The 72,089-nt window shown below is 42.0% G+C and overlaps 1 long non-coding RNA gene across 2 annotated transcripts; it reads left to right on the top strand.

The window, feature by feature from the left end:
• The first annotated feature begins 21,756 nt into the window (after positions 1-21,756).
• LOC133384481 (uncharacterized) lies at positions 21,757-37,434 on the top strand. Of its 2 annotated transcripts, none has more exons than XR_009762579.1 (4): positions 21,757-21,914; positions 26,396-26,628; positions 27,943-28,067; positions 36,837-37,434. It is a non-coding gene; the product is annotated as an uncharacterized LOC133384481 (long non-coding RNA). The 2 variants fall into 2 exon arrangements; XR_009762578.1 differs by lacking the exon at positions 36,837-37,434 and adding an exon at positions 35,202-35,481.
• Positions 37,435-72,089: the final 34,655 nt, after the last annotated feature.

Below are 72,089 nucleotides of genomic sequence, written 5' to 3'. Positions count from 1 at the left end.
TTAGCCCAAGGTGAGAATGGGCTCTGTGCACATACAGTTGTACAGGTGTAGGGCCTGTTGTTGCAGGTATGAGTACAGACCCTACTTTCATACAATCATACAGGCAGAGAGTACATTCTAACCTCACTCAGAAGTTGGAGGTGGGCTTGGCAGAAACATGGAGGGCAGGAGTAGCGTAAGTCAGCACAGTCCCCTTCCCCCTCTGTGTTTTCAGTCTACGCATGGTGGAAAGGCCTCATGAGAAAGTGATAAAACATCTCAACCCATTTAATATATCTTAAGCCTTACACTGGGAATCCCACTCATCTCCCTGATTCCCTTGGGCTTTCAGGGCTTTCTTGGGGGCATTATACAGCTCATTCCTTCCCCCATAGAAACTAGTGAACCAAACTTCTTTTACAGATCTTTACTTAGCCTTAACGCAGTCTCTGCAGCTATTTTGTTCTACTCTGCCCTCCTTCAAAAGATAAACACAAGAACCACAAAACAAAGCAGCTTCCTGAGCAGCAAACGCAAGTGGGGAGAATGAAGCAATATTGAACGAGTGTCAAAACAAGATCTTCACCAAATGATGGCCAGGCAAGCCTCCTGAAGGAGTGGGTTCCACAGACTGGACACTGCAACCAAGAAACCCCTGACCCTCTGTGATCGAATGTCATGGTGTCAGCCATTTTGTGTTGTTAAATGGTTGCTTTAGCTTAGAAGCTCTTGTTTGTAGGAAGATCAAATGTTCCTGCAGTCCAGCATACAGAAGTCCATGTTCAAAGGCATAACAGCCATACAGAATCCACAGATGCAATGTGATGTCAATAGCAGGGTCACTTCTACATTTGCACACATTTGAGAATTGATTGGATTGACACAAGTTTCATTACCATTCCCCTGGCCCAGTTTTCAAGGTGCATGTGTGATTCAGCAGTAGCTTTATTTTCAAGCTTCTCCAAGTGGCTAGAAATACATATTTTACAAAAGAGAGGGGAGTACATGTCAAGCCTCAGACCACCTTGTAGATCTGTGAACAGCAGTTTGAAGAAGTGACCTGCACAAATACATTCTGATCCACACATTGTTCTTGCAGATGTGGGTTAGGTCAGTTCACTCCCAAATAACAGAGCGAGTTGATTCAATCAACATCCATATTCAGAATGCCATTTCAGGCCAAGAGGCAGAAATTCCTGCTTGATCACTGAAACATCAACCAGCTGCACTGCGTAGGTGGTGGGTGTGTGGGTGAGGCACGAGATGGCAAGTAGGAATGGGGAAGAAATTTGGTTCAGTTCATATTTTAATGCAAACCAATTTAATTCATACCTCGCAAAACAAAACGCACATTGAAACACAGTTATCATTAGAAATTTGCACTTCTCCAAATTTTGTGATGCAATTCTCCAACCCAAAACCACATACAAAAATTTGTATATTAAGGGAACATGTGCATAAAAATGCATATATTTGTGAAAATAATGTACAAAAATGCATTATACTAGGGGAAATTGCTTGAAAAAATATTTGTTTAACAGAATTTATGTACCACTTGATTGATAAAAAAAACCCTCTAAGCAGTTGACAAGAGAAATATGTAAATTAGGCTAAAATGCACACTAATCTGTCTATCTGTGGAGAAATGCATAATAAAATCCTGACAATTGCCAACTAATGTGGAAAACTAAATTATTTGAGATTGGGAAAATGAGAAATGGGGAGAAACTAAAGATGACAGATTGATCCATCCTTAGTAGCAAATCCATTGGGAGGCAGATCTACCCTTTAAATAGTTCAGCTAATCCAACTCTTGTCAGTTAGCCTGCATGAAACGTGGGCTGGCCTGTGACCCTCCTCCTCATTGCATTCTCCCTTCCTTTTCTGCCACATATGAAGTAATGCCACTCTCCACTAGTGTGTGGTCATTTTTACTAATGTGCAGGAGCACATATACACATCACTAAAATACCACAAAAAGTCTCTCTCTCTCTCTCTCATATATGCAGTTACATCAGATTGGTTTTTTGCAGTGCTTTATCGGTGCACCCATTCACAATGATGACCTGGGCTTGGAAGGGGAAACTGATTCAAGGAACTGAAAGCTCCATCAAACTGCACCTTCTCCAATTTGGGCATTTATTTTGGAAATCCTTCTAGTTAAACCAGAATTTAAGAGGAGTGAAATGCAGGTCAGAGTGGACCCAGGGGAATGATAAAGGAATGTAATAGGGAAAATCCTCTCATCCCTACTTCTTGATATAAATCACTTCTATGTATTCCTCATGGGGGGAAATGTGCTTCTTAAGATGATAAATGCTGGATACCACTATTTGTTAATGACACAGATTCTATGAACACACATTTTAACACCGCTCCCTTGGCCAATCTGGTTCATAGAATAGTAGAGTTGGAAGGGGCCTATAAGGCCATCAAGTCCAGCCCCCTGCTCAATGCAAGAATCCAAATCAAAGCATTCCCAACAGATGGCTGTCCAGCTGCCTCTTGGATGCCTCCAGTGTCAAAGAGCCCACTACCTCTCTAGGTAATTGGTTCCATTGTCGTATGGCTCTAACAGTTAAGAAGTTTTTCCTGATGTCCAGTCGAAATCTGGCTTCCTGCAACTTGAGCCCATTATTTCGTGTCCTGCACTCTGGGACGATTGAGAAGAGATCCCGGCCCTCCTCTGTGTGACAACCTTATTTATTTATTTATTTATTTATTTATTTATGAGATTTGTTAGACGCCCATCTGGCAGAGGTTAATCTGCCACTCTGGGCGACTTACAACCAAACACAAGTACATTCCATATAGACATAATCAAAATCCTAAAAATTAGAAATTAAAAATTAAAAGCTTAAACATTTAAACCCCACAAGACCTTTCCTCTTGGTTCTTTTTAGAAAAACAGTAAAGCTCTTTCTCATCAAGACAAATAGTGAGCAGGCCAAGGATGTATGTAGCAGCTCTTCTAGATAAATTGGGAATACACTATGATTCTTAATTATCTCTCTAGCAGACATGAAGCACTTGGGACAATATGGTGAGACCCGGAGTAAAAAGCCAGTTTCTTCCAGGATAATGTTTGGAATCTTTCCCACTGCAAATTCGAGGTGGGGTTCAGTTTCCTGATGCAGTTTTACTAATAGCAAAGGTGGTAGACCGCTGGTCAAGACTGAGGCTGGACTATTTGGGAATCCACCTTCGAGAGCTGGCTTGGAGACTGCAGGAACATTCTTCTCTACATTCTTTGGATCTGTGCTGAAGCAGAGCCGGCATGGCTTCTGCAAGGGAAAGTCCTATCTCAGTAACCTATTAGAATTCTTTGAGAGTGTCAACAAGCATATAGATAGAGGTGATCCAGTGGACATAGTATACTTAGACTTTCAAAAAGCTTTTGACAAGGTACCTCACCAAAGACTTCTGAGGAAACTTAGCAGTCATGGAATAAGAGGAGAAGTCCTCTTGTGGATAAGGAATTGGTTAAGAAGCAGAAAGCAGAGGGCTGTAGAAAGTGGAGTCCCTCAAGGAACGGTATTGGGACCTGTACATTTCAACTTGTTCATTAATGACCTAGAATTAGGAGTGAACAGTGAAGTGGCCAAGTTTGCTGACGACACTAAATTGTTCAGGGTTGTTAAAACAAAAAGGGATTGTGAAGAGCTCCAAAAAGACCTCTCCAAACTGAGTGAATGGGCGGAAAAATGGCAAATGCAATTCAATATAATCAAGTGTAAATTTATGCATATTGGAGCAAAAAATCTTAATTTCACATATACACTCATGGGGTCTGAACTGGCGGTGACCGACCAGGAGAGAGACCTCGGGGTTGTAGTGGACAGCACGATGAAAATGTCGACCCAGTGTGCGGCAGCTGTGAAAAAGGCAAATTCCATGCTAGCGATAATTAGGAAAGGTATTGAAAATAAAACCGCCGATATAATGCCGTTGTATAAATCTATGGTGCGGCCGCATTTGGAATACTGTGTACAGTTCTGGTCGCCTCATCTCAAAAAGGATATTATAGAGTTGGAAAAGGTTCAGAAGAGGGCAACCAGAATGATCAAGGGGATGGAGCGACTCCCTTATGAGGAAAGGTTGCAGCATTTGGGGCTTTTAAGTTTAGAGAAAAGGCGGGTCAGAGGAGACATGATAGAAGTGTATAAAATTATGCATGGCATTGAGAAAGTGGATAGAGAAAAGTTTTTCTCCCTCTCTCATAATACTAGAACTTGTGGACATTCAAAGAAGCTGAATGTTGGAAGATTCAGGACAGACAAAAGGAAGTACTTCTTTACTCAGCGCATAGTTAAACTATGGAATTTGCTCCCACAAGACGCAGTGTACAGTTCTGGTCGCCTCATCTCAAAAAGGATATTATAGAGTTGGAAAAGGTTCAGAAGAGGGCAACCAGAATGATCAAGGGGATCAGTGGCGTCACTAGGGTTGGTGTCACCCAGTGCGGTAACTCATGGTGTCACCCCCATGGACCTCCTCCCATACCAGACCATACAGAATCCTTAGTAATGTTTTTTGTACTAATGTTACTCATAAATCGTAATTCCCGTATATCACTGAATGTAATGGCAATAGTAGTGACATAAACAACTAGCAAAATTAAAATTACACCTTTAAATTACAATATCATACGCACAGCCCAAATTCTTGCTCTTATCACTAATGGGAGTTAATTATCTTGCATATGCCCATAGTAAATTTTCAGATACTTTCAGACCCTCAGCAATTTTCAAGTGGTCTATGTAGAAGAAAAGTTTGGGAACCCCTGGTATAAGACATCTGTCCCTATGCTGCTCTCACCCCTCATTTAGTTGCCTGGGATGCATGCGTGTGGACATACCTCCTTACAGTTATGGAAAGTGATTCTTAATAATAAGTCTCCAGACACAAAGTTACATAGGTATTTATCAGTTGTTTAGTAGAAAATTCAGAAGTGCAGAGTCCCTTCTTGATAGTTGCAGCCACATACACCCTTTTTTACTCCTGGATTAAGAATGAGATCTTTGTTAATGCATTCTCTCACAACAACAAACATCTCTAGGAGCCAATCAGCATGTAAGTGGAGAGAGTTAGCCACTGAGAAGAGTCTTCTCAGTGGCTGACTCACCTCCTTTCACTCTGATTGGCTCCAATCAGCAGGAAAGGCAAGGAAGCACATTAGAAGACTCGTCTCAGTGACTAACACACTCCCTTTTCATGCTGACTGTAGGATGCTTGGAGACATAGGGACCCTGCTCCCAAAAAAGTAGAGGGACTAAACTTCACTGATTGGCTGCAATCCTGAATGGGCGGGGTTAAAGCTACAAAGTGCTATACAGTAGTTTGAAAAAAGATTTAACGGATGGGCTGACGTTTTTATGTATATCTCGAGAACCGGACCACCTAGAAACTTAATTTCTTTTTTAAATTAAAGCTGAGAATCACCCCCCTCTGATGGTGTCACCTGGTGCAGTCTGCACCCCCCACACTCCCCTAGTGACGCCACTGAAGGGGATGGAGTGACTCCCTTATGAGGAAAGGTTGCAGCATTTGGGGCTTTTTAGTTTAGAGAAAAGGCAGGTCAGAGGAGACATGATAGAAGTGTATAAAATTGTGCATGGCATTGAGAAAGTGGATAGAGAAAAGTTTTTTTCCCTCTCTCATAATACTAGAACTCATGGACATTCAAAGAAGCTGAATGTTGGAAGATTCAGGACAGATGAAAGGAAGTACTTCTTTACTCAGCACATAGTTAAACTATGGAATTTGCTTCCACAAGATGCAGTAATGGCCACCAGCTTGGATGGCTTTAAAAGAAGATTAGACAAATTCATGGAGGACAGGGCTATCAATGGCTACTAGCCATGATGGCTGTGCTCTGCCACCCTAGTCAGAGGCAGTATGTTTCTGAAAACCAGTTGCCGGAAGCCTCAGGAGGGGAGAGTGTTCTTGCACTCGGGTCCTGCTTGCGGGCTTCCCCCAGGCACCTGGTTGGCCACTGTGAGAACAGGATGCTGGACTAGATGGGCCACTGGCCTGATCCAGCAGGCTCTTCTTATGTTCTTATGAAAGATAAATAGCAAAGGTGATAAGTGAGCAACAGTTGATGTGCTCTCAGACAGAGCTATGACTGTTCCCCATAATGTGGATTGTATCATCAGCTGAAATGAAGGATGAAGACAAAACTTTTGTGAAATACTCAATTGCATCATCACACAGATCATGCTATCGTGCTCAGAAAACAGAAGCATAAGATGTAGAAGAAAATTACACTTTTGTTTATCCTTAATCTCTGTATATAAAACACATTTAAGAATGGACTACAGAGAATTCCAAATCATTCCTGCATCTACGACAAATGCGAACAGGGAAAATGTTTTTATAGTCGGACTACTGACTAGGAATAACACCAATATTTATATTTCACCTGTTATCTTTTTGTACTGGAAAACCCAGAGGTCCATTATGACTAAATTGCTTTATATTGCTATCTCCTGGTGCTGCTTGAAGCAGTTTGTTATAGTTATATGAGCCTGCAGACAGACAGGTATAAGGAAATAAAATAATACATTTCGATAATAGCCTATTTTGCTGGACTGGACAGCCAGAGGTTGGTAATGAAGTATGAAGTATTTTGTGTCAGAGTCACTGATGCAAATCCAGTCCAGGCTTCTAAGGACTGGAAATCATTCCCCCAGTAAAAGACCAGAGGCCTAGTTATTATGTCAAGCCTTGCTGAATTACTAGATACCTAATAAAAGAAAAGATCCCAAACCAGTCACACACCAGTTGTTTTCACAGCAATCAGGGCTGTTCTACATGGTGCAACTGTTGTCACAGGAGCAGCTAGCAGGGAGATCCAGCATGGCAGACATAGTCTCTTGGCAGCAGTATCACTACTGTGTAGTGGAATGGTTAGGGGATAGGGCAGGGTGGCACAGGGGTACCATCAGGAGCATTGGATTGGCTCCACCAGTGTGCTTAAACCACCCTGATTTTGCTGATAATCCTACTCCGCCACTTCACAGTTCCAGTATGTAATAGTAACACCACTGCTGGAAGACCACATCTGTGGTGGTGCTGCTCCCTATTGGCCACTCCTGTGTTGTCAGAAACATAAAGGGATAGGCTTGGACACACACCTTTAAGCAATCTAGGCATATGTAACACACAGGTCTAGAAACTTGAGCCAATCAGGTATAAGTAAACAAATATTTCCTGCAACAACTATAATGTGCAGTGCTACCCTCAGTAAAGAACTAGGAAGGGGGCATAGGTCAGTGGCAGAGAACATGCTTTACATGCAGAATGCCCCAGATTTATTCTCTGGCATCTCTAGCTAAAAGGGTCAGGATGCAGGTGATGGGAAAGGCCTCTGTCTGCCTGAGACAGATGGAGAAAAGTCTGGTCTAGCCTCTAGGTCACATCCATACCATACATTTAAAGCACATTTAACACACATTTAAAGCACATGGCTTACCCCCCCCCCAAAAAAATTTCCAGGATACTGTAGTTTACTCCTCACAGAGCTACAATTCTCAGCACCCTTAACAAACCACAATTCCCAGGATTTTTGGGGGGAAGCCATGTGTTTTAAATGTGCTTAAAATGATGGTCTGGATGTGATCCTAGCACAAGGCAGCTTCTAATTTAATTTGTAATAAAGAAACACAAGAGGTGTGAGATGAAACGTGCTTTTACGTGTATTCAGAATCTGCCAGATGATCAACATTTACAACTCTCCAATTGGGAGGAGCTTAAAAAAGAAAAAAAAAGATTTTTCAGAAAATTATTTTCTGAGAAATTTCAGCTTGGAGCTAGTGCAACAGACTTTTATTGACTCACATCTGGTCACATTTGACTTGTGTCATACAAGACGTTTGCTAGTTGGGAAGCCCTCATGATGATGGTGATGATTTGTTGCTGTAGTATTTATTAATTGCCTTTTTGCCCACATACATATACAATAGAGGGGGTTGGACTTGATGGCCTTATAGGACCTTTCCAACTCTATGATTCTATGATTCTATGAAAAGTATCCAATGTACTAACAAAACAATGTACATGAAACATCCAATTAAAATAAGCCGTTATTGATTTGTTTGTTATTTAAAGCCATTATTATTATTATACCTAGTAGTATTTAGACAATCCTTCAGTCTATGTATAATCCTATAGGACTGCTAAGGATTATAGAATTGCCCAGCTGCCAAATCTTGTTTCTCCCCTCTGTGTTTACTGTCCTAATATCTACCCCCTTTCCTACTGTGCCTCTTTACCTCTACCTGAGCGTTGGCATTCATTGATTAGCCTTACAGATCACTCATTGCATACCATATTGACCCAGCCAAAGTCTCAGCTGCGCGTATGCAGCAACTTACTTAGTTTACCTTGGTACAGCAACTGGGTATATCAATAGAAGTACAGTTGCATTGATCACCTCAGCAGCACCTAATGAGCTGACCTTTTCCTTCAGCATTTATCATAACAGAGCTCTGGGTGTGAGGGAGATTCTGACTTGTGTATAGTCACACCAACAAACTAATTTGCCTGCACTTCATGATGCAGGCTGATTGTCATTGAACTTCTCATGATCTGCATGAGATACAGATTTATTCGTTATAAACAGTGTGTACATACAAGTTTACCTTTTTAGAAATCAAGGAAGTCTATTTGGTGCCAATTTTTCTTAATTTTGTGGTTAAACTCAGGATGCTTTTTTGCATGTGAATGCACTGTATTCAGATGTATAGCAAATCACCACAGCCTTTCTGCAGAGAGTCTGCTGCTCCTAGGAATCTGATGGCTAGTGAGCATTATTATTATTATTTGGGTCTCAGAAGCTCCAACAGCAGGGATCACTGTTGGAATTGTGGAAATGCACCTCAAATTGGCTTTGCATGTCTGAAGGGAGAATCAACCAGGTTACTAGGCTATTCCTGTCCTTTGCTCATCTGCTAATCTTCCTTCCTGTAAACTGATGCCTCTTAAGGGTGCTGGCCACACCTTCCAATTGTCTTTTGTCTTTTGCCTACTGAAGACCTTCCTCTTTCAACAAGCCTTTTAAGCAGAGTCGTTATCCCAGACTGCATCTGTGTTGGAATTATTTTCAAGATGTTCTTAATGATGTTTTTAAAGATTTTTGTTTAAAAAAAGATTTTTTAAAGGGTTTGTTTTTATGAGTTTTTAAACATGTTTTGTTTTTAAGATTGTTTAAGTGTTTTGTTGTTTGTTTGCCTCCCTGGTCTCCTTCTGGGAGAAAGACGGGATATAAATGATGTCAACTGGACATCAGGAAAAACGTCCTAACTGTTAGAGCCATACGACAATGGAACCAATTACCTAGAGAGGTAGTGGGCTCTCTGACACTGGAGACATTCAAGAGGCAGCTGGACAGCCATCTCTTGGGAATGCTTTGATTTGGGTTCCTGCATTGAGCAGGGGGTTCGACTTGATGGCTTTATAGGCCCCTTCCAACTCTACTATTCTATGATTCTATGTCCTTGCTTTGTAGCAGTCTGAGTTATTTCAGATGCCTTTGAAGGCCAGGTTTATTAAGAGGAAAAGGAAAAAGTGTGGCATTCAAAATTAGTTTAAATTGTGAGCAGCGTCTAGCCAATACATTTACACTAGAGCTAGGAGAATATGGAGATGCCCTACAACTATTCATAGCCAAGATAGTGAGCATATAGATTCACTCCAGAAATAAAGGAAAATGAAAAGGGGATAGTGAAGGAATATACCTTTTGTGAAGACTGTTGAGACACAAAGTGAGGATCAAGATTTCTATGTCTGGCAAGAGTTAGGTTGTCCCTTCTGAAATAACCAGCAATCAAACACAAAAGATTTCACCCTTTTCAGTCAAAAATTCAGTGCAGTGAACTGGTACTCCTAGAGAATGATGTGAAGTGTCCAAGAAACCATTGGAGGCATGAGTGTGAATTTGACCTGTGAAAAACCTTTACCTTAAAAGCACTTTTGAATCTCATTGTGTTACATAAAAATTGGAAGGGGTGTGTGTGTGTAATCAAAGGACATGAAAGGATTTCCTTCTAAAATGATCTTTGCTAGTTTGTTTTACCTAGCTGAGGTTAAATATATATGACCTGTCTCCAGTGAAAATGTAAATTCCTGATTCTGAGAAAAACATGCTTATCTTATGAGCTCTAAATTACCACAAACTTTAAATCTGCTTGGGATCATTGTTCAGTTAAAGGGATTATTCCTTGGGTAAATCTTTAGTTTGGAACCTTCCTTATTATTCACTGATTAATCAATACCTTCCTTTAATCAGAAAACCAGTTCTGGCCATCTTGAAGTTTGGCATCATCGAAGGGGCTGTTTCCAAGAATGCACTGTCACTGAGCTCCTGTGCCTTGATCCATTAATATGAACAAAATAATAAATACCCCAAAACATATGTGTCTCCTTACACTTCCTGGTATTCAGCAGTGGTGCAGCCAGATGGAGGCCAGGTAAGAGACCCAGACCCACCACTCCACCACTGGGGGTTATGTTGCTTTTGGGCAGGGATGGGGAACCTGCAGTCTTCCAGATGTAGTGGCCAACTCCCATCATCCCTGGCTTTTGGCAATGCTGGTTGTGGCTGATGGGAACTGGAATCCAACAATACCACCTCCCTGCATTTGGCTGCTCAATGCTAGCACTAATCCTGTCCGTCCATGTGCCTGCCTGATTCACCCTGGCTCAACTTAAACACATACCACAAAAATCCCACCAGTACCTTTTTTCCTTGCAAGGGAGACTGACATTGTAAAACAGTGTCCTGAAACCTCCCACAATTTAGGAAAACGGGGTGTAAAATTGTGTTCTCTTTTGGATTGGGCAACAAAAGGAAGCATGTAAATGATTTCCTTCTATTAATGTGGGTCACTTTTCTCTGCTGCTATCACCACAGCAACAAGCCTCTGTTATATTCTTTCTTCCTCTTTCCCTCCCACACACTTTTTTAAAAGGTAAGAAACAGTGCAGCAGGGGATGATTGGGGGGGGGAATCTGCTCAGTTTGACTTCAACAACATCCATCCCCCTTTAGCTAGAACTTTCCCCAGCATGCTGGTTTCAAGAGGAATCACCACTGGTGTTCAAACAAGCACAGCCTCTAATTGATTCTCAGCAGGATATATTGCCGGATTGGTGTAAATCCTGGGTTTGCTGGGACACTATTCTCTTCCTATTGTTTCCTCTCTTCCTTTTGTTGGAAATTGTTATCAGAGTGTGGGTTCATTTATTTCCACCAGATTGCCAATCACATATTCCCTTTTTCATGGGGATAAGGCCATCAATGGCTACTAGCCATGATGTCTCTCTTCTACCTCTACCTCCAAACACTGGGAATTACAGGTGGAGAGAAGGCTGTTGCACTCAGGTTCTGCTTGTGGGTTTCCCATGACCATCTGGTTGGCCACTGAAAAGAGGATGCTGAACTAGATGGGCTCTTAAGTTCATTTGCAGCTGTGCATTATTGTCATTGCTTTTGCCCCCACCATCTGCATTCAACACATTGCCACATGGATCCTATGGATGTGTTCCACTGAGCGAATTACTGCCAAATAAAGGTGCATAGGATTGCAACCTTATATCATGTAGGGCTGTGCACAGCCACCCTCACCTGATTTAATCCAGATTGACTTGGGGAACATTTAACCAGATTCTGCCCTGAATCAATTTGGGGCAGGGCTGATGTTTAATTAGGAGTTTTAAAACTAATTAACTATAAGGATGGGATGGGGTTGGAGGAAGGTTGCTCCTTCTCCCCTCCTGACTCCTGCAGTCAACAGGAATGAATTCTCCACTCATCAGCTGGTAAGCAGAAGATCCAATCCTGCTGGGGTCTTCTTCCCCACTGCATTCCCCACAGGGAACATATTGGTGAAGCAGATCCCAGCAGCCTGAAGGATTTGACCCTCTGGTCACCAGCTGATGGACAGAAGTTCCAATCCTGTTCCACTTAACTGTGCACATGTCTTCCCCTGCTGAGAACAGGTATGTGCAGCCAAAGCTCCTTCTTCCCAACTGATGCTCCAACCCCTGACAGCTCCAGATCACTCTATGAGGCCCAAACTACCTGGGGCAATCTGAGGCTGTCTCCACACAACTTGGCCAAAGCTCGAATCTCCCTTAAATTGGCCTGATTCAGTTTGGGATTCAGGCATTGGCCAAATCTGGTGCACAGCCCTAATATAACATACTTCATTTGCAAATCTGAGGGACTGCTAGCCTTTGAGGAAATGTGTATCAGATGATGTTACATGTGTAACTTGTCTAATCTTTCACTTGCAAATTTATTGTTGCAAAACTCTGTATCACCAATATCCCAATGCAGCTGGGAATATTTAATAGCAAATGTAGCTACTTGTAAAGGAGAAACATTCAAATACATATATCAGGTTTAAGCTTGGCTGAATCAGAATTCTACTTGAAGGCACAGATGCCTGTTTGAATGTTGCTCCTCTACACAGAGCTACATTTGCTTTAGGTATTCTCACTCTGCATTGGGATTTTGATTATTCGTAGCTTCACATTTTCTGCACACTTATTATAATCTTCTTTGCCTCTGGTTTTCACAACATCATTTCCTTTCTTTTCTTTTGCTTCACATGGTCTGTTTTTCCTAAATACATCTTTCCTTTGTTTAGAAATTACTTTGTCATGTCTTTGGGTTATTCAGAAGCCTCCTATTATTTGAATACACATTAGTTTTGATTAGTGTGGGGAATTAAATGGTACAGTTAGAAAGCAACTTGAATTAAACATGAAAGTCATACATAGACGTACATTGGCAATGTTCCCAACCATTGCTGAATCCTCAGTAACCCTTGCCCTCCCAGATGAAAAGAGATGACAGCTCCCCTGAGTTTGGTGTTAGTGTGAAAGCTGACTTCTGTTGGCATGGGCTTAAGTTATCGATGAGTAATTCTGAGAGTGATGTCTTGCATACTTGAGTGTAGTCTCTGGTTCCATGAGAAGCATCATTGTACAGAAGACCTTTCACTGGGGCTGTGCACTGGATTCAACTGAGTCCTGAACCAAATCAGGCCAATTTGGGGGGGATCTGGACATTGCTCAAGTTGGATTGAGACAGTCCTGGATTGCTGGAGGTTCGGGTGGCTCAGAGCAATTTGGGGCTGTCAGGAGACAAGGTGTCAAGCAGGAAGGAGAGGCGAACACTGGGTGGGAAAAAGAAGAAAAACTAGATAAAGGATCAAAGTAGAAGGAACCTACCTGACTGGCTGCATTTTCCCAGAAGAAGGAAGGAGGGATGGGTGGGTGCTTACCTTTGAATGTAGGGTGTTGGCTTTTCCACCTGACCTCTGCTTCCTGTCCAGACTCTTCTTCTTCCTATCTGACAGTACCATGCAGGATGGAATCCTGTGTTTACCAGCTGCTAGGTAGAAGATTCAATCCAGTGGAGTGCAGGATGATGTTCCTTCATGAGGGTCTTTCTTGTAGAGAAGGAGCTCACAATTGAGCAGCACGCTGCAGGATTGAACCCTCCTGCTCTTGGTCAAGGGAGGGGGGAAATGAGACCCACCATCTCCTCCTACCCCCTCATCCTAAACCGAAGTTTATTTAGCATTCTAAAAATGCTAAAACTGATCTGGGTCCAAATCCACTGCAGGATGGATGGTCCCTGGGGCAGTACAGGGCAGGGAGGCCCTAGCAGGGGCAACTCAGGGAGTCTGTACACACCCTTAATTTTCACCCAACTCGGTAGATGAATATCTAATTATCCAGAGGACCTTGGGATCACTGATTAAAGATGTTAAGTGTGCATTTCTTATGTTCCCAATATGGGTGGCTGACTGTGAGCGAGAGCCTGCAGAGCAAAAGGAGGAGGGAAAGGGCAATTTGATGGGCTATAATTATCCCATCAATGTAGCACATCATTCCCAGTCTGGTAGTCTCCAGATGTTGTTGGACTACCGATTCCATCATGTCTGACCATTGGCCATGTTAGCCATGACTGATGGGAGTTCAACATCAGAGGTCACCAGATTGGGGAACACTGGTGTAGCAGGTCAGGGGATCAAAGGAAGGAAGCATAAATGGAATATTATCAAAGGTCAATCATGTTGTTTGTAGAAACATGGGGAAGGGTCATAGGTCACTGGTAGAGCATCTGCTTTGAATGCAGAGGGCCCCAGATTCAATCCCTTGGATTTCCATGTAAGGCTATAAATACCCCACTGCCAGTCAATATAGAGACTATTGAGCTAGATGGTCAGACTCAGTACAAAGCAATTTCCTAAATACCTGTTAGGTCCAAACCCAACACGCAAGTCGCCCTGTCAACCCCAACTCGCTTATTACACCCGGGAAGAGTGCGGAGTTGAGTGCAAATGAACCCACTATCAGAGATCAAGTAACACGAGACAAAAACCTTTGCAAAGGGGACCCAATACTTACAAGCCGAAGCAGGCCAGCATGGGAACCTCGTTTATTGATGTTCAAGGGTTTATATAGGCTTACCCCGAAGTTTACAATATCGGGTTCACGTCATAAGATACAAAAGAAGCAATTGCCAACTGTCATAGCTTTGGGGCATATGTAAGGAGGTAAAGGGGTACAGGGGGAAGGACAAAGTAGAAACATCAAGACTATCTCTTAGACTCTATGTCTGCATATTTCGCATGTCCTTGAGATAAGCACTATGCAGGAACAGACAAAGGCAACTATTGAGGGGAGGCCCAGCTGCAACCGGGCGCCCCCTAAACTGGAGACAGACATGATATTACCCTGCTTACATATCAAAGGAGTATTACAAGTCAAGGATATGAGGGGCATTGGAATAGCGTTTGACATTTCTATGCAAGGCGCGTTTGTAACAATAAGCAAGGCCATAAGCATAAATGTGATACAGAAATGCATAGTAGGGAAGTTTCCAGCTTAAACCGGCTTTTATTATGCGAGCCACTGGAATGTAGGTAAGGGTCAGGTCACCAGGAAATAAATCGACACTTTATATCAAGAGTCATATAAAGGCCACTTTGGTTCTATTTCCCATGAAGCCCAAGCTGGTTTAGGTAAGACAAGTGAATTATAGTTTTACAGGCACTGGGGGTTTCAATTTATCCCTAACATACCTATTGTTTGAAAATGTTGACATGAAAGTGAAGAATTTACAACCCAGCCTTCCCTGTGGGGCTGATGGGAGTTGTAGTCCAAAATATCTGGAGGGCACCGGGTTGGGGAAGGCTGTTATAATCTGTAACTGAAATAGATAGATAGATAAATTTATTACGGTCATTGACCAATAAAAACATACAGTGTTACAACATACATATAACAAAATCCTATAACTGAAATAATTCATTGTTAATTTCTTAAGGAGCCTCTTTATGTTGATGACTTTTTGCAAGCTCATTAGAATGCAATGTATCATTATGAGGAATAACACTCCAATATTTTAGGGTGAAAATACCTTTCCCTCCCATGGTTTCTCAACTCCTTTGGGAGAGCCAGAAAGATCTACTGGCTATGATATTGATTTAAGGGCATGCTTCTTTAGAACCCTTTGAAAGCCTTTGAAATGTTTTTCCTCTTTTTACAGCTGCCACTGCTGAATTTTTCTCATGTTCTAGGTTCCTATCTCATATTATGTTTAAGGCATAGCTAACCTGTGACTAGGGTTGCCAGGTCAGAAGCATTCCAAATCCTGAGATTTCAGGGGCAGATCCTACTGATGTCATAGGAGTGTGCCCTAGTGATGTCATTGGGGGCTGACCCTAGTGATGTCATTAAGCATGGTATATTAAACATCAACCACAGTTGCTTGGAGCATACCACAAAAATATCTCTGACTGGAAATTAAGATAGAAATTGTAGCTAAATTAGCGTGTTTCCAGGTACTGCTGAAGTGTCGGAATCATTCTTTCTCACCTGGGTAAGGAACATTTAATCTAGCCTACTTGCTTCTGGCAAGAAGGGTTTAAGTGTCCTCAGGCCAGTCACCAGAAAGCCATTGAAGGAAGAAAGGAGCTTAGTGTTGTGGAGATGTTAGATGGGAGTACTCAGGAGTAAAGATGGATGCCTTGAAGACAGCAATTCTAAACACACTTGCTAAGGAAACTAAGCCCCATAGAACTCAACAGGACTTACTTCTGAATAGATATGGTTAGAATTGTGTTGTTGATAAGGCTCGACTAGGGATCCTCTGGAATGATATCCATATCAAAGCAGGGTTGGTAACCCCCTGCCTGGAATTCCCTGCCTGCCTTTTAATGTGGCTGCTTCAAACATCACTGCAGAGAGAGGTTTGAGAAATTAGTAAGAGTTAAGAAGATTCTCTACTCTTTCCTGCTTACTCTGTGGGCTGCTATAAACTCACTTTGACAGCCAACTCAATTCTAGTGAGTAATAATTGACAGACAAAAAACACACATAGTTTGGTCTACCTTCACAGTATATATTTACTGAATTTCTCATGTAAGACAAGCAGGAAAAAGAAACTGTCCTAAGAACTTGAAATGAGGATTAGGTATTGCCTGGAGGAGATTGACAAATCTTGTAAATCACAACCCTGACTTCGCTTATTGACTAAAAGCCTGAAAGGGTGGGGATTAGCGCAGCCAGTACTAACAGCAGTTGCATGGGGTGGGGCTGACATTTTGGTTTATAGTTTTTGAACCAGGACACATTTAGTCGGACCCCTCAAGGGTTCAACACACACTCAGGTTCCCAAGAGCACATGCTGTAACAACACCTAGAAACTTAATGTTTTAAAAAATGAAAGCTAAGAGTCCGTAGATTAAGCTGACTCAGCTGGAGACTCAGAGAGGACCACAAAAAACTGGAGTCTCTGTGGAAAAACTGGACACCTGGCAACCCTACCTATGACCCTTCAGATGTTGTTGGCCTCCAGCTCTATCAACCCTAGCATAGGGTCATGGATGAAGTTTGTCAGAATCCAATGACATTTGGAGGGCCATCAATTGTTCACTACTGCTCTATATCATGCAAATACTATTTGAGATTTCAGTGATTGTCCTACTCAGAGTAGACCCATTTACGTTAATAGACATGACTAACTGTGATTCATTAATTTACGCCGATCTGCTCTGAGTAGGACATAGTTGAAAAAACCCTTTTTGCTTTTTAAAAATTATTTTTATTTTTTAGATATTTAAGGCATAATAATAATAATAATAATAATAATAATAATAATAATTTTTTGCCAGTCCAAACCCACAACAAAAGACAGGCAGACACCCTTCATGATATATTTCATATTGCCTAGTTAGCTGAGAAATTTAGTGCTATCCATGTCATGGCTTCAAACTGAGAGTAGGAGAAGAAGCAGAATCTGGGGCTGCTGAACCACCAACTGGGGAATTGGACAAAGTTCCTTACACTGGTGCCAGAGCCCAAGAACTCAAGGCTGGTGGTTCAGAGCCCATAGAACCTCAGGCTAGTGGTCCTGAGCCTGCAGAACTTGAGGCAGTGGTGGACAGAGGAATTCTGTGCTAACACATCCACCCAACAGTGCAGCGAGTGTGCCAAGCAGCAGGCCACAGAAAGGTGAAGAAGTACTTATCTGCATGCTAGGGGGATGGCCTGTTAAGAGCTACCATCTTTTTGCCAAGAGGATGAAACTTAAAGGAAGAGACTTATAAGGCCTCAGTTCACTTCATAGGAACATAGGAAGCTGCCTTATAAAGAATCAGATCATTGGTCCATCTAGCTCGGTATTGTTCACACCCCTTGGCAGAGACTCTCCAGAGTTTCAGAGAGGAGACATTCCCAGCCATACCTGGGGATGCTGGGGATTAGACCTTGGATGTTCTGCATGCTAAATAGGTGCTCTACTATGGCTCTCCTCTGGCCTTTGTTAAAGTGGGGTGCTTATTGGAGCTATCTGTGGTACTGTAAACACCAGCTTTCCTTTCCCACATGAATGCTTATATTGGAAAATTGCACAAGAATATTATATTTCAAAGAGATAGGTAGAACCCAGCAATTGCCCCTTTGATGCCCTAAATTGGAACCTATGTATGAGCCTGGATCTGCTTAATAACACGCTGTTATGGAGCATAGTGCAATAAGTATAACCCTGTGTGTATAAACTGCAGCTTATAAAGAGTTAAGTCTGTGCAAGAATGAAAGACATTGTCACAGGGAGGGACTGCTGGGCAACACCATAGATATGGGTACAGCCGGTGAGGGGAGGTCTCCATACATAGGATGGGGGGCATTCGCTGTACATGAGCCTGGCATGGCAGCTTCCGGCTAATCTGCATGTGATTGAATAGCTGCCAGGCTGCTGACCGTACACAGAGATGGCACAGTGGCTTATCTTAATTGGCTAGGCAAACCTCTTTGACATAACTAATATGTGAAAAGGCCAAGCAGTGTGACACAGCCCAACAGTATATAAGTGATAGCACCCATCACTTCTAATGAGACTCTAAAGTAAAGGTAAAGGTGTCCCCGCACTTATAGTGCGAGTCGTTTCCGACTCTTAGGGTGATGTCTTGCGACGTTTACTAGGCAGACCGTATACATGGGGTGGGATTGCCAGTTCCTTCCCCGGCCTTTCTTTACCCCCCAGCATATGCCGGGTACTCATTTTACCGACCACGGATGGATGGAAGGCTGAGTGGACCTCGACCCCTTTTACCGGAGATTCGACTTCCTCCTTCCGTTGGAATTGAACTCTGGCCGTGAGCAGAGCTTTGGCTGCATTACTGCCGCTTACCACTCTGCGCCACGGAGGGTCTGTAATGAGACTCTAGCACGTACTTTAAAGCAGAGGACATGAGGAGAGAATGTGATTGATGACCCAGGAGTTCGACCATTGCTGATAGCAGCTGGGGGGGGGGTGTCTCTCAGCAGCAGAAAAGCCAAGTATTCTGCTCTGTTGCTGCTGTTTATTCTGTTAGACCTTACCTTATGAATAAACCCTGTGAACATCTGGTGTTAAATTTCATTGCCTACCTGGATCTGTTTAAATGAACATTTGCCCCTTTGGCAAAACAATACCTGATACAGATGGGTCAGAACAGCGTAAATACCAACTATATGAAATTCTCCTAGAAGGGGTGAAATGTGACACTAGCACTCCATTGTCACTGAGGGTTTGTCCAAACTGACCCAGATAATCCACTTTTTCCATATTCACTTTGTCATCAGAGAGTCCCCACTTTGGCTGTTTGTTCACTCTTTTCAATCTACAAATACGCACTTTTCGCGCCCACACACACAGGAAAGACCCTTACATTCTTTTTGTTTTTTCCCAGCTCCGCCTGTCACTCCACCCCGTATCAGCCAATTGGTCCACAAAATATGACATATGCTCCTCTCCCCGCTTGCACCCAAGCACAATAATGTGCAGGCGCTTGGAAGTAAGAGTGCAAAATTTTGAATTTGCTGTTAGTTTAGCAGTTGCGGCAGACTGGTTTTAAGTGGCTGTAATGGAGTTCACAGACAATAATGACAATAATTCCTGTATTGTTGTTTGCTTGTATTTGCAATATTTTGTCCGACTCCCCCTCCCCCTCCTTTCCTTTCTCTTTATTCCTCTCAGCTGCCCCTGTCACCACATATTTAAAAACATATTTTTTAAAAAGCTTTTAAAACATCTTAAAAAGCAATTCCAGCACAGACGCAGACTGGGATAAGGCCTCTACAAAAAAGGCTTGTTGAAAGAGGAAGATCTTCAGTAGGCCCCAAAAAGATATGGTGCCTGTCTAATGTTTAAGGGGAGGGAATTCCACAGGGTAGGTGCCACTAAAAGCCTGCTTCCTATGTTGTGCAGATACCATCCTGATAAGATGGTATCTGCAGGAGGCCCTCACCTGTACAGCATAGTGATCGACTGGGTATATAAGAGGTAAGATAATCTTTCAGGTATCCTGGTCCCAAGCTGTATAGGACTTTGTATACCAAAACCAGAACCTTGAACTTAGCCCGGTCACATAGGATGTCACATAGATGATGGAGTATATTTGTTCTCTGTTGCTCCAGAGGAGGGTTCAAACAGGAAGCAGAAAGGATTTCATCTCAGTGTCAGAAACAATGTTCTCGAGGCATGAGGTGTTTGACGGTGGAATAGGGTGCCTTGGAAGGTGGTGGAGTCTTTGTTAGAGGTTTTGAAGCACAGGCTGGATGGACACCTATCAGACATGCTGTGTCGGGGGTTAAACTAGATGACCTTTGAGGTCCCCTTTTCACTGTCTTTCTCTGTTGCCATCGGTTCAAATGGTTCTGGCTGTGGCGATTCTTTGCAGTATATCTGTCACCAACAGTCGGGGCTAGATTCCAGAGCCCCAGCCTTGTACTATTTCTTCTTAATTATCATTATCATATTTTTCTTCTTTATGGCAGAATCCCAAAGGCTTAGCATAAAGTACAAGAAATGTTTATCTCATTCCTTTTATCCTGAACAACACAGAGACGTTTGTTGGAGTGAGAGCAAGAAAGACTTGCTGAAAAGTTGCACAATGGCTGAACAGATACAGTCAGTCTGCTCCCAGCCTCGGAAATATTTTCTTGACAGGCAGGTTTCAGATGTTCTAAATAGCATTTCTGAAAAAATGAGAAATGCCCTTCCTCATCCAAACCCAATACCCCCTGCCCTATACATTACGCAGCGCTAACACTTGTAACTTCTTCATGACTTTCTCATGAATGTGTGTGATGTGAATAGTAATGTCATGATTTGGGTCTTTCAATATCTGGCCAGTTCCTTTGACTGACCACTTTATCCCTATAACACTGGGCTCTGCCTGGTTGATGTTGACCCATGGCAGGGCCTTCTCAGTGGTGGTTCCCTCTTTGTAGAATACCATCTCTGTTGGGGTGCATCCAGCTCCCTCATTATTGACTTTCAGAAGGAATTGAAAAACATTCCTGTTCACCTAGGCCTTTGATGGCTAAAAGATACTGTTTTTGGCAGCTTTGAAATATTTAGCTGTCAGAGTAGGTGATTGTTTTTAGATGTTTTGACTAATGTACACATTTTTGCAAGAAATTTCTTTTAATACTGTGCATGTTTGTATGTTATTTTCATTAATATATTCTTTTTTTATGTACACTTTCCCCTAATATGCACATTTTTGTAAATAGTATTTGGCTGGAGAACTGTATCACAAAATCAGATAACTGCGAATTTGGAAGGATGGCCATGCTTCAGTTCTCATGTTGTTTTGGGAAGTGCAAATTTGATACATTCAGATTTAAACAAGGACTGAATCAAATTCTTTCCCCATCTGTAGCCCCAACTAACCAATAGCTAAAAGGGGCAGTGCCATAATCTGCTTCTTGAGGGCTGCAATCCTGTGCACGCTTACCTAGCAGGAAGATCCTCTGAGCTCAGTTCCAGGCTGCTTTCACACATGGGGCTGATTGCATTAGTTTAACAGATTAAAAAGGTAGCGCTTCTGTCCCGATTTCTAAAATCCCTTTCACACTGCAGTATCTGTTGCATTAAGGAAGGGCAGCTTTTTCAGCCAATATACTGGCATTTCGTGCAACTGTCTTTCACACACCTTGTTTTCATCCCTCACCCTTGAGCACTGTTCCCCACTGTGTAGGAGGTCTAAGATCTCGTCCCATCACCATGCAAGCCCTCTCCCGTTAGGATCTGACTTTTAAAATTGTTTTAGTTGTATCAAGACTGGTGTGTGTGTGGGAAATGCTGCTGCTATCTGCGCCAATGCCAGAATACCGGTACAACATTAATCAGGCACTCCCCCCCGCATGACTAAAGGGCAGGAACGCACTGTATGCTGGGATGCCTGTCATGTGAGCAGCTAGTGAAAAACACCTTCAATCTTCCGGGTTCCCAGCCTTGCTAATGGATTATTTCGGGTATCATTATTACAGAAATTTGCGCTAAACTTCCACTATATTCCACTAGAATTCTGGAGCTAGCTTGTGCGCTGTGTGAAAGATCAAATATAATGTGCAAATTACCAGGTAAGAAATGGTCAGAATAACGGAATAAAGTGCAGTGTGAAAGTAGCCCCAGTTTCTTCTAAGAAAACAGGGTAGGGCTGACGAACCCAGACTTCCCCTCCCCTTCTGTTTCCCTTGAATTCTCTCGGCTCTGTTTTATTATCTTTCTCCAGTCAAAATGGGGCAGAAAGACAGAGGGGTGAGTGGAAACAGATGAATGGTTGTCTCTCTTGGCTGAATAAATTCACAAGTATATCGGGGCCAGTCTCTCACTTTACTCAGAATTGCCCAGATGGCTCCCTTTGAAATACATGTCTCTAATTTGAGAGCAAAGAGGGGAAAAGGAACCACAGATTCTAAGTCAAGGTGATGTTTTTCATTAGCTTTGATGTGTCCAAATTCAGTGGCAACAGTTTTCTTCCTCCCCCTCTCCTTTTCTCTTCCCCCAATGGAGGCTGCACGTGCCTCAACTTAAAATCAACAAATCACAGAGATGTTTCTGGTGCATAGATAACCTCCTCCGGATGGTTCGACTGAAATGCAGTTAGCATGTTAAAAGACATACCCATTTTCATTGGTCTTTTTGCTGAGAGTGCTGCCAGCATGAGGAATATGCATGGCATAGACCAAAGTGGAATGCACAGTTTCCTCCTGAACCCATATCATCAGGAGCAAAGCTGCTGTGCTTCTGCTTACACCAAGAGTCACCAATGTGGCACCCATGGGCACAAATGTGTCCACCCATACTTTCTATGATACCTGTGAAAGGTTTTGATAAATACCCCCTTAAAAATCCACAATGCATGAGAGTCTGTATGCTCTTCCTGCTCAGTTCCTATACACATTTGGCTCAGCCTCTCTTACATTGAGCACTTCCTTCTTAAACATGCCCACATTTCATTGGATGCCAGGATTGGATACCTACCCTCCCATCCACTCTGACCATTGGAAAGCTGCAAACAGTTTCTCTCTGTGAATGAAAGCTGCAGTGGTTAATGTTGGTGCCTTTCCCCCCCATTGATGGAGTATCCACGGGGTGGGGAGCATGCCACGTTTTGCCCTCTTTTTCTGCTCTTTTGGATGTAGCAACTATTTTGTCTTATACCTCTTTCGTTTTTGGTCCTGCCAAAGTAAAAGAACTCAGAACCTTTACAAAAACAATTGGATCTTTTCCTTTGAAGACTAACCCGAGGGAAAAAAATGTTTCCACTAACATTCAAAACAACCACAGAAAGATCAGGGTCCCAGACTTACCTGGGATCACCTTTTGTGGCCTGATGAGGTGACAGAAGGGGGAAGAAAAGCTGTATCGTGCCATCATGTCACAGCCACATCACCGAAGGATGAGGCAGCATGGCTGCACAGCATGAAAAAGATGGCTGGGGGCTTGTTCATCCCAAAATAAGCCTTTGTGTCTTATCCCAAAATAAGTTTCCACCTGCAGCTTCCCAGTACACCTGGGTCCACAAAAAGAACAAAAATCTAGTTTTAGTCTTCGAGGTTGTTTTATCCCTAGGCCCACCCTGGCCTTTTTCCCTCTTAGAAATATATGAAGCTGCCTTATACTGAGTCAAACCATTGGTCCATCTAGCTCAGTATTGCCCATGCTGACTAGCAACAACTCTTTAGGTTGTCATATAGGGAATATTTCCAGACCTGGAGATGGCAGGGATTGAACCAAGGATGCTCTGCATGCAAGGCAGGTGCTCTACCACTGAGCTACACTTAGGATTAGATAACTCAATGTATTTCTATCCTGATTCCATAAAGGAAGCCACAGATCTGAACTTACAAGATCTGAACAGGGTGGTTCATGACAGATGCTGTTGGAGGTCACTGATTCATAGGGTTGCCATAAGTTGTAATCGACTTGAAGGCACATAACAACATTTCTATCCTGTGCTGATTATGTTTGTTTACAAAACCATATCTGTTTCATCCCAATTTTTTTTGAAAAATACACCCAGTTTTACAAACAACAAAAAGATGCCTTTGAGATGAGATGAGGGCTGCCTTTTCTTTCTTTTACAGCTGCCAATACTGCCTTCATGGTTGCACAGCAAAAATCTGTTTTAAAATGGTCCCAGGAAGTGATTGTATGTCATAATGTGCAGATGCTTCTTGAGGAAATTGTATGGAATTTGTTTTTGGGGTTTTTGCTGTACAGCCATAGAGGAGGCATTAGCTTCTCTAAGCAGCTGTATAAAGGTCAAAGAAAGAACAAGGCAGTCCTCAAACCATCTTGTAAGTATGATATGGAAGCATGCGTAGATCAGTTTGTCAATTATGTGGCTTAATCCACAGATCTACCCTCTGATCCATATAGGTATGGGGGGGGAGTAAAATGAGTATATTTACTGCAAACTGTGGTGAAAAAAGAATCCTCCGATTCCTTGATACCCTGTGCCCATTCTTTCTAGCATATAAAGCAATTGTGTACCAGACACGCCTGTTTTCCACTTAGGATCCTTTTTCAACATGGTTCTATTATTTTTTTTCTGGTTGTTTCATATGCAATTGTGTATTATTCCACAATTACATCTTTCTCAGAGGGGAATAACCCTTGATTGTTAATACTTCATATGTTTTGAATATAGGCAGTCTCAGTTTCAGTCTGCATATCCCAAAGATCCTGGGTAACAGCAGAGCTAGGAAAGAATTTTGTCTGACTTGGGAAATCTGAACTAGTAAGAATAGCAGGAATGAACTACTAACTTAGGGCTCATCTACATGGTGGTTTACTGTGTGTTTGGTGCTACTCACATCGCCTTTCAGTTCACATGATCACATGATGTTAGTGGCAAACAGAAGCTATCACACAGTTTTCTCCTTGTAAATCCATAATAACCCAATCCACTGATAATACAAAAAGTGGAGGAAAAACCATCTCCACTGTGCTGTGCTCCTCCTTGCAGACACTTTGCTCTGATGCTTTTAGGTGGGTGTGTCAATCGTTCCCCTCTCCACACACATTATCTCCTCCTCCCTTCTTTTGTTTCATTTCCTGTGGGCTGACAAGCAACTTCTGGCTGTTCTCCTCTGTAGAGGGTGTGGTCATTAGAAAACTGTGTGATTGATCCCTCCCCTCAGTGTGAATAGAAAACACTGTGTTTGTAGCTGGCATTGAGCCTTTACTGTGGACAGTGTTACAATAGAAAATGGAGGGAAATACAGCATCTTTAGTACTAAGTAATGCTCCAGTGTGGATAAGCTCTCAGTAAAAGACAGACCGTTTTTTAAAAGGTTAGTCTTAGAAGGTTATAGTGAAACAAAACTCAGCTTTTGAAGAACCAAATGGCAGTACTAATACCTTGCATATATCTTTTTCTCCCTTTCCTGGTAATATCTTGTGTAAGATAATGGGTGCGTTTGGAAGTTCTGCTGAAACAATAAACATGGTTTATGGACCTCATGCCTTGGGGTTCATATGTTCTCCTCTCTAGAAGCGTGAAAGCTTTTGCTTCTGATTTCAGATAAACATAGTTTAGGATTATATCCAAACTTTAAACTTCAGTTAATATTAACCATGGTATGTTGAAACAAGCTTGCTTCATAACCCATTGAAATGAAATTGCTTCATTTCAAACAAATCATAGTTACAGTTTGTCAGGTTCAGATGACACTCCATTCTTACACATGGAAATGAAAGCTTCTAAACACCTTCTCAGGGCCACACTGGAGGAGGACAGGGCAGAGGAATGTGTGAGAGCCCAAAGTTCATCTAGGCCCATTCCTGTAATAATTATTGTGACACATGAATGCAACTACTCTGTAATGTGATGCTCTTGTGTAGTGCATTCCCCTGCTACCGTCTCACATAATTGTTTGCTGGAAATATCAGGCAAATGGACAGCAAACTTACATCACATTACCTGTTGTCTTATACTAGTTAGCATGTGTTCACTTACACTTGATCAGGAATGGGCAACTTTCTCTCTCTTAAGGGCTGCATCCCCATAGGGGAAGTCTGTTAGGGGCCACATGCTGTGCCTTGAAACCAGTTTACCTGCAGGATCACCTTACCCCATATGTGCCCACCCACTCAGCCACTTCAATCTGCAGAACTGGCACTGTTACAGATGCCAGACAATACTCATTCCACAGTTAGAAGGAACAGATCTTTTATTAGTGTGCCAGCATCAACACTCCAGAACTCCCTGCCAATTGACATCAGGTAGGCTCCTTCACTGCACCTGCTTAAACATTTTTCTTTAGGCAAGCCTATCCAGACATGTAGATGTTGATGTGTTTTAATCTCTTTTTAGTTGACTGTTAATTTTAAATATCTTATAAATGTTTCTAATTACTTGTTGTTAACTGTTTCTATTGATAATTTAAATATTTCTTGGAGACCTCTTAGAGATTTTAGTGTAATCAAGTGACATATACATTTTGTTTCATAAATAAATAATAGTATATATCACACACACTTCCTTCTCTCTCTCTGAATCTCTCATGCTCTCTCCCTCTTTCTTCTTCACCCCCCCCTCTTACTCTTTCAGCTGGAATACAAACATGGGAAAGAAAAGGAGTATGAGTCAGATGGCTGTCCATGGGCTGCATAAAACCAGGCTGAGGACTGCATGTGGCCCCTGGGCCACAGGTTGTCCATCCCTGTTCTAGATATGGCTGCAGAATGTGAGAAAGAAATACGACCCAGCAGCTACATGGCTCAGCTTCTCCCAAACACCTGAGGTGTCCGTCTTGCCGTTTCCTGCAGTGGTGCAGATTTCAAGTGAGCATGGATAGCTTTGACTTCTTTGACCTTCTTCTTAGCTATCTGTAGATTACCAGGCAGCAGAGATTTTCAGTCGCATGAGGAGCTTGGGATAATTTACAGCTCTGTTTGTACAATGCTTTGTAATAAAACTTGATCTTTTAGGTCAAACTTAGTAGGACTGAATGGTTTGAAAAATGAGTAAGAAACATTAAAGAGGAAAATGTCTGGTGTGAAAAGAAGGTATTAGTTCTTCTCAAAATATGCAGTTCCTGTGGCCGGATTTTGAGGTTCCTCAGGAATGACACCCTCAGTGAACGGGGAAGGTGGCAAACTAGGGATGCTTTAATAGGGGATATGCTGCCCAAGCACTTAGTGTCTAGCCCCTATCTTAATTATCCACACACACCATGTGTATTCTTGTTATGAAGGGAGGAGATGGAGCCTTTTAGCTTTGGGGGGGAAATTAAAGGGTCAATAGAGGCATATAAAATTAAGTATGGGGTGGAGAAGGTGGATAGAGAGGGATTTTTTCTCTCCCTCTCTTAGAAAACTAGGACTCAGGCTTATCCAGTATAAAATAGATTGGTAGTAAATTTAGGACAGATTAAATAATTTCTTTTTTTTAAAAATCAACATTAATTTATGACATTTTTTGCCACAAGATTGGTGATGACCACTAACGTGGGTGGCTTAAACTTTGGAGATGAGGCTAGTTCATGGAGGATAAGGGCTATCAGTGGCTATTAATCCTGATGACTGTTTTGTATTTGAAATTGTTGTATACATTTTTATTGATGTCTGTATGATGTTTTTATGGTGAATTGCCTCAGGATGCCTTATGTCAATGAAATAAACAAATAAATACAATGTATGTAATATTCATGTTGGAATGAATGAGTTTATGGTCCCATCTGCACTGTATATTTAAAGCAGTCTCATACCACTTTAAGCAGTCATGACTTCCCCCAAAGAATCCTGGGCACTGTTAAGCGTGCTGAAAGTTGTTCGAAGATCTCTGTTCTCTTCACAGAGCTGCAATCCAGAGTTCCCTGGGAAAAGGGATTGCTTGTTAAGCCACTCTGGGAATTGGAGCGTTGTGAGTAGAATAGGAGTCTCCTAATGACTCTCAGCATCCTTTACAGTCCCCAGCATTCTTTGGACAACATACACCTTTGATCAGATGCTTTAAATGTATACTGCAGGTGATGCCTTTTTTTTTTTTGCTTATTTGCCAATTATGTTATTTAGTAATGTGGATTCCTATTATATTTGTTGTAACTGACAACAATAAGGGTTTGGGGGTGGGTTTTTTTGCTTTTTTGCCTTCAGACCTCGCTTGCGTGCTTCCCTAAGGCATTTGGTTGGCCACTAGAAGAAACATGATATTGGACAACATACACCTTTGATCAGATGCAGGAGATCTCTCCAACGTCCAAGTACTTTGCTCATCACAGGTAGGGTCAATAAAATATATTTCTCTTTGCATTAGAGACCCCACACAGACCTTTCTGTAATGCAGGAAGGTTTGGGTTTTCTCCTTCAAGTTGGGCATGTTTCTTGTCTTATGCAATATTATTTTTAAATAAAGTTGAAAATATTTTGACCTCTGAAACCAAGAAGGAAGTAAGAGATTAACATTGCACAGATTCCCCTGGGGGGAGAGAGATCTTGTTTTCTGCTGGGCCTCTGAAGGCCAGCGACAGTGTTAACTTCTTCTCAGGCATCTATGCAAAGTCAGAATGCTGGTGAAAAGGAACTTTTGCTCATCTCTGGGCTGGCAACTGCCTTGCCTCACTAACCTCCTGAACAAGCCTGACAACATTTGTTCTTGACATACTACAGAAGACAATTGCCACAATTCACATGCTTTTTGGAAAAAGAAAACCATTGAGGTAACTGGGAGATGAGTAAGAGCTGTACCAAAGCAACCTAATCTTAAAGAAAACAATGTGCATTCCAGATGCTTACACACACACACACTTGGCACCAGGTAATTATTTAATTCTGACTTCTAAACAGTCCTGGGAATATGATTGAAGGGTATTATGCACTTCTTCACATAGCTCATAGTTAAACTATGGCATTCGCTCCTACAAGATGTAGTGATGGCCACCAATGTGGATGGGTTTAAAAGGAATTCAGACAAATTCATGTGGATAAAGCTAACAATGGCTACTAGTCATGATGGCTTATGTTCTGCTTCTACTGTCAGAGGCAGTGTCCCTCTGAAGAAGGGTTGTGGGGGGTGGTAAGTGGGAGAGAGTCCTTTTGTGCTCCTGTGCTGGTTCTGGGCCTTTGTAGGCATCTTGTGGGCCACTGTGAAAACAAGATCCTGGACCAGATGGGCCTGGTCCAGCAGGTGTGCTCTATGAAATACTGCTGCTGAGGATGAGGATGCTTTGGATGAACAAGCAGCAAAATATAGTGTAGAAAAAAATCACCAGGAATTATGGGTGTTTCCATATTAAACATAGTATTCTTGAACTACAACTTAAGACACTTGTGAAGAAAACAATGCTAGGAAAATAAATTACAAGACAAAACAAAAGTCAATTGAAACAAATTTGTTTTTAAAGAGATAGGAGGCAAAAAGATGGTAAGGGCATATCCCTTTACCTTGACATAGCTCTCTTCTACACAGGTCTTCCTAACATACCCCCCCCCACTTTTCCAAAGGCAGAAAACAAAACAATGAGAAAAAAGTTTCCATTCCCTATTATCACACTACTAAAGTTTGTGATGTTTAGTCATTCCCTGCAGCTGAACATAGCAAAGGCTAAGAGATACCAAACATCTGGGATAGAAAATCTGCTTTAGGGGATGGTATCCCCCCAAAGCTATTGTTGTAAACCGCCCAGAGAGCTTTGGCTATGGGGCGGTATACAAATGTAATTAAATAATAATAATAATAATAATAATAATTTTCAGTATATTAAACAATGCAGAATGATACTTTGGACAAAAGGTTCTTTTACTCCTCTGATGTGCCACTTGTTTTCATTTTAATGGAACTTATTTAATGAGAGAGACTGTTAAACAATACAGTGTGAACTAATTGTTATTTAGATCCCCCCCTTTTTTTCTCTGAACCGTAACATAATGAGAACAAAGGGTCACTTAGAAATTAATGGCCTGTAAAGCTAGAATACTAAAAGGAAATATGTCTTCATACAATGTGTAGTCAAGCCTGTGGAATTCATTGCTGCAAGACGATAAGCTAACCAACAGTGTTGCTGTTTCTTAAAAGAACGGGATAATTTTTATCACCATTAACAACATTTCCACATTAATTATGTGAATCCAATCTCATGCTCCAGGGCCTAAGACCATTTTTACAAGGAAGTGAATTGTACCTTCTCTCCCATTGTCATAAACTATTGCGGCTGTGATGGATGAGCTTCAGAAGAAATGGGGTCACCTTCTTCTGAAATGTCATGAGTGTACAATAGTGACTAAGCAGATTTTGTCCAGCAACATTTTCTCATATCTTAATAAACATACGGACAGATTACAGTCTGTGTATCAATTGTGAATGAACTTAATATGGAGATGAGAATGCAATGCATTTTTATTTTATCGGCAGTAAGTGCAAGTAAATAATTCAGAAGTTACCTAACATCATTAGCCAAGATAATTTACCAAGCATCCGAAAAAGTTAGTCTAGAATCTGAGTTAGAGCTGATACGAATGTACATGCACACCTGGATCTACATAAATATGCATTGTGATGCACTTCTTCTCCCCACTGAACTGGATGGATGGATGTGGTGCATTGTCATTACCTCTGGTGGCAAGTTGTTGCATGTGTCTAATCGCATGAATTGGAGCTATTAAAATATCCCTATATTTTACACAGATGTACCAAGAAGATATCTAGATTTATTGTGCTTTATCATTTTTATTTTATTTATTTATACAAGTATTTGAATGCCACCCTCTCATAAAATATCAAGGTGGGTACAGCAATATAATATATAATATAAAGACACACACAAACAAATTAAGAGCAGTGCAAAACAGTCCTTAAAATCAACGGCTACTCAAGAAAATTTTAAATAACTTCATAGTCCTGTCACTATAAAAAAATCCTCGAGAGCTAAAAGTGAGGATACCTGCTGAATCTCTGTTGGAAGAGTATTTCACAGTATGAGACCAGCGACACTAAATGCCTGATGTGAAAGAGACCAGTCAGGCCTCTGTATCACAGGGGACAATTAACAGAGCTCCTCCATATGCCCATTCCATCAAAACTTGGGATGATGAGTTGGATATGAATCTGCCCTTGGAATTTCAGAATTCAGCAGAAGGCACCTATATTTGAAAATCCCAGTGATAAATAATCAAATTCTCAAGACCCAGTATTATTATTTTGGGGAGGGGGAGGGGATAGAGGTTTATAGGTTCATCTTTTGTTATGGCTATTTCTGTTCTTCAGTCCATTTTAATATAAATTACTTCCTCTCTCAAATCCTTCTTAAAATTTAATAAGCAAATCAACCCAAGCCGAAACATAAGCTCTGCACTCCCCACTCATTACTGTGAAATACGCAGAGTAGAAAAATCACAGTGTGAACCAAAGCTCTTTTCCCTAGCATATGCATTTTATAACTGTGCTTCTGCTTCCATTTCCTACCTCCTCACTCTCATGCAATATACTTAAACAGCAGAATCTCATTTATTCCAGCCCTTGGGTCCCACCCTGTCATGTTAAATTGCATCACCTTTTTATAGAGATGATATACTTTTTCATGTTAATCTTCCACAGACCATTTTTCTCCTGCTATTTAGAGAGAGGGGGGGGGGCGTTCATTTGGGTTTATTTATTAATTTAAAACATCTTTGTAGCCTTCAGTTACACAGGACTCGCGGTTCCCTGTGCTCTTCTCCAGCAGTCAGGATGTGAAGCAACTGGTCTGTAGGTTTGTTTTTAATGTTTTTGTTTGTGTAGCAAATAGCAGGTAACATATTAAAGGGTTCACTTATCACCACATCCAGTGCTAAAAGCCAGTGTGGTGTATTGGTCAGAGTGCTGGACCAGGATAGGTGACCAGGCAGGACCAGGAGAGAGACCTCGGGGTTGTAGTGGACAGCACAATGAAAATGTCGACCCAGTGTGTGGCACCTGTGAAAAAGGCAAATTCCATGCTAGCAATAATTAGGAAAGGTATTGAAAATAAAACAGCCGATATCATAATGCGTTGTATAAATCTATGGTGCGGCCGCATTTGGAATACTGTGTACAGTTCTGGTCGCCTCATCTCAAAAAGGATATTATAGAGTTGGAAAAGGTTCAGAAGAGGGCAACCAGAATGATCAAGGGGATGGAGCGACTCCCTTACGAGGAAAGGTTGCAGCATTTGGGGCTTTTTAGTTTAGAGAAAAGGCGGGTCAGAGGAGACATGATAGAAGTGTATAAAATTATGCATGGCATTGAGAAAGTGGATAGATAAAAGTTCTTCTCCCTCTCTCATAATACTAGAACTAGTAGACATTCAAAGAAGCTGAATGTTGGAAGATTCAGGACAGACAAAAGGAAGTACTTCTTTACTCAGCGCATAGTTAAACTATGGAATTTGCTCCCACAAAATGCAGTAATGGCCACCAGCTTGGATGGCTTTAAAAGAAGATTAGACAAATTCATGGAGGACAGGGCTATCAATGGCTACTAGCCATGATGGCTGTGCTCTGCCACCCTAGTCAGAGGCAGCATGCTTCTGAAAACCAGTTGCCGGAAGCCTCAGGAGGGGAGAGTGTTCTTGCACTCGGGTCCTGCTTGCGGACTTCCCCCAGGCACCTGGTTGGCCACTGTGAGAACAGGATGCTGGACTAGATGGGCCACTGGCCTGATCCAGCAGGTTCTTCTTATGTTCTTATGACATGGGAGACCAGGGTTCAAATCCCCACTCAGCCATAAACCTTTGCTGGATGACTTTGGGCCAGTCATAGTCTCTCAGCCTAATCTACTGCATAGAGTTGTTGTGAGAATAAAATGGAAAGGGAGGAGAACCATGTATGCCACCTTGAGCTCATTAGAAGAAAGGTAGGATATAAATATAATAAATGAATAATATCTAGTAGTTGGTATATAGAAATGGAATAGGAAGAGAGAATTCTATTTCATCAAGGAATAGGTAGTTTGGAGGGTAGGAGCTCCATTCTATTCATTCATCCTAGTCCAATGACCTCTTGCACACATGACAGTGTCATGCCTACAAGGGCTTCTCTAGTCACTTCAGCAGAGATGGCTGTTGGGACAGAGGCTGTTCCTAGAACAAGGATGGCCATCCTGGTGCCCTCCAGATATTGTTGAACTCCAACTCCATCAACTCCAGCTAGCATGGCTAGTGGTTAGGGAAGATGGGAGTTGAGAGTTCACAACATCTGGCAGGCACCATGTTGTCTACTCCTGGCCTAGAATTATTTGGATCAGAGTGATTGACTCAATACAGAACATTATACCACAGTGCATTGTGTTATTTTATTATAATTATATGTACTAGGGGCTGTACCCCTGCTCACTTTGCTTGCCAACTCCACCTAAACAATCTCCCCTACCCCTCACCAACCCACTCTCCCCCATGGTAACCCCTTGGCCCTTCCCCTATCATCTGCAACTGCTAAGGCCCCCTAAACCATCTCCTCCCAATGCACTCTGAAATGGTCTCCCTCCTAAGCACTCGCAAACTGCCCCCCAGCACATTCACAAGCTTTCCCCCAGCATTTTTTTCAGGAACACTCACAAACCTTCCCCCCATCCTTCCAGACACACCCACAAACCTTTTCCCTCATCCTTCCAGAGTTACCCACAAACCTTTCCCCCCATCCTTCCAGTCATACTAACAAACCATTCCAGGCTGCCTCTCCACTTGCTTCCTGGATGTTTACCTGCTTGTTCCACAGCTGCCCACTCACCTCACTCATCTGCCCCTCATTCATCCACCCCATAGCTGATCACCTCTCTCATATTGCTTGTTCACCTGCCAACTGCTCATCCACCCCACAATCACTTGCCTTCCTTGTCTGCCCCTTATTTTTCTTCCCCACAGCTGCTCACCTTACTTAATCTTCCCCCCACAGCTGCTCACATTGCTTGTCAGCCCTACAACCACTGCTCCACACCACAGCCACTCACCTTGCTCGTTTGTCCTCATTTTTGCCTCACTTGTCTGCACCTCATTCATCTGCCCCACAGCCACTCACATCACTTGCTCTTCTCCCCACAGTAACTTGCCTAGCTTTTCCGTCCCTCATTCGTCCATCCCACAGCCACTCACCTCATCCATCCACCTTCTAGCCACCCAGTCACCTTGCTCCTATACCAGCCATATTTGTTTCTGTGAGGGCTTGCTTACTGCCCTGCCACTGTGTTTCTCACATGCACTCATGTCACTCTATGTCATGCCATTATGCTGTGACGGCATAACATCTTACATTTCTAGTATATAGGATGAAATTTTCATACTACCCTTCAGTCATAAAAGGGAGATTTACAAAAAGAATAAAACAATTAAAATTTAAATATGAAAGAAAGAAAAGATTAAATTCCATCTAAAAAAGCTCAGGAAAACAAATGTTTTTGCCTGGTGATGAAAGGACTATAAAGGAAGCACCAAGCAAACTTCTCAAGGAAGAGTGCTCCACATCTGGAGCACCACCACTAAAAAGAGGCCTTTTCTGTAGCCATGTGAGGGTCCCATGGCAGGCAGCCCCACATAGAAGGCCCTCCACTGAAGATCTTAATACAAGTGTAGGTAACATGATCCAGCTGGTGGCCCAGTTCCTGAATTCTCTTACCCTCTGGGGGCCATTTTGACAGCTGGTGAAGTTAGCCACCTGGCAGTCATTTGACATCACCCTAATATCAGGCAACCCAGCTTCAAAGCAAAGAATCTGGAATGTGAACTGGGACTTTGGGCTAGGAATTTAGAGAGATGTCAGCAGTGGGCTCTAGTAATGTGCTGGAACCCTAGCAACTGCCCAAGAGTGCTGCATGCAGATGCCAGGCCTGCCTTCTGATGCAATGTTGTATGGCCTGAATATAGTGGTAGTGTTTGGGGCAGAGGATTTCAGGTTCTTTTAAGACAAATGGAACAGAGGTCAGTTGCACAGGACGCCACTTTTGATGCAACAGAAGTCTCTACTTCTACCACTACAGATAAATTATCTAGGAGGATCAGTCTGCTGGTATATTTGAGTTCAAAATGACGACTTGTGTGCAAACTTGAAATAGTGTAACAATGCAAGCTTATTTTCCTGACATTCTCAAATTCAGTAAGTTCTATGCTATGATTTCTGAATCAAAATCAAATTTATGTTTAGCTAATGTGCATCATGACAACTACTACATTAAGAGGCAGTTTAGAGAAAAGCAAATTCCTTTAAAAACAAAGATCACATAAGCTTATTTATTTCAGTCCCCCACCGCCCCACTCATTTTCTGCCACAGTGGTCTTGGAGCTCCTGAAAGCTACAGGCCACCATCCTGCCTTTCAGCTCCTTTTACAGGTTTCATGTGCATAACACAGATTGTTTACTGTAAATTTTGAAAGCTAAAAACAAATATTTACACTGTTCTTTCTTGTTCACAGAGAATTGATGTAAGATGACATTGACAAATTTCACAGAATTTTTTTAAAGAACACCCCACCACAACCAAATATGCATCTCTGCAAATGAGAGAAGACAAAAATAATTCTGAAGTGTGGTTTGAATGTGTTGATTGAAGCAGCTAAGGAAAATGCATAAAACTCAGTTCTCACATTTTTCTATGACAAGTGGAAACCAGTGAATTGTTTTTCCAGTCAGCTCGCTTTCCAGTGTGAATACTATACCCAGCGTGGATTGTTCACATTCCGCAATGTTAAATTAAAAATACCCCCATGCCATTCTGATGCATCCCATAAACTCATTCCAAAACAAAACCTTACAAAACGTATAGTCCTGAACTCAGATACGCTTGCTTAACAACCCTCTCAATTTTCATGGCGATACACAACAGTCAGAAAGAATTGAGAGTTCAAAGTCTAAAGAGAGAGGGAAAAAACCCAGATGCCTTTTGGACTTTTTTCTCTCAGAGTTCTCATAATCTGTTGAAATTCATTAAAAATCAGCCATGTTCACAGAGTACCTGTAATCCTATTACTGACCTTGCCCCATTCTCTGACCTTCATCTTCTGCAGTTTAAAAGTTAACAAAATGCATGGCTGATTTTTAATTAATTTAAGAAATTTTGGCTGGAACCCTATGATAGTGTCAGGCATGCTCAGTAAGAACCAACTGTCAGTGTTCTAAAAGCTAGACTCACCGCTGCTGGGCTTGCATAATCAGGCAGCCACAGCCACACCTGACCTTTATTTTACTTTAGAAAGTCATGGCTTCCCCCAAAGAATCCTGGGAAGTGTAGTTTGTGAAGGGTGCTGGGAGGAGATTACTATTCCACTGACAGAGCTCCAGTGGCCAGACTCGTTTAACAGTCAGCCGCTCTGATTGAAGGTCTGTAAGGGGAACAGGGTGTCTCCTAGCAACTCTCAGCACCCTTCACTAACTATACTTCCCAGGATTCTTTGAGAGAAGCCATGACCTTCCAAAGTGAAATAAAGGCCTGGTGTGGATGTGGCCAGGGACAGCTTTAGTTTAAATTTGGATGGCAGGCTACATGTGTCTGCTGTAGAATAAAAAGGTGGGGAAAACCCTGAAAAACAATGATACTGTTCACAATGTTTTCCTTTTGGAAAGGAAAGGGGCTTCCCCTCTGCCCAGTTACCAAATTCTTCCAAGCTACACAGCAAGTGGATTGGACTGTGAAAGACAAACCCAAATTGTGTTTGCATTTTGACAACTTTGTAGGGCAGTACAATATCTCAGAGAGGAGGTCAGGTCTCCTGCTCCCCTGGTGCATTCACTATAGCTGCCCAATTTCCCTGCTTTTTAAAGTTTGATAGAAATATCTGTTGGCTATATGTACTTTCATACACTGCAAAGGTTTTTTGCCTATTAGTGAATATATACACAACACACTTCTCCCTCAAGATTACAGGAAATGTTCAACCATGTAGACCTTAATTCAAGGAAAAACAAGAATAACACCAATACCTTCCTGCTGCAGGGATTTCCTGGATATTATCAGAGCTACTAATTTTATCATTGAAGCCTGAGTAATGTGGCTTATAAGCCTCACATGCAAAAATATAAGAAATAAACCTTTATTTTCATTTTAAACATAGGTAACAAAGGATGAAAGGTGATGACCTCCTCAACGCTTCATGAGAGAGTCCTTCAGTTTGGGCTTGATTCTCTCACTCTCTGTTGATGCTACCAGTGTTCATGCACTTGACCCAATGTCCCTCCTTCCTCCTGTAATTGGCTTCTTCATGGATGTAAGCAGCATAGGGAAACAAAGAAGACACAGCTGTTCTCTGCTCACATCCAAGAAGAATGCAGGGGGTGCTTGAGAGTGAATGAGCAGGCCATTAATGTTGAGACCAGGGGAAAGGAAGCTTTGTTTGAGACTCTATCTGGTGCAGTCTCCAGGGGGCTTCTCCCCACATGGGACCTCCTTCAGAGTTCAGAAGAAGGGTCCCAACCTATACAGCACACCTGGAATAACAACACATATCAAGCAGCAGATGGCATGATGAGAAGAGGCAGAATAGCATAATGATAGCTAAGGTATTCTCCAGGTGTTCATCTTCTGGTTGAACATTTATTATTGCTGTTGAGAAAAAACGGGTCACATTCCCTCATCTCTCTCCTGACAAATGTCATCACCTTGGGCGACCAAGGCAGTTTCAGTGCCATGGCCAGGCCTGAAGCCAGACTGGAACGGATCCAAGTAATCAGTTTCCTCCAAGCATGCTTGAAGCTGGATGCCACCACCTTCTCAAGCACCTTCCCCCAAAAGGGGATATTTGCCACTGGATGATAGTTGTTTAACACTTCTAGGTCCAGGAAGGTCTTCTTGAGGAGGGGACACACCACCACCTCCTTCAAGGCAGATGGTATCTCCCCCTCCTCCAGAGAAGCATGGATCACTCCTTAAACCAGGGCCGGCCCAAGACATGCCAGGGCTCTTGGGCACAAGCCTGCCCCAGGCCCTGGCGCTTCCCTTCCGTGATTTGCGGCAGGATCACTGCCGTGGATCGCATGGTGAGAGCTTCGGAGCCCCTGCCATTCCCTTGCTTAACCTACCTTTCTGGTTACAGCAGCAGGAGGCTGAAATAAGAGAAGGCTTTAGCCCTTTAGACAGTGAGAGCTCCACCCCTTAGTTTCAGTTTCAACTGAAGAAACAACGCTGACAACAAGCCAGCCCCTGTTCTTCCTCTTCCCCCTCCTTTGTCACCCCAGCCATTGCTGTTGCCTCTGCATGAGGGGAAATCAGAGGCTGGACCAGAAACAGTGTCCAAGGAAGATTTGTCAGACCTGCCTCCACCTGTTGCCAGGGACGGGTCAGCAGATGCACAGGCACAGGCACAATGAGCAGATCCCAACCCTATCACCCAGTTCCAATTCACACAGCCCTTCCAGGGGAATACCATGGTTGATGGTATCAAAAGCTGCTGATAGATCAAGGAAAATCCACAGGATCATACTCCCCCTGTAGAGGTCATTGTACAGAGGTCATCGTACAGGACAACCAAGGCAGTTTCTGTGCCAAAACCAAGCCTAAACCCTGATCGAAATGGTTCTAGAAAATCAGTCTCTTCCAAGAGAGCCTAGAGCTGGTTAGCGAGCACTTGCTCAAGAACCTGGCTCAGGAAGGGACATTCACCACTGGGCAATAGTTATTTAAATCTTCTGGGTCCAGGGAGTATTACTGAAGGAATGGCCTTACCACTGTTGCCATTAGGTATCCAGGAACCACTCCCTCTCATAAATAGGCAAGGTCTTTGCTGTTGAGCAAGGTCTTTGCTGTTTTCTACTGAATGTGGATAACAACTTCTGCTTTATAACAGTAATTAAAATACACAGAGTCATAAAACAAAGGACAATCTCTAATTTCTTTTGATTTCTTTTTTCCTTGTCCCTTCCATATTATCTTCTCTATCACAACCCTTTCAGTCCAAATAGAAAGTTAAAAGTTTCTTTAATAATAAAAATGATGATGATGATGATGTAATGGTATGTGCCACAGGTGAGTTTTCTGTTAAGCTTGTGCTTTTGCTGGGATAAAATCTTCCTGGAATATTGGAGCTCAGATTTACTGATCAAAACACTCAAAGAGATATTTATTATTTATTTATTTATTTATTCTATTTCTATGTCGCCTTTTGGCCAAAAGGCCCTCAAGGCGGCTCACAAAAACAAACAAACACAAATACAAAATGCACATCAAAAAAGAATACAGTGCACGGGAATTTAAATAACAAAATATTAACATTGTTAAAAAAAAACAAGGTTCTTTACAGGCCTAAAGATAATCTATCCCAAAATGTAATACTGCTACTTCAAGAATTTTAGTCCTCAAACACTGAGCAGCTGTTGCAAAGGATTCGCTCCCCAACATCATCAGATTCTTCCCTGAAATCATCGTCCATCGACTTGAAGTAGAACTTGTAGTTGGACCAGTTGAGGAGTGCCTTGAAGTTGCCCAGCATCACCCGCTCGGCTGGGATGGGCAGTTTCACCAGGTATGACATCTCCTGGTTGTCCAGATGGTAGATGATCTTGGTCTCCGCTGCCGCCATGGCCGCTGTGGCTCCCCACGGAGGACTACCCGGGCAAAAGGCTCCAGGCGCTGCTGGCCGAGCCCGGGCCTGTTTGTACAGAAGCCGCCCATCCTGCTGGCAGCGGCGACAGCAACAAGGAAGGCAAGCTGCCTGCTTGCCTGCCCAACTTGCTTTCTTCGCTTGGTTGGTCTTGTGGCCTCTCAAGCCAGGGGGGCGGCTCCTGCAGGCCAGGCAGGCCTGGCACTTCCCGGTCTCTCACCTGCCTTGTTCTCCAGCTGGGTCTCAGTGCCGCCTTAGGTGATTCAAGTGGATGCTCATGAGAGACACACTCGAGATGTGCCAGACTTGGTGCTCAAACAAGGAGCATTCCTTATGGTCTAAGGGGCTGTGAACAAAGGACATTCATTTAAGTGAAAAGCATCTCTTCCTAAAATAAAAGCGTGCCAAAAACAAAACAAAGCACTCACTGCAGAAGAGCTGCTACTATGGTTTTGAGATAACATCATAGCTTAAATCTATTTAGGAATAGATTTCTAGGAGGGAAAATAAAATATGTAGATCAGGGGTGGGGAACTGAATTTGGCCAGTGGGCCAGATCCTGGGTTCCCCACTCTTTGTGGGCCATTTTTTTATAGTAGGTGAGCAGCGCCCACCCACCTATCAATCTCCTGATGTTGCTATGATCTCTCTATTATGTCAGGTGACCCATTTCTCATTTATAGAATGGCAAGAAAAATCCAAGCCCATCCATGTGGGGCTTGAAGCTACCACCAGTCAGCTGATCAGTAGTGATTTCAAGCTTTGTTTTCTGCAGTTATCAGATGTGCTACAGAGTTCTTCATGGGGGGACTCAGTAGCACAGCCAATCACAGCAACCTTAAGTCATTGTCAATCAGATGATAGGTGCTAACTTCAATATCTGCTTTTTGCTGGGATCGGATGTGCTATGGAGTTCCGCATAGGGAACTCAGTACCATCATCAACCCCATCAAGCTTATTCTCACTGCAAAGCGGATGATTGGTGGTGAAAGCAAGCACCCTTTGTCAATGCACAATTGGGAGTACACTTTAAATCTCCCAATTGTGTATTGGCAACCATGTCTCCACTTGCCCATCATCTGATGTCACAGATGACATATTGTGTGGAACAGGTGGATGCTACATAAGCAACAAAGATTCTGCCCATTCCTGGATAATATCACTGAAGTTGAATTTTATAGTGAGAATTTTGAAACTTTTGAATGTGAGAATTGCAGATAGAAATGGAAAATGCTGCCAAATTTCTTATTTGTGCAAAAATGTTGAAATTGTAAAATAGATTCACACAGTCTGAATATGCTAGGGCTGTTCATCTGCTCTGTATGAATCCTGAACCACAGGCAGAAATGGAGCTTATCTCTGGGGGATCTATACCTAGGCAAAACAAAGTGGAACTCCCATCAGGTGCAACAGGACAGTTTGAAGAACAGGGGGCCTCGTGGTGCTTCATGACTCAGATGTAAAAAAAACCCCAACAACCTGCATAGCATGCATATATATTATGCCTTGCCAGAAGAAAATTATGTCTCACTTTGCAACCATAATGCCAATGCCAGGGGGAGGGTGGTTGGCATGGGAGGAATTTTCCAGAGGCAAAACGTACAATACATTTGTGCAGGGAGGGGAATGAGAGAACTCCTTCAAAACTGACATTATCAGTTTCAATTGGAGCGGAAAATTTACAGCAGCTTTCCAATCATAGTGGTTTGGGTAAGGGATAAATAAATATAAACAAAACCACATGGTGAATGCATTTTATATCCTTCCCCGATCAACTTAAAAGGTATCACAAAAGCCTGTGAGCCTATTTGCTTGAAATTTGGAAGGTTTGATAGCCAGGGGCACTTTTCTCATGTCTCCAGTTTTTTGCCGTATTGCCCACGCAACACTGGGGAGAGTAGGCAATTCGTTTTTTTGCACACCATAAGCTGTCATGGCTGCTCTTGCAGAAAAAACTCTGCAGCTATCCTTCTGAAATTTGGTAGGGCACATGACCTCAGAAGTGGTGACAGTGGAATTGCATGGAATTTTATCCAATTCTTCCCCAAAATAAAAACAGAAAGTTAGACTTTTTCTTTAAAAAAAAATGAGGTGCCCAACCCACAAAGCTCTAGATACATTTAGTGCAATTTATCAGGCTTCATCCATTCTGGAGGGGCTGCTATGCCTGCAAATTTCATCCACTTCTGTCAAAAAGGAAAAATGTATATAGCCATTTTTTGTTTCCCATAACAGTGAATGATGGGAAACAGCATTGTTTTTAATGAAGTTGCTATGGACCTGAAACATGAGTGGACCAAGACAGACCACAGGGCAACTCAGAACATATCAGGCTACTTCCTGAAGTGATAGATATATATCTGAATCAAAACTTGTGGCCAGTGCGTATCCCCAGATAATATGCTAAGAAAATTTTTTGTTCTCTTCAGGAACATAAAAATTGTCCACTATCACTTTAAAAGCTAAGTTTACCAGGTCTCAGAACAGATGTTGTGAACCTGTCAACCCTTAAAAGCAAACAGTCTGCTACACAGGCAAAGCTCATAAATGTGGCCCAGCGAAACTAGAGATGTGAAGCTCCAGGAAGTTTTTTGTCCAAGTGTTGTTGTTGCTTATTTGTTTTTATCCCAATTTTCTGAGAACTCTTTTCTCCTTGCTTGCATCTACTACAAAAAATGAAAGGCATCAGGATTGCAAATTAAAAGGACAAGACACAAAGGAATAGGGAATGGAAAGAAAAGGTAGAGGGGAGATCAGTCCTTCAAAGCTGGAACAAAGTGGTGAGCTACAAGCATTCATATACAGTTCAAGCCAGGCTGATCTTCCCTTACTTGTGTTCCTGCCTGAGCAACAGTTGGTGGCTCTTATTCTGAACAGGTTCAAAGGAGGGCAACAAGGATGATCAGGGGACTGGAAACAAAGCCCTATGAGGAGAGACTGAATGAACTGGGCATGTTTAGCCTGGAGAAGAGAAGACTGAGGGGAGATATGATAGCACTCTTCAAGTACATGAAAGGTTGTCACATAGAGGAGGGCCAGGATCTCTTCTCGATTGTCCCAGGGTGCAGGACACGGAATAATGGGCTCAAGTTGCAGGAAGCCAGATTTCGACTGGACATCAGGAAAAACTTCCTACGTGTTAGAGCCATATGACAGTGGAATCAATTACTTAGAGAGGTAGTGGGCTCTCTGACACTGGAGGCCTTTAAGAGGCAGCTGGACAGCCATCTGTTGGGAATGCTTTGATTTGGATTCCTGCATTGAGCAGGGGGTTGGACTTGATGGCCTTGTAGGTCCCTTCCAACTCTACTATTCCAAGATTCTATTATTCCTGTGGTTGATGGATGGGGCCAGAGTGTCCATATCTCTTGCTTCTACAGCCCTAGGCCTACTGGCAGGTGGAGCAATTTGTTCTTTCTAGAAAAGGAGGAAGCAAGCTCCCTGTAGCTGCTCCTTCTCTGGGCAATGGATTAAGACAGAGGTTCCCAAACTGTGTTCCACAAGTTTCAATCAGGGGGTCCACATTAAATATTCAGATTGATTTTTAATTGTATTTTTATAGCTTCTTTCTTGCATGGTATGTTATTGTATTACAGTTTGAATTCTATGGAACACAATTTGTAATCAAATAAAATGCAAGATAAGAAATAAAAGAAGCAATAAAAATATTATTAAAAATCATACAGCATCTTAATACGTTGCATTTCAATTGCCGAAAAATCAGTGTGGTCTGCCAAGACCATCAGCAATCTTCAAACGGTCAATGGGAAGGAAAGTTTGGGAACTACTGGATTAAAAAAAAACTCACAAGGAAGACTGGAAACTTGGGGAAACATTGAAAAAACCCTCTTGTACATTATTCTGTCTTTCAAGAGTGATTTTTTTTAAGTAGTGTTGTAAAGCAATACTATTGCAAGACGCCTAAACCCAAGATTCAAAGGTGGCACCTGTGAGTTGCCAGAGCTTGGCAAAGTTACTTTTTTGAACTACAACTCCCATCAGCCCCAGCCAGTGGCCATGCTGTGAGTTGCTGATAGCTCTGTCTCAGAGCCCTTGGAACAGATCCCTAAAACCCAAAATGAGAGTCAAGTCTGAGACCTGGCAATCTATATCCTTATCCTTACTCAGCACAGAGTATGCATATTTGAATAGTGCTAGGTGTTAGTGGAACTTTTTAAAATGCAGGGCTAGGATAACTCATAAGTCAGTTTCTTTATATGTAACATAGAGATAAACCTTACTAATGAGGTAGGGTGGCTGTATTAATTAATATGTATACAATTCTTCAAGATTTTCAGATCAAAGTATCTACAGGATGAAAAGAATGCTATTATTCCATCATATGCTGGAGTTAAGACTACATGAGTGTAGATCCCTGGAGACATTCATGAAAGGCAGGTATCTGAAGGCTGAGGCAGCCAACATCACTGCAAATTAGATTCCCGTCATTCAATATATCTTGGGTTGATTGTCAGTCCTTTATGCTGTTGCAAATGAAAGACAACTGCAGGCAAGCCACTGACCAGGTAAGAGATGGGATTTTCTGAAACTCTCCAAGTCAAGTTGATCTGCACAGAGTTTTTATCATTCCTGTCTCACTCCTTGATCTCAACAAGGTGCAAGGTGTTTTACCAGTTCTGCTAAAACAATTCTCACATACTGAATGCCCTATTCTTTGCATTTGATGTGCATTACTGTATGTATAATATTGTTTGTATGCACTACCAGCCCATAAACAGACACATACAACAATGCATACAGCTCCATCAAAATACTTATGTACTGTTGCATAGGGCTTGGTTGTTTTATACACAGTCCTTTTTTTTTTGTAAAAATGAGATGTCAGTATTATACCTTGATAAAAGTGGCATGGGTACCAGCACAAGAAAAACACTGTTTACACGCATTGTACATATAATATTCTTCTTTTTGTGTGCATATAATTTTTCATATAGCTAGTCAGGCTTTTTTAAAGAAGAAAAAAGAAGAGAAATGGCTATAATGCACGAGTGGCTTGGACATAAACCAATACTTGATAAGACAAGACCAGCCTAGCCCCATCTACTGGCCAAAAAAGGAGCTTCAGGGAGTTTCCTTTCCCCTTGCCATTCAAGAAAGCTCTACTCTAACCACTAGTTGCCCTGAGACTGCGGAGATTAAGGGAGACATACTTTGGCCCCTGCAACCAGACAGGACATCAAGGGGTACACCCCCTGCCTGGCAGGAAATCATCATGGCAAGAAGAGGAGGTCAACCCGGCCCCAACCATCAACCAGTAAAAGAGTTGTTGCTCCAATACTTGCTTTCTTCTTCCCTCCCCATTCTTTTTTCCTTTTGTATCTTGTCTATAAGATTGTCAAGGGCAGGGACTGTCTTATCTTTTAATATATGTACACCACTTAAAAATGTTAAGAACTTTGTAAGTGAATAATAATGCTAATAATGATGACGGTATACAAGAAGTAACACGTCAATTTGTTCGTAGGTAGCTTTTTTTTTTTTAAAAAAAGGAATATTTAATAAATGTTGCCTGCTGTGCCCTAAATATTCACAGTGCTAAAGACAACAAAACCAAAATCTATTTGTATTTCAATCTCATATGTTTTAAGCCATCCTTGTGATTTAGAAGACTCCAGCAGCAAATGTTTGCATGCCCAAACCAATGCTTCCTTTCTGCCCATAGAGATACTCCCCTCTCCCACATGAACAGCTCCTCCATTCCCAGGCTGCACATTTCACATCTCACTCGTGCATTATGATTTTTGCTTCTATGTTTGAATTGCTTCCATAATCCACACATTATTTGTGTACAAACTAAATGTGCACAGCTGTAAAACTGTACACGGGAGAACAAACAGTATGTAAAAAGCCCTAAAGCACCTCCATAAAATGAACAAATGTAGAACAATCCTAAAAAATAGAGTTATTAAAGATAATTGGAGCAAGAAAAACAAGCCCCTAAATTCAATTAGAAGGAAATGAACAGCACACATGGCGTAGGAATCAATGAAACGTGTCGAAGTCTCATGTGAGAAGCGGCAGCATTACGAGGGCAAAGCCTCTCATTTCAGTAAATCAAAGGGAAATCAATTCCCAGCCGCATACACAGAAAGTCATATCTGGCAGGAAGGGACAGAGAGTACCATGTGTGAATTGTGCAGCCAAATACATTAAGCAGGATTCATTGGGAGGGAAGGAACTCTTCAGGAAGGCATATGGCAAATATTCAACCAGTCCCCAATTATTACAGATATTTGCCTTGGTCACACACAAGTCTCAGATTGCAGGGATGGAAAATCAGAGATAAAATGTACTTTTGTGCAGTCAGAACTGTGGCTAGTTCAGCCCCAAATGGAGTAGTCAGGCGGAATCAATAGGAAGTGTATGCTTAAATTGGGAATGGTGTGGATCAGAACCTATGCTCCTCTAGATATTTATTTATTTATTTATTATTTGATTTATATCCCGACCTTTCCCCCAGCAGGAGCCCAGGGCGGCAAACAAAAGCGCTAAAATCACATCAAAACATCATAAAAACAGACCTTAAAATACATTAAAACAAAACAACTTTAAAAACATTTTTTTAACTTTTAAAAACATCTTTTAAAAAGGGTTAAAAATATATTGTTTTGTTTTTTTAAAAAACATATTAAAAGCAATTCCAACACAGACGCAGACTGGGATAGGTCTCAACTTAAAAGGCTTGTTGAAAGAGGAAAGTCTTCAAAAGGTGCCAAAAAGATAACAGAGATAGCGCCTGTCTAATATTTAAGGGGAGAGAATTCCACAGGGTGGGTGCCACCACACTAAAGGACCGTTTCCTATATTGTGCAGAACAGACCTCCTGATAAGATGTTATCTGCAGGAGGCCCTCACCTGCAGAGCGCAGTGATCGACTGGGTATGTAAGGGATAAAACAGTCTTTCAGGTATCCTGGTCCCAAGCTGTATAGGGCTTTGTACACCAAAACTAGAACCTTGAACTTGGCCCAGTAGAAAATGGGCAGCCAGTGCAATTCTTTCAGCAGATGTTGTTGGACTCCAACTTCCATTGTCACTGAACATTGGCCAAGTGGGCTGGGGGTGATGATATAAACAACAGGAGGGTCCTGGATTTCATATCCCTGGGGTAGATGATGTTAACGTTGTTCCTGTTTGTCTACCTTTGTTCAGTGCTCATTGCAAGTGTATTTTAAGGTAGCTAAGAATGAAGGCTTAAGCTGTGGTATGAAGGCACATAACTTAAGCAGGTTTTTTTCTGGTTTATAGAGCAGGGATGGGAAATAGCCCTCCAGATGCTGCTGGACTACAACTCCCATAATCGCTGGCCATTGCCATACTTCCTGGGGTTGATGATAGCTGGAGTCCAACAGCATCTCAAGGCAACAATTTCCACATCTTGTATGTCCTGCTTCTTCTGTTGAAGGAAAGTGGGGAATGAAATAAATACTGAGTTTTATTTTTAAAATAAAATAAAATTGGCTATTACAAAAGTGATGTCATCAGTAACAAAACCAAGTTCTGTGAGCAAATGTGGGAGTCGAGCCAGGTACAGTCGGACAGACCTAGGAACTAGAAAAGAGAACTAGCAGTTCAAATTTTTGTAAAGAAGTTCAGAAACTCAGATCCAAGACCAAATTATCCAAACTGGATTTCCCTCTCCAGAACTCTTCTTACATGTCAATTGTTTGACGTCCAGTTAGCAACCTTGGATAATGCATGAATCAAACCCCAGACAAATCGGAGCTAACTTTGATAGGATCAGAGATTGGAAGTAACTAGTTACAAGTAACAAATTACTTGTAATTCATTACTTTTTTGAGTAACGAGTGGGTAATTCCTTTACATTTTGATTGTAATAGAACTAGGAGTAATTTTACTACTTTTGTGGAGTAATTGTAACGTTTCCAGAATTACTTTTGGGCATTAATCGGGGGGGAGGAACAGGGGAAGTCTTCTGCTCCTCTGATTTGTGGATGAAAATCATGTGTCTCAGACTGTGCTTCTGTACAGCGTTGCTCTTCCCTCATGCTCTGTGGGTGGGTAGGAGGCAATGAGAGAGGAGGCGGAGAGTGAGATGAGGTGGAGTGGAGAAAACAATTATTTAAAAAAACGGATAGTGGTGGTGAAGAATGGAGTGGAGGGGGAAAGGATTCGGAGGTCAAGAACATGGATGAACATGAAGGAGGCAGCAGCAGAATGGAGATAAAGAACTGTGGAGGTGAAATATGACAACATGTTTTGGCACACAAAGTGGCCTCCACCACCCTCTCTGGCTACTGTGCTGCATTTGTAGTATTTTAACTTTTTTGCATCTCAGGGGAAAATGTTTGCTTGAGTGAGTGTCCCTTAGTTGGTGGCAGGGCAGGGTCCAGGATGTGGTTAAGTGAGAGACATTATGCTTGCTGGTGGGGTGTGTGTGTTTGCAATTGGTTTGACATGCAAAGATCTGAGTAGTGGCCTCAGCCTCTCTCCCCACCTCCCATACCAGCGGAGAGACCACCATTGCTATCTTATGAATAAAAATAATTATTCTACTACCTCTGTATGTGTTTGTTTATTTTTAATGTTGTTTTAGGCTACTTAGATGTGCAGCAGCCAAGGCCAGCACCTTGTAGGCAGCTTTTTAAAGGTAACTGAAATGTAATTGTAGTGATTACTTTGGAGGAAAAGTAAAGTAATCTGTTACTTTCAAAGCAATTGTAATTGTAACGGTAATTACTACTTTTTGGGCCATGTAACTGTAACTGTAATTTATTACTTTTTTAAAGTAATCTTCCAAGCTCTGGGTAGGATGAATGCATTGAACAAAGCTAGCTGTGAATTGGGTTCATATTTGGACAGTACACCATGAATCAAGAGTAGATATTAGATACATGTACATGATCCCAGCTGATTGATGTTAGGGACTGACAAATTGCTCTTTAATTGTTGAAGGGAAACTTTAAAGAGATGATTCTCAAGAATCAGACCATCTTGGCTGTAAGACCTGCGAGACCCTCTCCCTGCTTGCTGGCCTCTTTCCACCTGGCCTGGAAGGGTGGGGCCTTGACTGACTACAGCTATAAAAGGTATCATTACCTGAAGATGCCAGAGACCACCTTGACTGTGGGGTGTTGTTTAGGGGCTTTTGTTTGGGTAAACATTTAATTTCTGCTGGTCAGTTTTTTGTTTTGCTGTTATTGGGATTATGCTTCTGTATTTAATTGTTGGGTTTTATTAGGAATTATAATGATGTATCAATTTATTGTATGGTTTTTAAAGATGTTTTTGTTAACTTATTGACAATTCGAATTTATTTCTTACAGTAAATTATGTAACTTTTTTCTGTTCATGTTGTGAGCTGCCTTGTGCATAAATTGTTATGGAAAGGCAGCATACAAATAAACAGTGATGATGATTATCTCTTTGATCTACAGATCATACAACCTGAAGAGACTAGTTTGTTCTGGTAAACTAAGCTGAGTTTTTCAAGGTGGCTGCTACTCACCTGGAAGACTGGAATTTCAAAGAAGTTTGTCTTCAGAGGAGAATGGTGGAAGAATGCTAATATGATACAGATCCATGATTTAATACTTGACTAGCAAAGATGAAAAGTTGTTCTCACCTTTGGGCTAAAACAGTACTTGGAATGAACTAGTTAACAAAGTTCACTAAATTAGTTTTTAAAAACACCTGAAAGTAGTTCTCATAATTTCTGGGGTAGAATGCCGAGTGATTTATAGTTCATCTTCAAGTTCATTCTCTTACTTTTTTTTAACTCTTTAGACTCTTTAAGCCTTTAAGCTTAAACATTGTATAAAGAATATTTAGAATGCAGAATGGAGAGGCAACTTATGTCCAAAGAACCGCTGGAAAAGTTGGGATTTAAAGACCTAACAGAAGAGAAATCAGAAACCCAACCTAAGACATTGTAATGAAGAGAAAGGAAAAGGGAGAAAATCCTGACCATCTCTTATGGAAAGCAGCAAATCTTCAGTAGTACATATTGTGCATAGTATATTTCAAATGTGATTGCAACATGAAGTGCGCCTTCAAAGAAAATGCTGTAACTGTTGGCCAAATAGAAGAGTTACAGTGCAAACCTATATGCTGTCTACTCAACAATAAGTCTCATTGAGTTTAATGGGGCTTACTCTCAAATAAGGGGATAGGATTACTGCAATCCTATCACCAATTTATTGGGAGTAGGCCCCAGTGAACTCAGTGAGAAGTACTTCTGAGTAGACATGTGCTGATACAAAACAAGCCTCCCCTCTGAATAATGAAGTTTTGTAGGAGATACAGTAAATGGTTTTCTTTAGGGGTTTGGGGTGTTAATGGTTACTTTTTTGTTTTTAAATAATTGTTTTATGTTCATAATGTTGAAAAGTTGTTTTTGGTTATTATATTTATGTCACTGTTTTATTATTTTTTGTTATTAGGAAATTGTTTTTGCAATTGTTTTTGACATGTATTTTTGTTCACCTTGTTGTAAGCCGCCTTGAGCACAATTTTATGTGGAAAGGCGGCATACAAATAAAATGATGATGATGATGATGATGTATTGTTTGGGGAAATAAATTAAACAATGTGTGTGCGTTCATGGTTTCTAATTCTTAAGTATATTTTATATGTAAGCATAAAGCATATGAGGATTATTTAGGTGAACTTGATTTGAACTGTGAACTGAATACAAACTGTTTTGTAAAAGAATGAACATGAACTGGAATTAGTTCCTTTGTGGACAATCTGAACTTCAACTAGAGCTAGGTTCTTTTTAAAATGAACTTTTCTAGGCTCTGAGCATGGCATAGGTATAATATGAATGGTTTCTGAGGCCTTGCCTGTGCTAAGGCATGGCCAGTCAGAGACTTCAGGCCCATAGAAACTGCATCTTGCATATGGACCACACACTGAAAACATCTAGGTATCACATCTATTAAAAATCGTATCGGTATGATGCCCACTAAAAACACACACAGCTGTTTCATATTTGACAATATAAACCCTAATGATATAACACAATGGAATATATCAAGCTTTTGCCAAATCTATAAAGAGGCAAAAATCTAAAAAAATACCCAATATATCTGACATTAAACCTGTTCTGAAGAGGGTCCAGTGAACTCACTGCAATACCCAATGCAAGGATTTATTAGAATATAGGAAGCCTCCGTCCCCTCTAGGATGCACACCTTAACATGGTGAGGTGGTTTGAGAGTGTTGAAGAAGCTGAGAGCAATGCCGTCAGGAGTCTAGACCATGAGGCTAGACTCCTAGCAGGGGCACCCAAGGCGGAATGGTCAAAGCTGAGACACCAGACTAAGATGCATCCAGACTCAGAGGAAGGCAATGGTAAACCACCTCTGAATATCTCTTACCACGAAAACCCTATGAACAGAGCATCCAAAATGCAACACGAGACAGTGCTGGAAGATGAGACCCCCCAGGTCAGAAGGCACTCACCAAGCTACTAGGGAAGAACAAAGGACAAGTACGAGTAGCACTGTGACTAATGACACAGCTGGCTCAAAGCCGAAAGGAAGCCCAGAGGCTGATGCACACAGATGCAAAAGAAGAGTCTGGAGTTGTACGACGCACACAATAGGAACATGGAATGTGAGAAGCATGAACCAGGGAAAGTTAGAAATTGTCAAGCAAGAAATGGAACATATGTGGGGATTTGAACTCTGGTCTCCCAGGTCATAGTCCAACACTGACCTGGGGAAGGGGCAGGGAGAGGAGGGGGAGGGGAGGAGATTGGGTGGGTTGGCACTGGGCAGAGGGGAAGCCCCTTTTCTTTTCAAAAGGAAAACATTGTGAACAGTATCATTACTTTTCAGGGTTTTCCCCACCCTTTTATTCTACAGCAGGCACATGTAGCCTCCCATGCATATTTAAACCAAAGCTGTCTCTGGCCACATTTCACTTTAGACAGTCATGGCTTCTCTGAAAGAATCCTGGGAAGTGTAGTTAGTGAAGGGTATTGAGAGTTGCTAGGAGATGCCCTATTTCTCTCACAGACTTTCAATCAGAGCAGCTGACTGTTAAACCACTCTGGCCACTGGAGCTCTCTAAGGGGAATAGGAGTCTCCTCTCAGCACCCTTCACAAACTACACTTCCCAGGATTCTCTGAAGGAAGCCATGACTGTCTCACGTGAAATCAAAGTCTGGTGTGGGTGTGGCCCCCTGATTAGCCAAGCCAAGTAGCTGTGAGTCTGGCTTTTAGAACACTGACAGTTGGTTCTTACTGAGCATGCCCAACAGTATCATTGAGTTCAATGCAAAATCTCTTAAATTAATTAAAACTCAGCCATGCATTTTAAACCTCAGAAGATGAAGGTCAGAGTATGGGGCAAGGTAAGTAATAGGATTATAGGTACTCTGTGAACATAGTTGATTTTTAATTAATTTCAACAGATTATGAGAACTCTGAGAGAAAAAAGTCCCAAAGGGTTTTCCCCCCTCTCTTTTTAGACTTTGAACTCTCGATTCTCTCTGACTGTTTTGTGTATCACCATGAAAATTTACAGGGTTGTTAAGCAAGCATTTCTGAGTTCCGGACTATAAATTTTGTAAGGTTTTCTTTTGAAAGGAGCTTATGGGAAGCATCAGAATGGCATGGGGGTATTTTCAATTTAACATTGCGGAATGTGAAAAATCCACGCCGACTATAGTATACAGCCACTCTTGTGGCTGTATAATTCCAGAGCTTGGAAAAGTTACTTTTTTAAACTACAACTCTCATCAGCCCCAGCCAGCATGGCCACTGGATTGGGCTGATAGGAGTTGTAGTTCAAAAAAGTAACTTTGCCAAGCTCTGTATAATTCTCCCTCTCCTTCTCCGCATCACACCTACACCAACTTGCTTTTTTCCTCCTCCCTTCCTTTGTCTTTCTGCCCTCTGGAACTCAGCTGAAACATAAAGCCAAGCCAATCTTAGAGAAGAGGATGGAGTCACATGAGCCCTCTTCAGGTGTTTGCCTGAACATGTGAAGGTTAAATTGGTACAAGGGCTGGAGGTGCACACCTCCCTTGATGTACAAGTTCTTAGACCAGCTTTGGGAAAACTTTGGACCGTCAATTGTACTGAACTACAACTTCCATCATCCCTGGCCATAGACCATGCTTGCTGGGACTGATGGGAGGTGCAGTTCAGCAACATCTACAGGACTAAAGATTCCCCACACTTGTCTTAGAACTTTACACCTTCCAGTGAAGGTCTAAAGAAATACTCATTTTCCCTGATTTAGGGCTTAGATGAGACCCCCAGTTCAGAAGGCACTCACAGAGCTACTGGGGAAGAACAAAGGACAAATACGAGTAGTACTATGACTAATGATGCTGCTGAGTCAAAGCCAATGGGAAGCCCAGAGGCTGATGCGCACAGATGCGAAAGGAGAGTCCGGAGTTCTATGATGTACACAATAGGAACATCGAATGTGAGAAGCATGAACCAGGGTAAGTTAGAAATTGTTGATACGTTCCATTTCTTGCTTGACATTACAATACTTGGCCTGAGTGAATTAAAATGGACGGGAATGGTACACTTTCAGTCGGGCAACTACAAAATATTTTATGCAGGAAATGAGAAATCAAGAAGAAACTGGGTTGCTTTAATAGTGAGAAGTAATGTAGCAAAAGCAATTAGGAGCTACAATGCAAGGTCTGAGCGAGTGATATCCAGAGCTTGGAAGATTACTTTTAAAAAGTAATAAATTACAGTTACAATTACTTGGCCAAAAAAGTAGTAATTACAGTTACAATTACAATTGCTCTGAAAGTAACTGATTACTTTACTTTTTCTCAAAGGTAATCACTACAATTACATTTCAGTTACTTTTTTAAAAAAATGCCTACAAGGTGCTGGCCTTGGCTGCTTCACATCTAAGTAGCCTAAAACAATATTAAAACTAAACACACACACACAGGGGGTAGTAGAAGGGTTCGAATCCCCACATAGCCATGAAGCTCACTGGGTGACCTTGGGCCAGTCACTGCCTCTCATGAAAACCCTATTCATAGGGTCACCATAAGTCGGAATCAACTTGAAGGCAGTACATCTATTTTTTTTATTTTGAAGAAGATGATTATGATAATGCAGCATTTCAAATTAATTCTGTATGACAAGCATTCCATGCCAAGCTTGGAAAACCAAGGAGGAGGTATAAAATGTAGGCAAAAATACTTTTGACAAAATGCCATTTATCCTTTATATCTATATCTATAATTAACAATACAGCTGAATGATGTATGTAAAGTATTTTTTCTCTTTCCCTTTTTTATTAGTATTTTAGTACTACTGCTAAAGTTCTGATGAAAGAATAAAGCATTCATTAGCCACATTCAAATGGTTAGAACACATCACATAAATTCCACTGAAGTTGGAGTTTTTGCCATAGAAAAGGCAAAAAATACATATCCTATGATAGCCCAATAGACAATCAGAACTAATATAAAACCCTATTGCTTCTCATTTGCAAATGTTGCAAGATCTAAGGTAACTCTAGATCATGTGAGTTCAGGTGATGCATGTTATGTAAATTTGTATAGATATTAGCAGAGATTGTCAACAGTCTGAGATGTGTGTGTGCCAATGTGTGCGTTTACCTAAGTGGCAGGCTTTTACCCTGCACTGAGATCACTGAGACTTAAGACTTAGTAAAATAAGAAAAGCTATTTTATTTATAGAAATACATCGTAGATAGGAAAGGCATACCTAGTTCTAACTAACTTGGAGGCGCAACACTCAGGTTTGGGAGTTGCCCTTCTGGCTCAGGAAGGAGAGAGCAGAGACAAAGGTGTCTCCTCTCTCTTGGATTACTTTATTGCTTAACTGCATTCTGTGTTTGCCTCTGTAATTCTCACTTTTTTTTACCCACTGTTTGAATGTCTTTTGGGAATGCCTACTGATTATTTGTTATCATTTTGGGCTGATTACCTTCAGCTGTTATCTCACCAAAGTTGCATACACATGACAGATTTAAAGCACATTTCCACCACCACCCCAAAAAAGAATCCTGGGAACTGTAGTTTGTTACGGGTGCTGGGAATTGTAGCTCTGTGAGGAGTAAACTACAGTCCCCAAGATTCTTGGGAAAAAGCCATGTGCTTACATGTATGGTGTCTACTGGGAGACCCTTACGGATTGATTCTATACTCCCAGAAGTAAATCCTATTTACTGCTATGGGAATTACTTCCAAGTAAGTATGCTTGGAATTGCAGCTTTTAGGTCATGCTTAATAGCCACCTTGTATCAAACTGAACAGTTTCCAATCAGATTTAAATACTAACCACTTAAACTGGTCAGAGTGTCATTCCCTCTATTTCTGAAGCTCAGGCTGGAAGTGTTGTTGCTTATGTAGCCATGGTATCACCATCCATACCACACATAATAAGGAGTATTAGTGGGCAAGAGGGAACCCCAAGTGTTGCAGTATACAAAAAAGTGAGAGAGAAAACAGAAAGGGGATGACTCCCAAAACAGCCCAAATGAGTACTGAGCATGCTCTGTTATGAAATGCTCAGTGGCTCTCTCTCTCTCTCTCTCTCTGTGTGTGTGTGTGTGTGTGTGTGTGTGTGTGTGTGTGTGTGTGTGTGTGTGTGTGTGTGAGAGAGAGAGAGAGAGAGAGAGAGAGAGAGAGAGAGATCTCAGCTAACAGAAAATTATAGAATAGTAGAGTTGGAAGGAACCTTTAAGGTCATCGAGTCCACACCCCTGCTCAATGCAGGAATCCAAGTTAAAGCACACCTGACAGGCCAATTCCCCCCACAGAACTCCAGTCACAGAATTGTCTGAGAAGAGGAGCTGACTGTTAAACCACTCTGGACATTGGAGCTCTGTCGGGAGAATAGGAGTCTCCTAATAACACTCAGCACCCGTCACAAACTACACTTGCCAGGATTCTTTGGGGGAAGTCATGACTGTTTAAAGTGGCATAAATGTCTGGCGTGGGTGTGGCCAGAAGGTCATCCAGCGAGTTCATGGCTGTGGTAAGATATGAACTCAGAACGTCCCAGCTGCACCCAGCATGGAACTACACTTTCAGCAGCAAATACCAGAAAACCAACTAAATGTGTGCTGTCAATGTGCAAAGCATTTGCTGGGGTGCATTTGGGTAGGTGAAGCAGGAGATAGATGGAAGGGGCTGTTTTCCATGCCTGCCACTTTACCAGTGCAATGCCCCATGTTTTTCCTTATTGACCTCCATCAGCTAGGGAAAAGTGGCCAGGGAAGGGGTTGCAGATAAAAAGTTTCAGCAGCAAATTACCCCCTCTCATCACTTCTCCCTAACAAAATGCCCCCCACATCAGTAGCAGACACCAGCAGGAAAGTTCTTTCTTGAGTTGTAATTCAGCTCTCATTCTGTTAATTCCCAAACTACACCAGTTGTCATTTTGACCTACATGCATAGGGAGAAAGACAGTGTAAAGGGTGTGCACAAGGGGGAGGGGATGACAAAGGATTTAGGACTTAAAGATTTAATATTCCATGAGTAGAAAAAAAATACCCTATGCAAATGTCTATATTATTGCAGAAAAGTTCAGTTCTACATATGTTTGCCATCTTTTCCTCAAGCACAACTGTTTTTGAGATAACAGTCTTATTCTCTCTTGCCCTTCACCAAAAAGCCATGTTAGTTGTCCAGTATGTGAAATGACTGCAAGCAGGTGCCCCAAGACATTTTGCTACTTGAAGCAGAAGAGCAAATGGTGCCCTGCCCCCAAGTCAAGGTCATAGTACCATAGCTTGAAAAGTTATGTTGGCATTTGAGGCAGAAAATCTCACAAGTACCTCTTCCTGACAGTAAATATACAACAACCAAAAATTAAAATAGCTAATAATTTGTTGCATGGTGCCCCAAATTAGTTGCTTGGGGTAGTCATCTCTTGCTGCCTAGTGAGAGTTGCTCTATGAGAGGCACATAACTGAAGCAAAACACACAAACAGAAGTATGAGACTGCACCTACCTCCTATGCTCTTGCCAGTTCCCATTTTTCACCCTCTCTGGAGGGGTGCAAGGACAAGCAGAGGGGATGCAAAGAGGGTGCAAGGACAAGCGGAGGGGATGCAAAGAGGGTGCAAGGGCAAGCGGAATGCAAAAAGAGTGCAAGGACAAGCGGAAGGAATGCAAAGAGGGTGCAAGAACAAGCAGAGGGGATGCAAAGAGGGTGCAAGAACAAGCAGAGGGGATGCAAAGAGGGTGCAAGGACAAGCGGAGGGGATGCAAAGAGGGTGCAAGGACAAGTGGAGGGGGTGCAAAGAGGGTGCAAGGACAAGCGGAGGGGGTGCAAAGAGGGTGCAAGGACAAGCGGAGGGGGTGCAAAGAGGGTGCAAGGACAAGCAGAGGGGATGCAAAGAGGGTGCAAGGACAAGCAGAGGGGATGCAAAGAGGGTGAAAGGACAAGCAGAGGGGATGCATGGACAAGCAGAGGGGATGCAAGGACAAGCAGGGGGTGCCAGGAAGAGCAAAGGGGGCAGGCGAGCAGGCTGAGGGAGGCAGGATGAGCAGGGGGGAGGGAGTGTAGGCTGGAAAGGGTAACACATACACTCACCTCCACAGCTCTTCACTTCCATTCTGCTGCTTCTGCCTTCTACTCCTCCTTGCCCTCCAGCTCTGTCTGACTCTCCACTTCCTCCCTCGTGCCTCCATAAAGCACGAGGGAAGAGCTAAACAGCACAGAAGCCCAGTTTGAGGCACATATCTTTCCTCCACCATTCCACCAATCACAGCAGCAGATGATTTCCCCTGCTTGCCCCCCAGTAACGTCCAAATGTAACGCAAAAAAGTTACATTTGCAGCTCAAAAGTAATGAAATTACCACTCGTTCTATTACATACAAAATGTAACGAAGTTACCCACTCGTTATGCAAAAAAGTAACAAATTACAAGTAACTCGTTATTTCTAACGAGTTACTTCCAAGCTCTGGTGATATCAATGAGATTAAACGGGAAACCTATTAACATAAACATCATTCAAGTCTACGCTCCAATGGCAAACACAGAAGAAGAGGAATTGGAGAGATTTTACACAGAAGTACAGGAGGATGTTGATCACACACCAAAACAAGATGTGCTGATAATCATGGGGGACTGGAATGCAAAAGTAGGGAACAGAGAAGAACTAGGAATTGTGGGGAAATTGGGCTTAGGATACAGAAATGAAACAGGAGAAAGACTTATTGAATTCTGTGATGCCAATGATTTGTTTCTTGCCAACACATTTTTTGAGCAACCGAAAAGACGTCTGTACATGTGGATATCACCAAATGGTCAATATAGGAATCAAATTGATTATATAATTGGTAACAGAAGATGAAGAAGCTCCATAATTTCGGCAAAACCAAGACCAGAGCAGCCTGAGGTACAGATCATGAACTGGTTGTATCAAAAATCAGAGTAAAGCTAAAGAAGACCAACAAAGCAATAATCATGCCAAAATACAATTTAAATAACATCCCAGAAGAACAGAAAGATCAAATAAGGAACAGATTTGAGGCTTTAAACGTAGTTGACAGAGAACCAGAAGAACTATGGATTGAAGTCAGAGACATGATCAGAGAAGAAGGCAAAAATACAATACCTCTAGTTAAAAAGAGAGAAAGACCTCAATGGATGATTGAAGAAACTCATATATGGTTAAAGAGAGAAGGAAAGCAAAAGCAAAAGGAGATAGAAACACAGTCAGAACCCTAAACACAACAATACAGTGACTAGTACTTAGGGACAAAGAGAACTATTACAATCGTTATTGTATAGAAATAGAAGAGGACAACAAAAAGGGTAGAACAAGAGCCCTATTCCAAAAGATTAGAGAAATGAAAGGGAAATTTAAACCAAGGGTAGGGATGTTGAATAATCAACAGGAGAACACACTGACTGGCCAAGATGAAATAAAAGGAAGATGGAAGCAATACACTGAAGAACTCTGTAAAAGAGATGCCAGGATGACAGATTTATTGATGGAGGAACTGTATGATGAAGAACCAGAAATGTTAGAATGCGAGGTAAAAGCTCTTTTAAAATACTTGGAAGAAACAAATCACCAGGAACAGATGGCATACCAACAGAGTTGCTACAAGCTACTGAGACTGAATCTGTCCGAATTTTGAGAAAAATTTGTCAATAAATATGGAAAACGAAACAATGGCCCACAGAATGGAAGCATTCAATATACATCCCAATTTCAAAGAAAGGGGATCTAGAGAATGCAGTAATTATCCAACTATTGCCTTAATCTCCTATGCAAGTAAAGTAATACTCAAGATTCTACAACAAAGGCTCTTACCATATATGGAGCGAGAAATGCCAAATGCCCAAGCTGGATTTAGAAAGGGAAGAGGCACCAGAGATCATATCACAAACCTACGTTGGATAATAGAATGGAGCAAGGAATTTCAGAAAAAAATCACCCTGTGCTTTATAGATTACAGCAAAGTCTTTGACTGTGTAGATCATGAAAAACTATGGAATGTTTTAAAAGAAATGATTGCCCTGAAGTGCAACCTATACTCTGGACAAGAGGCTACTGTAAGGGAAGTATATGGAGAAACCAATTGGTTCCCAATCAGAAAGGGTGTGAGACAGGGGTGTATTTTATCACCCTATTTGTTTAATCTGTACGCAGAACATATATGGAGAGCAGGATTGGACCAAGAAGAAGGAAGTGTGAAAACTGGAGGGAGAAATATCAATAATTTAAGATATGCGGATGATACAATACCACTAGCAGAAACCAGTAACGATTTGAAATGAATGCTGATGAAAGTTAAAGAGGAAAGCACAAAGGCAGGACTACAGCTGAACGTCAAAAAGACTAAAGTGATGACAACAGAAGATTTATGTAACTTTAAAGTTGACAATGAGGACATTGAACTTGTCAAGGATTATCAATACCTTGGAACAGTCATTAACCAAAATGAAGACAATAGTCAAGAAATCAGAAGAAGGCTAGGACTGGGGAGGGCAGCTATGAAAGAACTAGAAAAGGTCCTCAAATGCAAAGATGTATCACTGAACACCAAAGTCAGGATCATGTGGACCATGGTATTCCCAATCTCTATGTGTGGATGTGAAAGTTGGACAGTAAAATAGTAGAAAGAGAAAAATCAATTCATTTGAATTGTCGTGTTGGAGAAGAGCTTTGCGAATACCATGGACTGTGAAAAAGACAAATAATTGGGCGTTAGAACGAATTAAACCAGAACTGTCGCTACAAGCTAAAATGATGAAACCGAGGTTATCCTACTTTGGACACCATGAGAAGACCTGATTCACTAGAAAAGACAATAACACTGGGAGAAACAGAAGGGAGTAGAAAAAGAGGAAGGCCAAACAAGAGATGGATTGATTCCATAAAGGAAGCCACAGACTTGAACTTACAAGATCTGAACAGGGCAGTTCACGATAGATGCTCTTGGATGTCACTGATTCATAGGGTCGCCATAAGTCATAATCGACTTGAAGGCACATAATAACAAACTCTTATTCTGTAGTTCATATCTAGCATGTGAACCTTTCACCTGCAATAAAGACATTTGTGAGGACTTTCTTGTACGGTAAGAGTATTCTCTTCTAGAGCTATAGCATCTTTTTAACTGCCAGCTTGTCCTGTGCACTTCAGTTGTAACTGCAGAAGAGTTATAAAGCAGCAGGAAGGAACAGAGGGACGTATTACAGAACAAAGAATCCTGTTTAACACATGAAGGTCACTGTAATAACCATCTGGGGAAAACAGGAGTAAAAAGACAACCAAGTAGACAGAATTTTTTTGTCAGCAAAAAAGAACGTTCCCACCAAAAGCAGGGGCACATTTGCCTCCATCCCCCTCCTTTCAAAAGAAGACTGAGGTGGTTTGTCTCGAGGAAAGGAGGGAGGTTATGTGGGAGCCAGGTGGCCAATCAGGAAGGGGGTGGAGAAGGCTTAAAAGCCGGCTCCGCCCCCAGCTCTTTCTCTTTGCGGCACCCTTTCAGTATGAACTTGTCTAGTTGCTGCTTAGTGGCTGAGTAGGATTTTTTTTGGGGGGGGGAGGTGCACTTAGTCTCCCGTTTGGTTTGCCTGCTCCATACTGCGGGGTTTAATTCAATTGGGTGCATTGAGGGTGTGGTGCCATGCCTTAAGGCATGGAGTCTGTGCAGGTGATGAGGTTGGGGGTTAAGAATTGGGGGTTAAGTACTAAGGCATTTTAGGTTTTGGGGGCAACCTCTGGGAATCACCTGGGCTTGATGCCGGGGTTGGACTTGGGTGTGCCCTTGGTGGTCTGGCTTGCTTATTCAGGTGAATGACAGTACAGCGGGGTCTGGATGCAAAGGTTGGGTGCACACCCAAGGCTTACCTAGCAAGGAGGGAGGTTTTCCTCCTCATCTTTGGCTGGGGAGCCACAGCCGATGGCTGGTTACATGCCCAGGGGGGTTGGGTGTGTGTGACGTCCTCCCCCGGCACCACCTGTGAAGCTCTCACTTGTGGCTACCAGCAGACAGGAACGTCAGGTTTTCTTCTTACCCTTTACAGCTCTAGCACAGTTCTCAGAAGATCCCCCTGCTAGGCCTTACTACCCAACACTCTGTATCTCTTATCACCTTTAGACTGTGCCTTAGTCTCTGCCAGGCTATCTCGATACCTTGTGTCTATGGGTAATTCCCAAACCTCCCTGCAGCCTCTTGCACTGAAGCTTACAGCCATGGGTTTCTATGTGGTACTGGATACAATATCTTTTCCTACGCCGCTGCCACCATTTGATACAACTGTTCAGCCTTGGTTACTTGCTATCCCCCCTGGTTTGTGTTTCCCAGCTGAAGGAATCAGGCTTTTGTTTTACCAAGAAATATTTATTGAACACTAAAAATAACAAGATTACTTAATTACTTTGTTGACAAGCTTATGGTTTCATATATGTTCTGACATGTACTTTACTTCTCATTAATTGCCTCAGAACTCTGACTCACTCTCAACAACAACAATAACCTCCAATAACCTCCAAAAACCACCAAAACCTCTCTTTCACCTCTCTCAACCTCCAACATCCACCTCCCTGATTCAACTGTCATTCTTCCATTTATACTCCCAGCCATTCAAACGCTCAGCCAATCATCCAGCACTCTACTGCTCATGTACTCCCCCTCCTCCTTCACTCCACTTACCATATGTCTTCTATATAACCAGCACTTACCAATATAAGCAGGAACATCACATGGGGGCTTCCCCTCCCCAGAAGTAGGCAAAGGACTCACCTGCCTGGAATGTTTGAATTGGTTTGATTTGGTTGATTTGGCCTGCATGTTCTCCAAAACATTGTTATATTTCAATAAATATAACATCATCCCAACCTATGTGTCCTGAGTCTTCTTTATGGGTGTGGGGGCAATGGCTCTAACTCAGATGCTTCCCAATTTGTCAGAATCACCAGCTTGGCTTTCCTGATGCTTACCCTTTTGGCAGAACACTTACTGGTTTTTCTCTACCATACTTTCTTTCTAGCAACTTTATTCAGCTGAGAAGCTACTGCGCCAGATTCAGAGATTTCATTGTCTCCTTAGCATTCCGAATGGAACAAAGCTGTATAATGCAACTCTTAGAGCAAGAAAAGCACTGCTGAACAGTAAGTGTAGGATTTCATCTTTCCCGGCTGCCACTTGAATGTAAAATAATTGCCCCTCCCACCCCTGTTCTCCACTCTCCATGCTTGCTTCTGCTGTTTATGGCTTTGTTCATCTACTCTTCATGGATCGTGTGATTTAGTTCTTAAACTTTTTTGAGGATATTCTGTTAGAGTCATAGAGTTGGAGGAGCTCTGTAGGGCTGTAGCTCAGTGGCAGAGCAAGTGTCTTGCATGCAAAAGGGCCAAGGTACAATCCCTGGCATCTCCAGGGCAGGGCTGGGAAAAAGCTAAAGAGTTGCTGCCAGTCAGTGTCAACTGATATAGATGGATCAATGGTCTGACTTGGTATAAGGCAGCTTCCCATGTTCCTATCATGTCCATCCTATGCTTAATGTAATAGATCCATAGCTACAGTATCCCCATCAGATGACTGTTGAGCCCCTGCTTGAAGACCTCCACTGAGGGAGAACCTCTAGGCCACTATTCTTCAACCTTGGGTCCCCAGATGTTTTTGGACTACAACACCCATCATCCCCAGCCAGTTTAGCCACTGGTCAAGGGATCATGGGGGTTGTATCCAACAAAATCTGGAGACCCAAAGTTGAAGAACACTGTGCTAGGAAATTGATAAATGGTACCATGGTTGACCTCTTACCATCAAGAAGTTTCTCCTAATGTTCAATGGTAAAGTCACCCTTCTGCAACTGAAGCTCATTAGATCTAGCCCTGCACTCTAGGGCAAGAGACATCAAGTCTGTTCTCTTCTATGTGACAGCCCTACAAGTATTTAAAGAATCTGATCCTGTCTCATTCAAAGGAATTCAAAGGAATTGGGTGCTTTGGTTCATTTATAGTACGGTGATCCTCTCCTCTCTGTGCTGGAGGGGATGCCCGATCCGTGGCTCTTTCCTACATTTATGATCGGACTGTAATAAAGTGAGACAATTCTGGAGTGATGTTTTTCAAATTGCTAGTAAAGTACTTAAAGCTACAATTATCCCAAATCCAGCCTTGGCACTTTGTTCCCTTAAAGGGGGTTCCATTGTTCCTAAAACTCAGATGTCTCTCCTATCCAGATTCCTACTTGCAGCAAGGCTTGAAATAGCCAAAAATTGGAAGGGGGCAGAACATTTACTGATAAAAATTGGTTTACCAGACTTTGGCAACTTTTACTAGACGAAAAATTAACTCAAGAGTGAAAAAAAACTTGGGAGGAGACATCCTCTGATAAATGTACTCCAGTAGGGTATCCCTTTTTATGTTACGCTATCGAAAGTGGGGCAGAAGTAAGGCCACCCTCATCATTAACTTCCTTTTGATAGGATGTGCATCCTGCTTTTTAATTCTATTATTCTGCTTTCTGGTATTATTTCTATTTTATATATAAAGCTTCTGTTGCTACATGTGCTGAAGTTGACATTATTTTAAATTGGCACCTTTTTCTGGGGGATTCATGCAGGAAACCTTAAAGGGATTTGTTTATTTTTAAGGAAAAGTCTCTTATTTTTTTTCAATTTTCTGCCAAAACTGGATGCAAATTGCAAGCATGGCTGCTCCTTCTGAGGGGATGAAGTCTGCCAACATTCAGAATGATAGGCACAGTTGTTTTCTCGCAAGGGCAGCCTTTCCCATTTTGTAGCAGGCAAAATAGAAGTCACTTAATCTCCACCAATAGTTTATGGGCAATCTATCTGAAAAGTGGCGACCGTGGGGGAGGAGGCCCTGGGCAAGGGAGTAATCACATGATGGAAATGAGCAACACATCTGGGAGCTTACTTAAGAGAGAAGCAGGCTTAGCTGGGGGGGGGAAGGTTCCAAACTGAGAGGGGGAACCAGAGAAATCTAATGCATTTTTGTATATTATGTTAACTAATATAGACTTTTTTGGCACACTTTACCTTAGTATATGTGCTTTTGCACACATTGCTTGGCTGGAGAACTACATTGTAAAATTCAGAGAGGTGTGCATTTTGAAGGAGTCTGTGTTTCAGTTTGGATTGTGTTTTGGAAAGTGCAAATTAAGTGAATTTGCCTTTAAATGTGAACTGAATTGAATTTCTCCACCATCCCTAGCTAAAAGTTTGCAAAATAATGACCAGGATAACAGAAACTGGGGGAAAAGAAAGAAAAACAGTGGAATGAAAACAAATTAATTGAATTGTTAATGTTATTTGTTCATTAGAAAACAGAATTTTTTTGGAAATATGCCAATAGTCCATCACTCTTCTAAATGCCCGGCTTTCCCAGGCAGAACTCACAGAAGAACAATGACCATGTAACAAACAAAGGCTTTTATTTCATTCAAAATCTCTCACACAAATTACAGTGATTGGAGTGCCCTGGGAAAACAATTCACTGTGATTAAAACTTAGACCTGTCTGTCAAAACAAAAGATCTCCCGACCTTTCCACCTCTTCCTCACTTGAGTTCATGGTGTTTCCCTAGTCAGCCTGCTTTCACTTTTAAAAATGCAAGTGTCACTTTATTTAAGTGTCACAATGCAGCATTTGGGGGGTACCCGAATCCACAGAGTGACTCAAGACTTTAAGAAGTCACTGATCCAATTTGAGATATCTTGTTAACAGTACAATTTGACTTGGGTATGTGAAAACCCAACCCAAACCATCCCTATTCACCTTGTAATTTGAGCTATACACAGGGATGCATACTTCCATGTATATACTCCTTTTTTTTTTTCAATTTGGAAATGGATTTTAGGGAAAAGAAACAAGCTGTAAAAGTACTGACTTTCACAAACTGATACTTAAGAATTATTATTATTATTATTTATTTAATTTATTAGTCGCCCATCTGGCTGGTTGTCCAGCCACTCTGGGCAACGTACAAGATAAAACAATACATTAAAACATTAAAATTTAAAACCATAACAGTAAGAAACCTAACCCACCCCAAAAGCCTGCCTGAAGAGCCAGGTCTTCAAGGCCCGGCGGAAGCTTATCATAGAAGGGGCATGGCGGAGATCATTTGGGAAAGAGTTCCACAGGGTGGGGGCCACTATTGAAAAAGCCCTCTCTCTAGTCCTCACCAGTCTAGCTGTTTTAACCGGTGGGATCGAGAGAAGGTCTTCTGAGGCTGATCTTGTTGAGCGGCATCCCTGACGATGCTGGAGGCGCTCCTTCAGATAGACTGGGCTAAAACCGTATAGGGTTTTAAAGGTCAAAACCAACACCCTGAATTGGGCCCAGTAAACAACCAGTAGCCAGTGCAACTCCTTCAGCACTGGAGTGATGTGATCTTGCTGGTGGCTGCCTTTAATCAGACGAGCCGCCGCATTCTGTACCAGTTGCATCTTCCGGACTGTTTTCAAGGGTAACCCCATGTAGAGCGCATTACAGTAGTCTAGGCGAGAGGTGACCAGGGCATGTACTACTGGTGGGAGCAGATGGTTGGGAAGGTAGGGGCGCAGCCTCAGTATCAGATGGAGTTGATACAGCACCGCCCGGCTCACAGCCGAGACTTGAGCCTCCATGGTCAGCTGGGAGTCAAGAATGACCCCCAGGCTGCGGACCTGGTCTTTCAGGGGCAAACGTACCCCATTGAGCACCAGGTTCACATCCCCCAGCCTTCCCTTGTCTCCCACAAACAGTACCTCGGTTTTGTCAGGGTTCAGCTTCAGCTTATTCCTTCTCATCCAGCCACTCACCGACTCCAGGCACTTGGACAGGGTTTCTACAGCCAACCTCGGTGAAGATTTAAATGAGAGATAGAGCTGCGTGTCATCCGCATACTGATGACATTGCAGCCCAAATCTCCTGATGATTGCCCCCAGCTGCTTTATATAGATGTTGAACAGCATCGGGGAGAGGATGGAACCCTGTGGCACCCCACAAGTGAGAGGCCAAGGATCCAAAACCTCATCCTCCAATGCCACTCTTTGGTACCTACCAGAGAGGAAGGAATGGAACCACTGCAATACAGTGTCCCCCATGCCTAACCTCTTCAGGCGGTCCAGGAGGATAACGTGGTCAATGGTATCGAAAGCCGCTGAGATCAAGGAGGACGAGGAAGGTGCATTCGCCCCTATCCCACACCCTCCTCATATCATCTACCAAGGCGACCAAGGCTGTTTCAGTCCCATGTCCAGGCCTGAAGCCCGATTGAAATGGATCCAGATAATCCGCTTCCTCCAAGTTGTTGAAGATGGGGCTAGGGCTGGGCTCTTACCAGTCACATGAGTTTGGGGGAGGGCTTGTAGAGAGTATAGGGATCTAAAACCCTAATCAGGGGCAAACCCTTAAAAGAGAATGCCAACTCTAGTAGGGTGCATGGGGATACAAGTGCTGACTCTACCCTTACTGTGTGAACCGGCCCCACCAGCTCTCCACCCAACCTCCCACAATGAGCAGAAAGGTCTGCTGAACATGCTTAGAAGTCTCTTCAAAATGGGAAACTCTGGTGACACATTCAGTTTAATGTACATAAAAGCCTCCTTCATTTCTTCCCACCTTAGATGCAAGGTTGAGAGCAGAGTGGGAATAGATGGTATAGATGGGGGTGTTTGGAATGTGGCTGCCATGCATGACTTCATACCCCCAATAGATGTTGGTATTTCTTGCTCAGTGAACGAGGCTTAAGGTGTCAATTCATTTGGGTAGTATGGTATCGTCTGCATATCTTTATTGATATTTCTCCCTCCAATTTTCACAACTCCTTCATCTTGGTCCAAACCCGCTTTCCGTATGATGTGTTCTGCGTATAAATAAATAGGGTGATAAAATATACCCCTGTCTCGAACCCTTTCCAATGGGTAACCAATCGGTTTCTCCATATTCTTCCCTTACAGTAGCCTCTTGTCCAGAGTATAGATTGCGCATTAGGACAATCAGATACTGCGGCACCCCTATTTCTTTTAAAGCATTTCATAGTTTTTCATTATACTACACAGTCAAAGACTTTGCTGTAATCTATAAAGCACAGGGTGATTTTCTTCTGAAATTCCTTGGTCCGTTCCATTATCTAACATATCTTTGCTATATGATCTCTGGTGCCTCTTCCCTTTCTGAATCCAGCTTGGACATCTGGCATTTGCCACCACACCAAAGAAGACTCATGACACAGATATGGAATAATGTTATATTTATTTAAAAATATAACAATTATATTTTGTTTATTTGTTTGTTTATTGCAGTCAAAGACCCATCACACAAAGGAATAAAATACAAAATACAAGGGTAGCATAAAATAGGATACAATAAAATACAAATACTGTGTATCTAGATAGGATCAACGTGCTAAAGTCATGTAGTAGGTCATTCAGAACAAAGATTTTGACCGTTTAAGTTGGGCAGCATGAACAAATTTAGCAACAGACATAGTAAAAGTCCTGTTTGAGCCTGTCAAAAGATAGAGTAACAAACGATCAGAAGACTCATTAGGAAGCTTTTTTATGATAGGAGATAAATATTTAAAACATTCAGAGGAATATAATGCGCAAAAAACATGTAAGAGCGTTTCGGTACCACCCTCCTTACAGGGGCAGCGGCGTTGGTCATAAGCTATACCCTGGTATCTCCCTTCCAATAATGCTGAGGTTAAGCAATTAAATCTGGCCTTGGTGAATGCAAGTCGATATTTGGGAACAATAAGAAAATCCAAGTATGAGGCACAATTCAGAGGGTCAAAACTCAGGTTGAAGTGAATGGGAGAGCATACTTTGGATGCTGCAGCGGTTGAACTTTGGAGATCTATATCCCTAAGTCGGGGCTCGAATGGTAGATTTAGCCATTGCTAGAGCTTGGGAGGATAAGTATTCTATGGAAAAGCCTAACCTGGGAAGTTTAGCATGAAATGTTTTCATCCACGTGGAAAGATAAGGATCTTTCCAAAGGGATGCTAGATAGCCAGGAGGGCATTCATAGGATAATTTGATCCAGTAATTGAACGCAAGAGACCATGCTTGACATTCAATCGAGGCTAGGCTGGATTCTAACCTGAGAGCTGCGTTCGGGACGCACCTTGGGACACCAAAAATTTGTCGTAAAAAATTAGAGAGTACTGATTCTACAGAGGAGTTATAAGCACGGATCCACAGTGGGACACCGTATAAAAGTTGGGGAATAATCTTGGTTCTAAAAACCTGAATAGCAGCGGGAATATACTGCCCCCCTTTGGTGTAAAAATATCGAAGAATACCCTTTGCTGTGTTCCAGGCAGTCAAGACAGCCGCACGAATATGGGGAGCCCAGGAGAGAGAAGAATTAAACGTAATGCCAACGTATTTATAATGCGTAACCTGGGCAATTTGTTGGGCATTAATTGTCCACTCAGAAACAGAGGTGCGCTTTGAGAAAACTAGAATTTTGGTTTTAGAAAAAATTATAGTTAACTGATTATCAGAGCAGTAGGACATAAAAGCTCGAAATAGGCGTTTAAGGCCAACTTTGGAGATTGATAGGAGGGCAGCGTCATCTGCATATAGCAGAATGGGACATATGTGTTCACTAAGTTTGGGGGGATGGAAGTCTGGGGAATGACACCTTATTTTCAAATCATTCAAGAAAAGGTTAAATAAAAGGGGAGCCAGGATACAACCCTGCCTAACCCCTTTTGTTGTGGAGATCGAATTTGTTAGGCCACCATCATGCCCACAACGAACACGGAGAAGTATGCAGATGCAGGCTAAAAATTAGGAAAAGAAGCCTTTTATCAATTGCTGTTTTTGCAAGCTTAGCCCATAATTTGCCCCTTGGGATAGAATCGAAAGCAGATTTTAAGTCAATAAAGGCGACGTATAGGCCATTTCCCATTCGGTTCCTATATTTTTCTGCCAGATGGTTTAAAAGTACACAGTGATCCAGCACAGAACTACCCCTCCTAAATCCTGCCTGTTCCCAACCCAGAATGTTATCCTCCTCTAACCAAGTGGACAATTTCCCCTTCACGTAGCTAGCATAAAGTTTTCCTACTACCGAGAGAAGGCTTATTGGCCTGTAATTTGTGGGATCATCTCTTGGACCTTTTTTATATATAGGAATAACTATGGCTTCGAGCTACGCCTCAGGGAAATGGCCGGTATTATTTATCAGAGTGAATAGGTTAGCTAGTATGGGAGCCCACCAGTCTTGGTGACATTTCAAGAGCTCCGGGGGTATATTGTCACAACCCGGGGCCTTAGCAGATTTTAAGCCACCAATCAAATCAATTATTTCACTCTGGGAAACAGATGGCCAAACAGGGAGATTTTCAAAATCAAAAGAAAAGGGATGCTTTGAGGGAGTATATCGGGTATCCTCATACATATCTGTGAAGTATTGTTCCCATATGTGGGAGGGAATATTGCATGAAGCGGGATTAGTGGACCTCAAGGTTCCAGAAACAAGAGACCAGAATGTTTTTGAATTTTTGGTCCTGGATGCATAAATTAAGGCCTTCCAGCCATTGTGTACTGCTTGCCTCTTTTTAATGGCTATTAATGTTGGCGTGTGTGCGTTGTTGCGTGAAACAGCATACATTACGTTGGAGTTAAGTTGAGCAAGAAACTTCTTCAGAGCATTTGAGCATGTTAAGAGTCTTTATTAAGACATTAAGGCTTTTCAGCAGTTTCACCCCCCCTCTAGCTCTACAGCACATTTCTCTCCGAAAGCAAAAGTAAGACAGCCTCTCAGGTCAGAGGCATGATGCAGAAGGAACCACAACTCACAGACTCTGTTAGAACTTTCCCAGTCTATCTCTTGATGGTTACCATAACAACGGCCTTCACTGTCTGTTCCCAGACAGGGCAAAGACATAACTCCTCTTAACTTTCAGACTTGATGAAAAACTACTAGGCCTCATGCCAACAATTAATGCCTTATATTTTCTTTTAATGGTAAAGTACTCGGAAGGAAGGGTACTAGCATTTTGTTGGCGATATTGTAGATAGGTCTGTCTTAATTGTCTTTTAACAGCTAGACAGTCTTTATCAAACCATCTAGGAGGACCTAATCTTAAATTTGTTCTAGAAGAGGAGGAATTGGGGACTAAGAAGGAATTTAGAGTCACAGTCAGGGTATCGTAGACATTTAGGGCCGTTTGGAGGTTGGAAGCCTTCACTAATTGTTCTTGAATGGCCAAAGCAGAAGGGGAGGAGATAAAGGCTGCAACCATAGAAGCTACACGTGGAGACCAAATGGATCTGTTATATATGAAATACGCTGAATTGGCTGCCGGATTGTGCTCCATATCTAGGCGGCTCTTCTCTTTTAATTGAATTGAAAGGGTTAGAGGGAGATGATCACTATCTTGTCTCTTGCCCACAAGGAAATTAATTGTTGAATTTAATAGCTGATGGGAAATTAGCGCATAATCGATTACACTACTTCCTCTACTAGAGATGTAAATGTATTTGGCGCAGGTATCCAGTGGATTAAGGCCATTAAGGATAATAAGATTACGGCTTCCAGCTAGGCGGGTTAGACAGATTCCCGGATAATTAACCCTAAGGTCCTTAGAGGCCCTATCATGGGCAGGGACATAGTGTTCATTTTCCTCACCCCCCCCCACAGTTTCAATGCAAAAAGTGTAGCATTATTAGGTCCAATCCTGGCATTAAAATCTCCCATGATGATTAATAGGGCTTTGGGAAACCAGGACTCAAGTTCTGTTATATAGCTGTCTAGATCGTCCCATAATTGATTGGTGTATTCCCTTGATGAACATGGAGGCATATAAACATTAATTAAGAGAAGAGATAATGTATGAAACGTCAACAGGACAGCCATAGCAGCATTATTGCACGGATGGAGGCTTCTGAAATGAGCAGTCAATGTAGTAGAGAGTAGTATTGCCATACTTCCTTTTGCTCTACCTTTCCGTTTACCCAGGGATGGAACTGCTGGTAAATCAATAGAGGAAAAGCCATCCAGGAATAAGTTATGGGTAGACCAGGTCTCCTGGAGGAAAATTATATCGTGTTCATTCAGGTAAGTGCTCAGTTCTAGATTGTTTTGCTTGGCATTCCAGCCTGCTATGTTCCACAATAGGAGATGTAGTGCAGGCTTTGACAACAAGGCGTTCCGACGTATGCAGAAGGATGTTGCGGAAGAGGCTGTTATAGATCCATGTGTAGAGTTTATTAAAGAAGGAGAATGTCAATGTAACTCGCTGATCCGATTTAAGGAGCCTGTAACATCCGCAAAGATTGCACCAGATATCTTAGTGGGAACTACATATGTATTCACCGGTTGTATTGGCTTAACTGGAGAAAGGTCAGATTCAGATGGGGAAGTAAAAGAATATTTTTCCAACGGAGTTGCACCAGGTTTCATAGCAGCTAGTTGTTGTATTAGCAGGTATAGCTTATTGATAATCATTGATCGCTCAGTATCAGGTAAATGGGAATATAGTTCCGTAAGTTGGAGCTCCTCAGGCTCCAATTCCTGCATTAAAGCTGACAGAGCTTGTGTCCCACTAGGGAGAACAGAAGATCGAGTTGACGTTGCAGGACTGAGCTGTAGAGGATTCCGTTGGGGGACATGAGTTAGAGTCATCCGTAGCTCAGAAGTAGTTGATCTGGGGGATTGTGAAGTGTAGAACACCAACGGTGAAAGAGGGGCAGTATTAATGTAATAACGCTGTATTACTAAGCCCCTTTTCTTAAGATTCTCCCTTACATGATAGATCTGACTGGCGATAGATGAAGAGTGAAAGGTGACGATCAGACGCCAGTAGTCAGGATTGATGGATATGTTAGCCATAGACTTGATATAGTTTATTTATTTATTTATTTATTTATTTATTTATTTATTTATTTATTTATTTATTTATTATATTTCTATACCGCCCAATAGCCATAGCTCTCTGGGCAGTGCACAACATAAAAACATCCAATATACAGGTAAAACATATATAAACAACTTAAAAACAGTATACCAAAAGTAGTAGAACATAATTAAACATATAAACAACTACTACACAAGCCTAAAAATATTAAAAGCGTATTAAATCAGTTAAAAGTATTAAGATGTTAAGATGTTAAGTAATTAAGATTACTAAAATATTAAGAGCGTAAGTGCAAATGTAGGTGGTAAAATAGATGTTAAAAATGTTGTTAAAATGCCTGGGAGAACAAAAAGGGTTTTACCTGCCGCCGAAAGGACAGCAATGTTGGTGCCAGGTGTACCTCATCAGGGAGAGAGTTCCATAGTTCGGGGGCCACCACAGAGAAAGCCCGTTTTCTTGTTGTCACCTTC

Source organism: Rhineura floridana, chromosome 4, assembly GCF_030035675.1.
Source record: "Rhineura floridana isolate rRhiFlo1 chromosome 4, rRhiFlo1.hap2, whole genome shotgun sequence".
Classification (NCBI taxonomy): Eukaryota; Metazoa; Chordata; class Lepidosauria; order Squamata; family Rhineuridae; genus Rhineura; species Rhineura floridana.
The sequence above is the reverse complement of the archived record's forward strand: the minus strand, read 5'-3'. Positions and strand labels throughout refer to the sequence as shown.